General features: G+C 46.6%; 2 protein-coding genes across 2 annotated transcripts; one reads left to right on the plus strand and one right to left on the minus strand.

The window, feature by feature from the left end:
- Positions 1-202: 202 nt before the first annotated feature.
- On the plus strand, positions 203-27,590 carry LOC308470008 (lymphocyte antigen 6 complex locus protein G6f-like). The gene is made up of 7 exons (XM_080993207.1): positions 203-1,305; positions 4,855-5,115; positions 7,428-7,751; positions 12,440-12,578; positions 14,531-14,568; positions 18,977-20,222; positions 22,531-27,590. The coding sequence occupies exons 1-6, from the start codon at positions 1,197-1,199 to the stop codon at positions 19,027-19,029; spliced, it is 924 nt and encodes a 307-aa protein (XP_080849333.1). The 5' UTR covers positions 203-1,196; the 3' UTR covers positions 19,030-20,222; positions 22,531-27,590.
- LOC308470131 (sperm acrosome membrane-associated protein 4-like) lies at positions 26,142-46,554 on the minus strand. Its single transcript, XM_080993419.1, has 3 exons — positions 46,396-46,554; positions 31,699-31,812; positions 26,142-29,445 (listed from the first exon to the last, which is right to left on the minus strand). The coding sequence occupies exons 1-3, from the start codon at positions 46,448-46,450 to the stop codon at positions 29,234-29,236; spliced, it is 381 nt and encodes a 126-aa protein (XP_080849545.1). The 5' UTR covers positions 46,451-46,554; the 3' UTR covers positions 26,142-29,233.
- Between the last annotated feature and the right edge of the window lie 11,078 nt (positions 46,555-57,632).

Consider the following 57,632-nt stretch of genomic DNA (forward strand, 5'->3'; position numbering starts at 1 on the left):
TCTTAAGAACTGCTAAAACATAGGAAAAGCTATCATTTTTTTTTAATCAAACATTGGTAGAATTAAAACTATTTGTATTAAAATCACACAAATAATTACAATAGAAACAGCATAGTAGCAGCCCTCTCACGAAAAGCAGTCGGTCCCCACCCCCCAAGCCTGTTGGAACAAGAAGATAGTCACCCGCCGGTGGAAGGAGGGCAAGGAGGGAGGCAGGCTAGCTTCTCCAGGGAGGGAGTTCCAGAGTCTGGGAGCTACCACTGAGAAGACCCTGTCCTGCATCCCCACCGAGCATGTCTGTGAGGGTGGCAGGACTGAGAGAAGGGCCTCCCCCCTGAAGATCTCAAAGCCTGGGCAGATTTATATGAGGGAATGTGGTCTTTCAGATAGCTTGGGAATAAGCTCTGTGATTTTAGCAGGACTTACTTCCAAAATAAATAGTTTTTGCAGCATAAGAAGTGTTTTCCTCCTTTCCCCTCCCCAGTCAATAAATCCCACTTCTTTCTAATCACAGTCACAACAACCTTTCGAGGTAGGTTAGGCTGCCTCAAGGTCACCAGTAATCTTTATGGTGAGTGAGGAACCTTGGGCTCCCATGTCCTAAAAGGTAAAGGGACCCCTGACCATTAGGTCCAGTCATGACCGTCTCTGGGGTTGCGGCGCTCATCTCACTTTATTGGCTGAGGGAGCCAGCGTACAGCTTCTGGGTCATGTGGCCAGCATGACTAAGACGCTTCTGGCGAACCAGAGCAGCACACGGAAACGCTGTTTACCTTCCCGCCAGAGTGGTACCTATTTATCTACTTGCACTTTGATGTGCTTTCGAACTGCTAGGTTGGCAGTCCCATGTCCTAGTCGAACACTTAGCTGTAGCACCATTCTGGCTTCCAAATAAGCAGGACTCCTTGCACAGGACATTTGATGGTCTTTCTATATATATATCCTCTCCCTCCTGCTATTTCCGCCTTCCCCACAACAAACAAAATCATGCCCTTATAGATAAGCCATCCTCCCAGTGCCCTCAGGGTATGTCGGATGTAGATATGACTTGATGCCTGTATTCTATGCCTTCCTTTGATGCCTCAGCAGTTTATGTTTGAAAGAAATAAAATAAATACAGCATATGATTCAACAAAACACCACAGTAAGAACCCAGAAGGAGAGCCCTGCTAGAAGAGCTCATTCTGCTGCCGGCAATGTCCAGCCAGAAGCATCTCCCCTGCAAAATGGATGGCGGCCCTCAAAATTTCAAGGCGGCCCTTGCTGCTCTGGCTGCAATCTTCTTGCAGCTTGGCGGTGCTGAACGTAAGATTCCTCTCCCCACCCTCTTTCTGAATTGCATTTGTTTTGGTAATGGCGTTGATGAAAACCCATGAATCTAGGCTTAGAAGTGATGGGCTGGTTTGCATATGTTTGGGACTTGAGGGGGTGGAGGCGGCGCCAGGCAGCTCTGCTGGGGAGAGGTCAGAAGCAGCTTACTGGGTGTGGTGGGGGTACTGCCATAGCTTCCTGGCAGGTGGGCCGCTGTTGCTCACTGGGAGGGGAGAGGCATGGTGCAAACACGCTAGCAGGAGACCAGATTGCATACCCTCCAACATTTTTCTGATGAAAATAGAGGCGTCCTATTCCATCATCGGATGTGGGTGGCGCTGTGGGTTAAACCACAGAGCCTAGGGCTTGCTGATCAGAAGGTTGGCGGTTCGAATCCCCGTGACAGGGTGAGCTCCTGTTGCTCGGTCCATGCTCCTGCCAACCTAGCAGTTCAAAAGCACGTCAAAGTGCAAGTAGATAAATAGGTACCACTCCGGCGGGAAGGTAAACAGCGTTTCCATGCGCTGCTCTGGTTTGCCAGAAGTGGCTTAGTCATGCTGGCCACATGACCGGAAGCTGTACGCCAACTCCCTCGGCCAATAAAGCGAGATGAGCGCCGCAACCCCAGAGTTGGTCACGAATGGACCTAATGGTCAGGGGTCCCTTTACCTTTATTCCATCATCATCATGATAATAAATGTATTACAGTGGTGCCCCGCAAGACGAATGCCTCGCAAGACGGAAAACCCGCTAGACGAAAGGGTTTTCCGTGTTGGAGGTGCTTCGCAAAACGAATTTCCTATGTGCTTGCTTCGCAAGACGAAAATGTCTTGCGAGTTCCTGCGGGGGTTTTTTCCTTTCCCCCCCCCTTTTCCCCAAGCCGCTAAACCGCTTATCAGCTGATGGCTAAGCTGCTTATCAGCTGATCTTTAAGCCGCTTATCAGCTGATCTTTAAGCCGCTTAACAGCTGATGCTAAGCCGCTTATCAGCAGATCCTTAAGCCGCTTATCAGCTGATCTTTAAGCCGCTTAACAGCTGATGCTAAGCCGCTTATCAGCAGATCCTTACGCCGCTTATCAGCTGATCTTTAAGCCGGCTAAGCCGCTAATACTGTAGCGCTAAGCCGCTAAACCTCTAATGGGCTTGCTTCGCAAGACGAAAAAACCCGCAAGACGAAGAGACTTGCGGAACGGATTCTTTTCGTCTTGCGAGGCACCACTGTATTTATACCCTGCCAATCTGGCTGGGTTGTCCCAGCCACTCTGAGCAGCTTCCAACATACAGTGGTACCTTGGTACTCAAATGGCTTGGCTCCTGAACAAATTGGCCCTCGAACGCTGGAAACCTGGAAGTGAATGCTCCAGTTTGCGAATATTTTTTGGAAGACGAACGTCCGACGCAGCTTCCACGGCTTCCAATTGAGTGCAGGACGCTCTTCCAGCCAATTGGGAGCCGTGCCTTGGTTTTCAAACTGTTTCGGGAATCGAACGGACTCCCAGAACAAATTAAGTTCAAGAACCAAGGTACCACTGTATATAAAAACGCAATAAAACATTAAGCATTTAAAAACAACCCTATACAGGGCTGCCTTCAGATGTCTTCTAAAGGTTGTATAGTTACTCATCTCCTTGGCTAGGTTTGTGTGTGTATGTGTGTGTGTGCATGTGTGTTTACAACTCCATACCCTCCAACATTTCTCCGATGAAAATAGGGATGTCCTAAGGAAAAGCGGAACATTCCAGGATCAAATCAGAAACCAGGACAGCTTCTGTAAATCCTGGACAGTAGGAGCTCTTGGAAGGTCTGGGATTGGCTCTGCTGGTGTGTTGCACCATGCTGACCTTCCCACCTGCGGGAAGCTAGGACAGCAGCAATTGCCCGCCTGGCAAGAGACTTCTGGGAAAGGACTGTTAAGACTGCGGAAAAAAGGGAGGTGGACACACACACACACACACACACACACTTCCAAAACCTGAAGAGCTGCTGGGTGGAAAAGGGCAAATACCTGCTCTCTGCTGCCCTTGGAAGGCAGGACTTGACCTAAGGTTGCAGGAGAGTAGGTTTAAGCTGAGCAGTAGGAGAAACTCTTTAAGGCTAGGAAAAAATTGGCAATGGGAGCAGTTTGTTAGACGTCTTCAAGGAGAGGCTGCTGCGGATGCTCTAACTTTGAATTTGCCCATAGGAACTCTTCCAACTCAATGATACTGGTTGTATAATTTGAAGGAATTATTCGTAGGATGGCTGAGACTCACCCTGGGGACCACACTGGGCAAATGGCCTTCCATATTTCTCCACATTATTTTCAGTTGGCCGGAGGATGTGGGAGGAACATGTTGCCAAATGTTCTCAAAGTAGGCGGAATGGGAGGGAGTTTTTTTCTCCAACGGTTCTTGGGAAGGCAAGGGGGTGGGAATATTCTCTGGAAAATTCTCTCAGTTTGAATGATTTGGCTCTGTAATACTGAACAAAACACTGTTGCTAGAGCATAGTTGTGGATGTTGGAGGTGACAAGGTCAATGAGGAGGGCTGTAATGAGCGGAGGCCAAGCCCATGACAACCTTAAAATCGGGTGGGAGCCACAGTGTCGGCTGAAATTCTCCACTTGTGGAAGGACATCTCACTTAACATTGTCCAGAGAAGGGGCTGAGATTCTGTAACGGCTCAGGGGGAGCCTGACCAAAAAATAAAATTTTAAGAGAACGTCTTGTTCCGCCCTACCCAAACCCAATGGTATGACTCCAAACAATGCAATTCTGGGCTGCATCAATAGGAGTATAGCATCTAGATCAAGGGAAGTAATAGTGCCACTGTATTCTGCTCTGGTCAGACCTCACCTGGAGTACTGTGTCCAGTTCTGGGCACCACAGTTCAAGAAGGACACTGACAAACTGGAACGTGTCCAGAGGAGGGCAACCAAAATGGTCAAAGGCCTGGAAACGATGCCTTATGAGGAACGGCTAAGGGAGCTGGGCATGTTTAGCCTGGAGAAGAGGAGGTTAAGGGGTGATATGATAGCCATGTTCAAATATATAAAAGGATGTCACATAGAGGAGGGAGAAAGGTTGTTTTCTGCTGCTCCAGAGAAGCGGACACAGAGCAATGGATCCAAACTACAAGAAAGAAGATTCCACCTAAACATTAGGAAGAACTTCCTGACAGTAAGAGCTGTTCGACAGTGGAATTTGCTGCCAAGGAGTGTGGTGGAGTCTCCTTCTTTGGAGGTCTTTAAGCAGAGGCTTGACAACCATATGTCAGGAGTGCTCTGATGGTGTTTCCTGCTTGGCAGGGGGTTGGACTCGATGGCCCTTGTGGTCTCTTCCAACTCTATGATTCTATGATTCTTCTTTTCTAATGTTAGATATGGCACTGCCAGTTATGGGGTTACCAATGGCGTGTCTTCCAGATGTGTTGGACTGAAGACTCCCAAAATCTTTTGTTGTTGGCCATGTTGGGTGATGTGAGCTGTGTTCCAAAACATCTGAGGTGTCTCTCTTGTGTCTCCTAACCTTCTGGGGCCTAACAAAGCCTTCTCTCCCCACAAGTGATATATGCAGAGAAAGGCTCTTCGCCGGAGCTGCCATGCCCTGGCAAACGTGGGGAAGTATCCTGGTACCTTCAGCAAAGCGGACCCACCCTTCTCTTTTCCAAGCGGGAGAACGGCCCCGTGGCTCGTCTCCCAGAGGCCTGGGATCGCCTCAGCGTGCTTCCAAATGACTCCCTTCAGTTTAGCAATTTGACGGACAGCGATCACGGCAGATACTGGTGCAGCTCGGTCAATTATTACGACCTGGTGGTCACCACAGGTGAGTGGACCAGCGTTAAATGAGACTGAAAACACACTTAGGGTACCTGTCATACCTGTTACTGTTTTCCTAATATGTGGAGTGTTAAGTTGTGGGTGAACATATCAGACGACACAGCGATTCTTCAAACAGCTCTTGTTTATTCACAGTCCAGAACAGAACTGAACTGAAGGGTTCAGCCAGCCTGCTTATATAGAGCTCCACTAGAACGCAACAGTAACCATTTTCTGTAACTATCCAATCACTGAACGTCACTTTCAATTCCTTATTTGCATATGTGGACCTGAGTGAAAACTATCTACAGTATCCCCCTGCTGGCCCAGTCTGAGAACTTCAGTACATAAAATGGAGCACTTATGACTTTTGTTTCTCTTATGGAAAAATAATAAAATCCATTTAAACTGACGAATCCCCAGCTCCTGTCTTATTCTGAGCCCTTTCTATAGGGCCGTAAGACTGTAGTTCAGTTCAGTCTGTGGCATCTCCAGGCAGGACTGGGGAAAATCCTTGTCTGAAATCCAGGAGTGCCGCTGCCATTCAGCAAGGCCGGTCCAAGACATTTTTCTGCCTGAAGCAAATGACAAGATGGTGCCTCCCCTCCTCCTTAAATGTACAGAAGCCTACCAGGCTGGAAGTTAAATCTTACTTCGAAACTGGACACAGGGCATTGTATACAAGGACGATACAAGAATGGAGAATGAAACAGACAATGTTTCAAGAAGCACTGTAAAAGTTAAGATGTATTGTTAAAAAGAAATAGAAAGGGGAGGGAAGACAAATGGCAATACAACGAAGGGAATGCGTACTGAAGAATAACTATGGATGATTGCCAGAGAAGCTGAAGGAAGTCCAAAAAGAATTAATTTGTTAAAATTTGGATAAAATTGTATAATTTTGTTGGAAAATTAATAAAAATTTATTGGGGGGGGGAAAGAGAGAGCTGGGCCATAAAGAAGGCTGATCGCCGAAGAATTGATGCTTTTGAATTATGGTGCTGGAGGAGACTCTTGAGAGTCCCATGGACTGCAAGAAGATCAAACCTCTCCATTCTGAAGGAAATCAGCCCTGAGTGCTCACTGGAAGGACAAATCCTGAAGCTGAGACTCCAATACTTTGGCCAGCTCATGAGAAGAGAAGACTCCCTGGAAAAGACCCTGATGTTGGGAAAGATGGAGGGCACAAGGAGAAGGGGACGACAGAGGACGAGATGGTTGGATAGTGTTCTCGAAGCTACCAGCATGAGTTTGACCAAACTGCGGGAGGCAGTGGAAGACAGGAGTGCCTGGCATGCCCTGGTCCATGGGGTCACGACTAAACAACAACAACGTCAACCCACAAAAGCGCCACGTACCGTATTTTTCGCCCTATAGGATGCACTTTTCCCCCTCCAAAAATGAAGGGGAAATGTGTGTGCATCCTATGGGGAGAATGCAGGCTTTCGCTGAAGCCTGGAGAGCGAGAGGGGTCAGTGCAAAATTATACAATTTTATCCAAATTTTAACAAATTAATTCTTTTTGGACTTCCTTCAGCTTCTCTGGCAATCATCCATAGTTATTCTTCAGTACGCATTCCCTTCGTTGTATTGCCATTTGTCTTCCCTCCCCCTTCTATTTCTTTTTAACAATACATCTTAACTTTTACAGTGCTTCTTGAAACCCCACTAGCGTTGTTTGCACATCACATACATTTTTCAGATATTCTACAAACTTTCCCCAGTCTTCGATGAACTTTTGGTTTCGCACATATCTAATTTTCCCAGTTAGTTTATCCAGTTCCGCATAGTCTGTCTGTTTCATTCTCCATTCTTGTATCGTCCTTGTATATAAATATTTTATTGGGTGTGTGTGAAGAGACCTCAGCCCCTAGGAGTTGGCTCCTATGCCTCTGCCACACCTGAGGGCAGCAAGATAGCTCTGGAGGGGGGTGGGCAGAGCAGGAAAAGTGGCACAACAACGCTCTCTCCGCTCTGCACCTCTCTGCATCTGCCGCCTGAGGCGGCTGCCCCACTGTGTCTCATCATAGGGCCGGCTCTGGCAGTCAGTGTAGGTGATGCTGAACCAGATGGACTGATGGTTTGACTCGTTATAAGGCCGCTTCCTACGTTCCGTGTTCCCAATAACCGCTGCCATTGGTGGGATAATGAATTGGCTAGGCCAGCCCTACCCTGGCGGACTCTCCTGTCTCTGAATCAGCGAGTCCTGGATCCCTGGCAATGAAGAGAAAGGCACTAAGCCCATCCCACCTCCTGCCCCGGTCCCAAATGCTTCTTGAATTGAACATGGCACATCAGAGATGCTTCTTTCCCATCCAGGCACTAAGCAGATGATGGAGAGCAGACGGTCTGATCTTGTGTGCTACGTCCTGAGCTGTTCTGTCTCGAGCAAGAAATTAGACAATAATGTGGTGAGCTGGTGGGAAGGCAAGAAGGCTCTCCAGCAAGGCGAGAAGGAGAGAGACTACAGCATCTTCAAAGGTCACAGGGCATCTCAGCTCCACATTTGCTTGAGGGAAGGGAAGGAGACCAAAGAGAGAAGACTGAAGTGCAGCTTTGCTGAGAAGCAGGAGATCACCTTCCGTTTGACGGGGAGGGAACAGGATTTGTGCGGCTGCTGCGGTTGGCTGCCCTCTCCTCCAGGTAAGGGGCTTTCTAGTTATTTGGGCTACTTTGCAGGGAACCTGCTCTCTAGGGAGGGGGTAGCTAAAGTTCTGAGATATTGATGACTGTATGCATATTTTTGAAAGGGCTGTGGAATCATTAACCAAGGGGAGGGAAACACAGAGCCTCATTTCACGCTAGTTTGAAAACACACCTAAGTCTGTGTACAGACAACACAGAAAGTAGCTGCTGCTTTAGGCGATGTTATCGCACAAAGGTGCGTACAGTCGCAAACCGCTGTGTACAAAAGCGCCCTGTGAAGAAATTACTCCTGTGTGTTTCAAAGGCTACATGCCTGCACGGCTGTAGATTGCAATATGTTATTGTTGCAATAACAGCAGGTGGCGCTGTGGTCTAAACCACTGAGCCTCTTGGGCTTGCCGATCAGAAGGTCGGCGGTTTGAATCTGCGTGATGGGGTGAGCACCCGTTGCTTGGTCCTTGCTCCTGCCAACCTAGCAGTTCGAAAGCAGTGCAAGTAGATAAATAGGTACCACTGCAGCGGGAAGGTAAATGGTGTTTCTGTGTGCTCTGGCTTCCATCACGGTGTCTCGTTGCACCAGAAGTGGTTTACTCATGCTGGCCACATGACCCAGAAAGCTGTGTGTGGACAAACACCAGCTCCCTAGGGCTGAAAGCGAGATGAGCACCACAACCCCATGGTCGCCTTTGACTGGACTTAACCATCCAAACATCCTTTACCTTTACCTTTTACCTTTATTGGTGCAATAATAGGCTGCTTGCACATCTTACATTTAAAGCAGATTTCCACACACCCCAGAGAATGTTGGGAACTGTAGTTTTTTAAGGGTGCTGAGAAATACAGCTTTGTGAGGGGTAAACTACTGTTCGCAGGATTCTTGGGGTAGGAATGTGCTTTAAATATAGGTGACTCTCAACTTGGGCGGGGATTGCGTTCCGGGGTTACGATACGATATGATACGATACAATATCTTTGTTGTCGTTGTCCCATACAGAACAATGAAATTTAAAAAATCTACATAAAACGTTCAAAACCCTAAAAACTCTGAAACCCCATTTTAAAATACAATATACTATAGAGACTCCTTATGCTGCGTTTAGAACCAGAATTGCATTTGGGTAGAAACTGTTTCTCAGGCGGCTAGTCCTGGCCTTTATAACCCTGTACCTTCTTCCAGAAGGCAGAAGCTGAAAGAGATCATTTCCGGGGTGCACACTATCCTGCGCTATCTCTGCAGCTTTCTTATGGCACCTGACGGCATAGATTTGATCCAAGGTGGGAAGAGTGCACCCAATTATTCTCTCTGCAGTCTTTACAACCCTGGACAGCAGTGTTTTTTCCCTGGCCATGCAGCTCCCAAACCACACACAGAGACCATAAGTTAATACACCCTCCACAGTGCAATGGTAAAATGCCATCAACAGGTCCTTTGAGAGATTGTTTTTCCGGAGGATTCCGGAGGTTAGCATGTAAAGCAAAAATTGTTTGTATTCAGTGGTGGGTGGGATTGCAAAGGTCTTTTCCCCTGGACGCTCACTCACTTTCTGAGCCCTTTTACTTTTTATTTTTTTGCCAAGTGCATGAAGCTGCATGTGCACAAGTTAATTGTGCATAAGTTGCAAGTTACCTGCACTTGGTGTGTATGTAGCCATCTTGCATTCGGTTAGATTTATTCCAGACCATCCACACATAATTCTGCAGTGTTCTGCTAGTAGCGTTACTTATGGTGCCATTGCCATCTAGAGGTGCACTTTTGAATTACAGCACAACAAAATGGGACAAAACAAAACAAAACCTCTGGAATGTTCGTGATATGAAAAGTTAATGGGATTTTATCAGGAAAGTGCGTGGAACATGCAACCAACTGGAAACAGCCGTGCGTCTGTCCCAAAACCTTTGCAGGTGCAAGCTGTAGTGAGAGCAGGATAATATAGAACTACTTCAAAACTACCATGAGCACAAATCACCATTAATGCACAATAAAAAAGACATCTAGATGCAATGCTTGAATAGTGTCCCCCACTATTGCATCAGCTGGTCAACGCGGTATTGTTTAATAGTACCGGTATTCTGGAAAGGGTCCCCTAGTTCAGTGACAGAGCACCTGCTTTGCATGCAGAAAGTCCCAGGTTTAGTCACCAGATAGGAATAGGACTGTCCCCTGCCTGAAACCTGCTGCTGCCAGCCAGTGTAGACAGTACTAAGCTAAGTGGACCAATGATCTAACTTGGTGTAAGGTAAGGTTACCAGATTTTTTTTCAATGAATCCGGGGACACTTTAATTAATTAATTAATTAATTAATTACTACATGTTCGGGGCGTTGATGCTGCAGCGATAGCGGTGGCAGAGGGGTTGCCGCCGCCTTGACCTCAACTACCACGTTTCCCCTTCCTCCGAGGCTTCTATCTCCTTTCTCCAGGAGCCTGGGCAGCCCCAGGCTCTTTGATGGTGATGGTGGTGGTGGTGGTGGTGGGGAAGCGGTGCACGGTGGGTCAGGCATGGAAGGCGGAGGAGTGCGGTGAGACTCAAGAAGCACGACGCCTCCCTTCCCATCAAAGCAGCCCCAATCCCATTCCTGCTTGCATGCAAGCAGAAGGGGGGTGGGAATCCCTCAGTTGAGAAGGGAGGCTTTACACTGCCTTTCGGAGCAGTCCCATCCCATGCATGCAAGCAGGAGGGGGTGGGGAAGTCCCATCCCATGCATGCAAGCAGGAGGGGGTGGGGAAGGCAGTGCAATGCCTCCCTTCCCATCAGAGCAGCCCCAATCCCATTCCAACTTGTGTGCAAGCAGGAGGGGGCAGGGATCCCTCAGCTGGGAAGGGAAGCTTCCCGTTGCCTAACTGAGAGATCCCTGCCCCCTCCTGCTCGCATGGAAGCTCTGATAGGCAGCGTGAAGCCTCCCTTCACAGCTGAGAGATCCCTGCTCTGTTCCTGCTTGCACGCAAGTAGGAGTTGGGAGGCTGCTCTGATAGGCAGCATGAAGCCCCCCTTCACAGCTCAGTTGCTGGGGTCAGGGAAGGTGGAGGCAGCCCGGAAGCTGCATCTTCAAGCCCCTGCACCACCATCATATGGGGACTTCCGAGCAGCTCCTGAAGCCAGCCAGAGCCAACTGCCCCGGGCTGCTGAGACTGCCACTGCTGCGTTTCCCAGGGACATGAGATGAAATCTGGGGACATTCCGGGGATGGAATTTGTCCGCGGACTTATTTGCAAATCTGGGGACTGTCCCCGGGAAACAGGGACCTCTGGTAACCCTAGTATAAGGCAGCTTTCTACACTGTTCCCTGCTCGATGTCATATACTGGCTGGGTAAAGAGGATTGATGGGAGGCATCAGCTGGGGAACCCCCTGGGGAAGAAGGCTCAGAGCCAGAGTGTCAGGGAAAGGCCTGAAGCAGAAGATTGGGGAATGCATGCTCAGGCAGATCAGCTTCCCTCAGAAGAGGGGCTGGGGGGAGGGAGAGACTCACCCCCCTTGTTTCCAGCAATCTCAGAAGCAGAGGGAGACACAGACACAGAGCAGATTAGACAGGAGTTGCCTAGCTACGAGATAATGACAAGAGAAATAAAAGGGAGGGCACAGATAGCAGAGACCTTATTCGAGACTGTGCAGGACCCTCCCTCTCCACGAACTAGGAGATCCAAACGTATGAGAGAACAAGGGTGCAGAGAGGAGGAGGAGGAACTTCCTGTTGGTGAACAGGATGTTGCGGAAGATGGAAGGGGGAAGAATTGGAGTAGCCAACTGCTCTCCTTGTGGAGGGAAGTGGATTTTTGCTTGTGGCCTGATGCCTGAATAAAAAGGACTATAAAATATAAACTGCTCGTTAATTCTTATCTGTGAAGTTAGCAAAGGCAGGCTCTCCACGCATGACAAAGAGGCTTGGTGGTGGGACAACAGTGAGCGGTCAGAAGGGGAAGACTGGGAGGCGGAGGTGTGGGAAGCTGAAAAGGTAACAGGGTTTAGTGAGCAGGGAGAGTCTGTGGCAGAGAGCAGCCCGGAATCAGAGGCAGAAGCGGAGGCTGGTGAGGAAGGGGGCAGAGAGGCAGAGTGGTGAAGAAGCCAAGGAATCTCCCCCTCCTGCTGTGACAAGCTCGTCTTCCCCCTGGTCTCTCAGGACCAGAAGAGGCATGAAGTGGGAGGAACAACGAGAGAGAAGATGAAGGTGCCTCAGGTTGCTGGGAAAGGACCCAGGAGAGGAGCCGTAGAGAGCGGTGGGAAGGTGGGGACATTCACTCCCTATTGGGAAGAGTTGCTGTGATCCCAAGGCCTGCACTGTTCTGGTTTCTTTGAATAAAGAGTTAACTTCTCAGGCACTGGGCGTTTTATCGCTGACCTGATCCTGACACTCTAGTAGAGTTGTACCTCAGGTTAAGTACTTAATTTGTTCTGGAGGTCCGTTCTTAACCTGAAACTATTCTTAACCTGAGGTACCACTTTAGCTAATGGGGCCTCCTGCTGCCACTGTGCGATTTCTGTTCTCATCCTGAGGTAAAGTTCTTAACTCGAGGGACTATTTCTGGGTTAGCGGAGTCTGTAACCTGAAGTGTCTGTAACCTGAAGCATCTGTAACCCGAGGTATCACTGTACCAACATTTTGGGAATCAAAAGGTTGGAAACCTTCTCTGGTGCACTGTGGGGGAGAAGCTGGAGCCAGGATTTCATGGTCTTGTTCTCTCCTGTAGGAAAAGTAAAAGGTTGCTTAACGCCTCCATGTCCAGAAAGTGAAGGAAATGGGGGCACCTGGATCCCGCTGGCAGTTTGTGTCACGCTGCAGTCTGTAATCATATTCGTGCTGGGAGTGCTGCTATGGAGAAGCTGTCGGTAAGTGGAGAATTGTCCTGACCAAGCTTCTGAGCATCAAGAGGAAGGGAAGAAGGGAAGACCTTGGATCGAGGTCATAGGGAGTTGTTGTTGGTCAGAAAAGATGGTACAGAGCTAGGAAACCAAGCGGGGCTGGTTTCAAAGAGTCCTCGTTGCATTCAATACAAACAAAACTTTTCCCAAGCTGCATTAAGTCCTGTAGAAGCAGTTCTGCTCATTCCCAACACGGTCGGTTTGAGCCAGGAAGAGTCAGCTGCGGAGAGTGGCTACTGGCCAGCACCTGGGACGTCACCACCTCTGCAAAGCGTTGGTGGCATTTGTGTGTTTTGAGTGCACAGGTGAAGAGTGGGTGTGTAAACAGGTAAGTGTCCTCGTGTTGGTTTATTAATGGTAATTCCCCCCCCCCCCCAAAGGCAGATAGCTGGTCTGAAGGACCCAGCGGGGAGCAAGATTGCGAGCTGACTCAGGGAACTTGCATGAAATGTAAGAAAGAAAAGGATAAAAAAAATATGAAACTGTCACACCAAATCTCTGTGGCTACCACGTTTGGAAAAAGCATATATGGGTCTGATCACAGCATCTCAAAAAGGGAATTGCAGAGTTGGGAAAGGTGCAGAAAAAGCCGGACAGAGTGATCCAGGGGCTGGAGCAGGAAGGAGGAAAAGGCACAAATGTTGCTCCTATTCAGTGGTAGGCAGGGCTGGAGGCAAAAATGGGCATCTCAAGAAATGTACATTTTACCACAGTAGGCTAGTTGATGTCCTCACCCCTGCACCCCACGGTGGCCTCCACTGAAAGAGGGAAGAGGCCTCACCCGAGTTCAAGGGAACATCCCAGCCACCTGGGGTTCGAATCAGGACTGGTGAGGGGGTGGCAGCCTAGGGAGAGTGCTGAGGGCCACACAGAAAGGCCTGCAATTGGCTTCTGGGCCACAGCTTTCCAGTCCCTATTGGACACCAGACACAGGCCACTTCAACCCACACCCTGCATTTAACACACATTTATTTATTTTTGTTTTAAAAAAATAATTAATTTTCAGTTTCAAAAAATCCAATATGTGCCATTTTATATTAATACCAAACAGCAATACCAATTCAAATACAAATCAATCACATAGCCAAATATAAATTTTGTGTGGCTTCCAACGTGTTGTACGTCAAGGTCAGATTCCCTTTAAATCTGCCTCCAGACTATCGCTCAAACCAAATACAATCCATTATTGATAAAAACCCTTATACCACAGCTACAATAATTAACTTCAATTTGCATTAACACATATAGTAGTTTGTAAGTTCGCAAATGAAGTTCTCCTTTCTTCTTCCTGTGTGAGGTTTTAATTTCCATCGTTCCTTTAATTCTTCATCAAATATTATGTCCATATTAATTACAGTGGTACCTCAGGTTAAGTACTTAATTCGTTCCGGAGGTCCATTCTTAACCTGAAACTGTTCTTAACCTGAAGCACCACTTTAGCTAATGGGGCCTCCTGCTGTCACCGCGCCGCCGGAGCACGATTTCTGTTCTCATCCTGAAGCAAAGTTCTTAACCCAAGGTACTATTTCTGCGTTAGCGAAGTCTGTAACCTGAAGCGTCTGTAATCTGAGGTACCACTGTAAATGTGCTTTTAATGCATAGCTGTCAACTTTTCCCTTTTCTTGCGAGGAATCCTATTCGGAATAAGGGAATTTCCCTTTTTAAAAAAGAGAAATGTTGACAGCTATTTTTTAATGTATGGCGAGCATGAGACCTAGGTGACTGTTAGGATTTTTATCTATCCGAGCTGCTCCAGCTAGTGGTACTGTTGTACTATGTTTTGTGTAGATCATGTGAGTATCTGAGTGAACGTGAGACAGGAAGTCTGAGTACTGTTGGAAGTTGCCCTGCTGGCCAGTGGGTGACACCGGACGGCAACCTGCATTTCTGTTTTCAATCTTTCCCATCTCTCCTTGCAGCCAGAAGCATCCAGCCCACCTTGAGCAGCTCAGGAAAGGTACGTGATTGGAGGTTCCCTGGCTTCTGTGCCTACATTCAGGGATGTTTCAACATCTGAAGGCAGGGAAGTTTTTAACGTTTGACATTTATTGTGCTTTTGTTTTTAATTCTTTATTGAAAAGTAAAAAGTGCAAAATTACAAGTGCGCAGAGTAAGACACAAATAAGAAGCAGCAGCAAGAAATAGTACCCATTTGGAAAACAAAACAAAACAGGAAAAATATATTTTGTGGACATTACAATATGTTATTTTAGTTATAGTGTTTGTAATATTTTGTTGGGCAGCCTGGCACAGTGGCTGGGACAACCCGATCAGATGGTTGGCATATACCCTATTTTTCGCTCTATAAGACGCACCAGACCACAAGACGCACCTAGTTTTTGGAGGAGGAAAACAAGAAAAAAAATAATTCTGAATCTCAGAAGCCAGAACAGCAAGAGGGATCGCTGCGCAGTGAAAGCAGTGATCCCTCTTGCTGTTCTGGCTTCTGTGATAGCTGCGCAGCCTGCATTCGCTCCATAAGATGCACACACATTCCCCCTTACTTTTTAGGAGGGAAAAAGTGAGTCTTATAGAGCAAAAAATATGGTACCATACTTTTCCATGTACAGTGGTACCTCTGGATGCGAATGGGATCCATTCCGGAGCCCCGTTTGCATCCTGAAACGAACGCAACCCGCGTCCGTGCGTCTGCGCATACATGGGTTGCGATTCGACGCTTCCACGCATGTGCGTGATGTCATTTTGACCGTCTGCACATGCGGCGAAACCTGGAAGTAATGTGGAGCGCAACCTGAAAATATTCTTCCCAAAGCTACTTCAACCCGAGGTATGACTGTATAAGACGAGGGTTTTTTAAATTAAAAAATCATGTTAAGAATTGGGGGTCATCTTATACCCAGATAGTGTATAGGGGGGGTGTGATTTGTTGCTGCTGCAAACTGGAGATTGTCAGCGGCTACTGGGCGTGTTATTGGTGGTTGTGGCAAGGGCTGTTGTTGATTGGCTGTCACCGCGGCAATTGGGTGGGCGATTGGCGGCTTCTGCCAGCGAGGGGACAGACGATAGGTGGCTTTTGCGACATGTGCTAGTGGCAGCATATGTCAGTCAGGTGAGCGATTTTTGGCAACCCCCCCCCAAAGCTCCAGAATCTCTGGGCCACCCCCCGTAAAAAAAGCTGAACAACTCGGGGCCATCTCCCCCCATTCTCTTAATTTAAGGTAAAGGTAAAGGGACCCCTGACCATTAGGCCCAGTAGTGACCGACTCTGGGGTTGTGACGTTCATCTCGCTTTATTGGCCGAGGGAGCCGGCGTACAGCTACCGGGTCATGTGGCCAGCATGACTAAGCCGCTTCTGGCGAACCAGAGCAGCGCACAGAAACGGCATTTACCTTCCCGCCGGAGTGGTACCTATTTATCTACTTGCGCTTTGACATGCTTTCGAACTGCTAGGTTGGCAGGAGCAGGGACCGAGCAATGGGAGCTCACCCCGTCGCGGGGATTCGAACCGCCGACCTTCTGATCGGCAAATCCTAGGCTCTGTGGTTTTAACCCACAGTGCCACCTGCATCCCTTCTCTTAATTTGGAGTCCCCCAAAATAGGGGGCGTCTTATACATGGGGGTGTGTTATACATGGAAAAATACGGTAAACATTATTATTGTTGTTGTTGTTGTTGTTGTTGTTGTTGTTGTTGTTGTTATTATTATTTGGGGTGGAAAGTGCAAAGGAAAGTGTGGCTGGTAATGCAGCTGGAGCAAGGAATTCTGGGTTGGCTAGGGGAGAGTTCTAGTGAGTTGGAGCAGGGAGGGTTGTGGGTTGACCCTCAAGTACAAGGCCTGCTTATCTTTGGCCTAATTGTGACTTGGCATGGACATCAAAAACCCTCTAGCCTCGGCCAGGACGATTCACTTCACATACCTCTGTCTCTGCCGGGTTGGATTGCAGCCATGAGCAGCCTTACGCTCGTGTAAGCGCTGTGGATCTGGGCCCATAACCCTGTTGTTGGGATGCTGCCGGGAGACAGGGGCAATTGGCAGGCCCACAGCTGGCTCCAGCCACTGGCTGGCAGCTAGGCAAAACTCTGGTTCTCAGAACAGCATCAAAACTGCGACTCAAGCCTCAGAAACCTTGAGAGCCTGGGCACGCAATCCAGCAGAGATAAGAACTCTTTGCAGCGGAAGTAGTGGACAGAAACATGTGTAAGCATATTTACAGCATTTATTCAGCAGCAGGACAAAGGGAAAACATGTCTTCTTCCCTCCGTGTCCAAGCAAAACAGCAGCATTGCAAAAGCAATATACAACGGAAGTTCAGGTTACATACGCTTCAGGTTACAGACTCCGCTAACCCAGAAATAGTGCTTCAGGTTAAGAACAGAAATTGTGCTCCGGCAACGCGGCAGCAGTAGGAGGCCCCATTAGCTAAAGTGGTGCTTCAGGTTAAGAACAGTGTCAGGTTGAGTATGGACCTCCGGAACGAATTAAGTACTTAACCCGAGGTACCACTGTATCTGTTCCTCTTAAGGTGGAGCGGAACATCAATATCCTAACAGTCCAACGGTAGGATGGGAGACAGAGGAATTTTAGCCTCTGGGTTGTGTAGGGAGCTCTTTCGATGAACATGCTTATTGTTTCACTCATTTCCAAATGTGGTATGCCAGCCCTGGGGTACTGCCAAATCCCAGTGTTCGTTGAGTCGAAGATCCTGGCTTCATTCCTTTGCGTCTGCAGGTAGGACTGGCAGAGACCCCCTGCCTGAAACCCCGTAGAGGAACTGCCGGTCAGGGTAGACAGTCCTGCTCTAGATGGACCACATTGTCTGACTCGGTTTCCCATGCTCCACTGCTACATGCGGGAGTCCTCCTGCTTCTTCTGCTAAAGAGTGGGCGGGAAAGAAGTATGGGGTGCCATAATTTTGTGATCCAATAGGTGGGAGTGTTTGGCAAGTCAGACCAACTATGCACAAATAACTGATGAGGTGGTAAAATTGTCCCTGCACTGTGCTGTGTGTCAGATTGCAGATATTGCATGCATAAATAAATAAATAAATAAATAAATAAATCACAGCACATACAGAACTAAAAATAGTGAGAGGTTATCCTAGAAACAGTTTTCCTCAAGTCTGTTTATATTTTAAGTGAGAGAGCTACGCAGTCCCCCACTTCCCTCTGAATTGGCCCAGCCCTGTTCAGAAACTGTATCTGCTTTCTGTGTGAACTAGACTCAAGCACAGGTAAAGGTAAAGGGACCCCTAACCGTTAGGTCCAGTCGTGGCCAACTCTGGGGTTGCGGCGCTCATCTCGCTTTACTGGCTGAGGGAGCCGGCGTACAGCTACCGGATCATGTGGCAGCATGACTAAGCCGCTTCTGGCGAACCAGAGCAGCACACGGAAACGCTGTTTACCTTCTCGCTGGAGCGGTACTTATTTATATACTTGCACTTTGTCGTGCTTTTGAACTGCTAGGTTGGCAGGAGCTGGGACCGAACAACGGGAGCTCATCCCGTTGTGGGGATTCGAACCGTCGACCTTCTGATCAGCAAGCCCTAGGCTCTGTGGTTTAACCCACAGCACCACCCGCGTCCCTAGACTCAAGCATACTTTATACTTTTCAAGCACACGGCGTCTTCCCCCAAAGAATCCTGGGAACTGTAATTTGTCAAGGGTACTGAGATTTGTAGCTTGGAACTACAGTTCCCAGAATTCTTTGGGGGAAGTCATGTGGTTTGAATACGTGGTGTGGATCTGCATGCCTGGGGTAGGATAATAGTTTATTGTTTCTGTGTCTGCCTGTGAGCCACACTGCGTGTTTCGTTAGAGGGTTTTTGAGAGCAGAAATGTTTTAGTTTCTGTGTCTCTGTGAGTTCTACAATTCCATCGCACAGCGGATGTGAAATTTGTGATCAGTATTCAGCACTGAGAGAAACATCAGAGAAACGCTTTCTTTTTCTTTTCAAAACAGAAGCATATAATAGCTGATTATCCCTCCCCCAAATTCTGAGCAAAATACAGTGGTACCTCAGATTAAGAACTTATTTCGTTCTGGAGGTCCGTTCTTAACCTGAAACTGTTCTTAACCTGAAGCACCACTTTAGCTAATGGGGCCTCCTGCTGCTGCCGCGCGATTTCTGTTCTCATCCTGAGGTAAAGTTCTTAACCCGAGGTACTATTTCTGAGTTAGAGGAGTCTGTAACCTGAAGCATCTGTAGCCTGAAGCATCTGTAACCTGAGGTACCACTGTAATGCATTTTGCAAACTAAGCAAACACAACCAATTGTATAATTGATTCTGGCTGTGGCAAACACCCCTTGTTTTGATATAATTACCTACCGCGGGATTTTGATTGTTAAGCCCAGAGCATACACAGGTGAAAAACAGAATGACTCATCCCTCTGTCATTTTACAGATGTTTCCAAGTTGGACGGCACATCACAAGTCTATGTGAATGTCAGGACCTGATGAGAAATGCCTGCTGTGGCGAGGGAAAGCCTTTGGTTCCCAATGAGTCAGCCAACCCTGGACCACACCTAGTGGAGCTTGTATGCTGTTATGACCCTCCGGCATTAACTTTTTCCAGGCATCTGATTTTATCTGTCCTTCCCTTCCAGGGAAGACTTTACACCTTGCCAAACCTTCCCTAGATTTCTGCATAATGCTTGTAGGTGGAAGGATCAGGCACAAAAAGCAATTCTCCCTGCAAGATATCTTATTATCTGTGTCCGTTTTTCATTTGAAGCAGTTTCCTGCCTGGTCTTATGTCGAATATTTGGGGAGGCCATCCTTTCAGCATCAGGATTTCGGGAGCGGTTGTACTGTTAACAGTTGGGGCTTAGCCACACTTATCTTTTGCCTTGCTCCTTCCACACACAAGTGTGCACTTTGAAGCTCTGTGTCTGAGCTCCGCTTTTTCCTTTTTGCTCAACGAAAACCTGCTATTTACTCTTGAATCAGAGCAAACTGTAATCTGCGGAAAACCAGAAATTGCCCTTGTTGCCCTTCAGCCTTAAAAAGTGGGTTTTTGTGGGAAAAGTTCCGGGGGGTGGGGTGGAGCTCAGACACAGAGCTTTAAAAATGCCTGGGGAAAACAGGGTGGGGGGAGGAAAGTGTGGAAAGGCACCCTGCTTATGCGTGGTGTAGTGGTTAAGAGCGGTAGACTCGTAATCTGGTGAACCAGGTTCGCTTCCCTGCTCCTCCACATGCAGCTGCTGGGTGACCTTGGGCCAGTCACGCTTCTCTGAAGTCTCTCAGCCCCACTCACCTCACAGAGTGTTTGTTGTGGGGGAGGAAGGGAAAGGAGAATGTTAGCCGCTTTGAGACTCCTTAAGGGGAGTGAAAGGTGGAATATCAAGTCCAAACTCCTCCTCCTCCTCCCCCTCCTCCTCCTCTTCTTCTTCTTCTTCTTCTTCTTCTTCTTCTTCTTCTTCTTCTTCCAGCAATGTTCCACTGCCACTAAACATTTCACTAGCGGAACAGGTGCACTGCTAAGTGGCTTTAACTTACCTTGAATATAATCCTATATGTCAGCACGTGAAGTTTTTAAAAATATATATTCTTTATTGAAAAATAAAAAGTACGAAATTACAAGTGCACAGAATCACAAAAACGAAGAAGAAACAAGAAATAGTACCCATGTTGAAAACAAGCAAACAAAGGCTAAACTAATTGTAAATAATGTTGTGACGGAAGAACTTAAAATTGAAAAAGGGACACGACAAGGTTGCCCAATTTCCCCACTTCTTTTTATTTCGGTCCTGGAGGTTCTGCTGAATATGATTAGAAGGGACCAGATGGTTAAAGGTATACAGGTCGGAATTAAACACTATAAATTGAGAGCATTTGCAGATGACTTAGTATTGACGTTACAGGAGCCAGAATCTAGTACAAAAAGGGTTTTAGAACTGATTCAAGAATTTGGTCAAGTGGCAGGATTTAAATTGAACAAGTCAAAAACCAAGGTTTTAGAGAAAAATTTAACATCGTTTGAAAAAGAGAGGTTTCAGAATGAGACAGGTTTAACAGTGGTTAAGAAAGTTAAATACTTGGGGATTAACATGACAGCAAAAAATGGGAATTTATTTAAAGATAATTATGAAAAATGTTGGTCAGAAGTGAAAAAAGATTTAGAAATTTGGTCAAATTTGAAGCTTTCACTGCTAGGCCGTATTGCTGCGATAAAGATGAAGGTATTGCCCAGAATGTTGTTTTTGTTTCAAACTTTGCAGATCGTGGACAAAATGGATTGTTTCAAGAGGTGGCAGAAAGATATTTCTAAGTTTGTCTGGCAGGGCAAGAAACCCAGAATAAAATTTAAAATATTAACGGATGCAAAGGAAAGAGGTGGATTTGCCCTGCCAGACCTTAAACTGTACTATGAATCAGCAGCCTTTTGCTGGTTGAAAGAATGGCTACTTCTTGAAAACACTGACATTTTGGATCTAGAAGGTTTTAATAATGTATTTGGATGGCATGCATATTTATGGTATGATAAGGTCAACGCACATAAAGCATTTAAAAACCACATTGTCAGGAAAGCGCTGTTTAATGTTTGGATAAGATATAAGGATTTGCTAGAAAATAAAACCCCAAGGTGGCTGTCACCAATGGAAGCGAAAGCCTTGAAAAAGGTCAATATGGAGGTCAAATGGCCGAAATATTGGGAAATTTTGGAACAAGACGGAGATAGACTGAAATTGCAGAGTTTTGAAAAACTAAAAAACAAAGTGCGAGACTGGCTTCATTATTATCAAATAATGGAGGTATTTAAATTGGACAGGAAAATTGGCTTCCAGGTGGAAAGATCTAAATTAGAAACAGAATTGTTAGAACCCAATACTAAGAATTTGTCAAGAATGTATAATCTGCTGCTGAAATGGAATACTCAAAATGAAACGGTAAAATCGGCTATGATTAAATGGGCACAGGACGTTGGTCATAACATTATGTTTGCTGACTGGGAACAGTTATGGACCACAGGTATGAAATTTACGGCATGTAATGCCTTAAGAGAGAATATTATGAAAATGATATACAGGTGGTACATAACCCCAGTCAAGCTTGCGAAAATCTATCACTTGCCCGATAACAAATGTTGGAAATGTAAAGAAATTGAAGGTACATTTTTTCACCTTTGGTGGACGTGCCCAAAGATTAAGGCTTTCTGGGAAATGATATATAATGAATTTAAAAAGGTATTTAAGTATACCTTCCCCAAGAAACCAGAGGCCTTTCTCCTGGGCATAGTAGGCCAAATGGTGTTAAAAAAGGATAGAACTTTCTTTATGTATGCAACAACAGCAGCAAGAATACTCATCGCAAAGTATTGGAAGACACAAGAACTTCCCACGCTGGAGGAATGGCAGATGAAACTTATGGACTATATGGAATTGGCGGAAATGACTGGTAGAATCCGTGACCAGGGAGAAGAGTCGATGGAGGAAGACTGGAAGAAATTCAAAGACTATCTTCAGAAACACTGCAAAATTAAGGAATGTTAGAGTGATGTTGGACTGAAAACAAGTGGTTTCCATCTGTACAGGTTAAAGTTAGGATAGATTAAGATTAAAGATCAAGATTAAAGATGTTTAAAGAAATGGAAATTTGATAATAAAAGGGAAAAATTTAAAGCTATATGACATTAAGATCAAGGATTAGGTTTAAAAAAAGTTGAAGTTATATATCTTAACGTTTTATTAAATTAAAGATTGAGATTAAAAAAGTGGAAAAGAAACTGCTGGACAAATAATGTAGATTGGAATACAAAAGAGGGAGGTATGAGGAAGTCCAGAAAATAAGTAATTTAAAATTGGAAATGGAAAAGAGAGTTTGTTTTTAATTGTTATGTTTTGTGTTTTTATTGTTAAGTTAGGTATTGTTTTTTGTGTGTGTTGTTTTTCTTTTTTGTTTGTTTAAAACCTTAATAAAAAATTATTTAAAAAAAAGAAAGAAAACAAGCAAACAAAGAAATATTGTGTGCATTGCAAAAAAGGGGTGAAATTTGTTATTGTAGTTAACCAGACCTTAATCTAATACAGTATTTATAAAAATGAATTCCAAAAAATGTTAAATTTGTCCATAGCAAGTTTATGTTTCTACACAAAGTTTATACATGTCTTCAATCATGAAAGGGAGCTGCATTTTTATTTTTCCAGTTCATCAACATGTGGAGCTTTCCAGAGACCAGGCATGAGCCTTGTCGCTTGACAATAAGCACCAGCCAAGCTGCTGTTAAAGGCACAGAGGCTGGGGTCCTGGAAGAAGTTGGCAGCTTTCATGACCCCTGTGTGGAAGGGGACCCCCCCCCCCCAGGTGCTGCATATCCTGGAAAAGTGTGGCAGGGACTTGGGACCGGTAGGGCGGAACGGCAGAGAGGTCAGTCGCAGGCAAAGGCAAAGCCCAAGACAGGCAAGAGCCAATAGGTTCTCCATTGATCCCTGTCATCCCTGCTGAGTTCTGCAAAGGCAACCCTGAGACTAAGGAGGAGAAGGAGGAATCATTGTCATTGTCAGGGCCATCTTTCGTATATGCGGTGCCAGGGTGCAAAGATCCACTCAGCGCCCCCCCCCCCCAGGTCAAAGTTGCTGAGCTTTTTTTATGGGTGCGCAAGTCTAAGTTGTTGAGCTTTTGAGGGGAGAACAGCTAAAAATGGTAACATGAAAAAATAGAAAGCGGTAGTGATAATGCCCGTCTTCTGTTTTTGCGGTCATGCAAAAATGAAAGACACTACTAAGGGTCACCGCCGGATACATTGATTTTGCAGCTCTTCTGCAAAAGACACCGGAAATGATGATGATGATGATGATAATTTATTATTTATACCCCGCCCATCTGGCTGGGTTTCCCCAGCCACTCTGGGCGGCTTCCAACATAATATTAAAATACAATAACCTATTAAACATTAAAAGCTTCCCTAAACAGGGCTGTCTTCAGATGTCTTCTGAAAGTCTGGTAGTTGTTTATTTCCTTGACATCTGATGGGAGGGTGTTCCACAGGGTGGGTGCCACTACTGAGAAGGCCCTCTGCCTGCTTCCCTGTAACTTGGCTTTTCGCACCGAGGGAACTGCCAGAAGGCCCTCGGCGCTGGTCCTCAGTGTCCGGGCAGAACGATGGGGGTGGAGACGCTCCTTCAGATATACTGGACCAGTTGAACTATATATCTGTATCAGTTGAACTACAATAATGAGACAGGGGGTGGGGTGGGGGGCAGGCCAGTCGGAACGATTTCTCCACCTGCCCTCAACTCTGCAAAAAGAGATTGCTAGAGTAGGTCGGTGTGGTTGGAGGAGCTTAGCCTGGCACATTCCTTTTTTTTGCCGGGGGATTGGCACGGGTGGTCCCAAATGCCTTTGCATAAGTAAAGAAACGGACAGAGGTTCCTTGTGCAAGGTGGCCATTCTTGCTTCCCCCTCGCTTCCCCCTGCCAGGGTGGGGATGATGCCATCCAGCTGTCTCTGTGCAAACTGGATCTTCAGCTAAAGCCAGGCTGGCAGAGGCACTGGAGAAGGCGACTTGCTGTCTGCAAGAATCCTACAGCATCGGTGACCCGACACCCTCAATAGAAATCAGACAGAGGAACAGTCAATCATGAGTATGTTTAGAGCTCTGAACCATACGCTCAACTTCTGTAATGTAGTCTGTCCTGGGCTCGCCTCCCTCCTCGTTTATTCCCCTTGAAAGAGTGCAATCCAAACTCCTCAGAGCCCTTCTGCAATTTCCTAGATGTGTTTCAAATGCATGGGTCTTAGGCAAAGATCACAAGACGACCTGGCAGGTAGTCAGATTCTGCACCCAGATTTGTAGGCACGGATCATCCTCTAGAATTAAATAGCTTACTAGGGAAATGCTGAAGTCTCCCTTTGGGGCGCTTCAGGGTCAATTTTTTATGGTAGCCCAAATCTCAGTTTTACGGGTGTATGTATGTATCTATTGCTGCAATCTGCTCCGATTGTATATTTTATCTTTATGAATGCTGTTTTTATTGTGTTATGTTATGTGAGGTGGTCTTTGACTGTAATAAATTATCTGTCTATCTAATGTAGTCTGTCTGTTTGTCTGTCTGTCTGTCTCAAAACACCAGTAAACTTCAAGGCATTTTATTCAAAGGAAACAGAACCAAGCAAAAGTCTCACTGGTAAATTTCTCAGCACTTGGAGAGAGCTGGGTGTAACCGTTATCACTGCCTCCTCCAAAGTATGCTAGGAATTGTTATTACTCCTTGAAATATTCTTTTGCCCTCCTGCCCAGAACTACAATCGTCAGAGCTCCTAAGGGAGAGGACTTTTTAGGCTGCAGTTGTATACCTGCTTACTTGGGAGTAACTGAACTCAATGGGATTCCTGAGCAGACAGGTATAATATGACTGTGCTCCTAGTCTGCTAGTTTTAGATATGCTCACAGGATTACAAGAGGAAGCCCCATTAAGCTGTGATATATAAACACATCTTCTGCCATTCCTCGAAGTAGCCAAGTGTTGTCTCTTGCAGAGAGGAGGCTCATACATGAGGGCAAACAGGGGAGCGCCCAACTACAGTTCAGTTCCCACTTGCCTGCCTTCTTCCTTGCAATTCACCCAGGGCAGGACAATGACCAGGGCCATCTTTACCTGGGGGTGCAAGGGGTGTGGGGCACCTGGGCGCTGAATTCTGGGGGGGTGCCAGGCACCCGCCTAAGCTCTTAACTATCTACCTCAGGGATGTCCAACCGGTCGAGCGGGATCAACAGGTCGATCCCTAGGTGATCACGATCGCTGGATCATAAGTTTGTTCTGGGTATAAGCTTTCGTGTGCATGCACACTTCTTCAGATACTCTGCATGCACATTAAAGCTTATACCCAGAACAAACTTAGTTGTTCTCTAAGGTACTACTGGACCATTTTTTAATTTTTTAATTTCTTTCGACTGTGTCAGACCAACACGGCTACGTACCTGAACGTTTCTGAAGTGGAGGTGGGTTCCCACTAGGCAATACGTAGTGATAACAGCAAGAACCTTTATTGAGCTACATAACTGGGAAACAGGGGCAAAGCAACTGCTTATATACATTCCTGAAAGCCTGGGCCACTCCCACTCCAAATGTGATTGGCTGTCTAAGCTTCCAAGCTGCGAATCACGGCTCAGAGTTCAAGAGCCAATGGCAGAGGCCCAAATCCTGAAATGTTCTGTGATTGGACATCATGTATTGAATCAGAACACAGGGGCTCAGAATCCTTAGTCTGGACTCGAGCTCAGGCAAGCACAAACTACTGAATATATAACAGTTTCTCTGATGGAAATAGGAACATCCTAAGGAAAAGTGGGACATTCTGGATCAAATCAGAAACCAAGACGGCTTCTGTAAATCTGGGATTGTCCCTGGAAAATAGGGACACTTGGAGGGCCTGATATGCAGGTCAGCCTTGGCCCATTTGGTGGGAAATGGCTTTTTCTGTGTTTTTAAGCAGGGTGCAAAATAAGGCAATGTTGCAGCTGCTCTCCCTAAATCAATACAAATATGAGGTTCTGCACCCCTAACAAAAGCCTGCCCCCCAACAAAAACATTGGCTATGAGAAAAAGGACAAAGGAATCAAACTCAAATATGGAGGAATCATATTTATTTTGATACAATAAAAGTTGCTGTTTGGAGCCATAAGAAAGTCGAGGAAGCGAGGTGGCGAGGGGAAGGTGAACCTCCTCACATTTTTGGTTTTGCATGTGGAAACCTCCGTGTTCAAACCCCCAACTTTTAAATGAACGATTCAATACATTTGAATGTTGAAACCCGAGGGAGTGTTCAACTCCTTAGGGTGAGATCGCACCTGCTATTGGGAACGTCTCTCCTCCCCAATGCCCTCATAAACAAAATATTAAAACTCTAGTATCAAATTCCTCTCTTCTAAAAAAAGCATTTTTTCATGAATAATAGTCTGAGCTCTTCTTTGCTAGTGAGAAAACAGAAATATGTGATTTAAGGCGCTTTAATTATAATTAACACACACTTTGGAAGGGAAAAAAATCCTCTTCAAACAATCAACGTGTTTGGATCTGCACATGGAAACCAAGTTTAGATTTTTTTAAAAAACATCGCCAAAGTACATTCTTCCCCTGCTACATGAATTACGAAACCCATTTCCCTACCTAATTCAATGCCCTGCAGTGTCTGGATATTTGCGAACTCCTGTCTCCAAATCTTTGATTATGTGGCTGGCATGAAATGTATGTCTTGTGGACAAAAAAAAATGCGGTTTTTGAGAAGCTAAAAGGCAGGAGAACATTACTGGATCAACCCAAAGGGTCCATTTTAATCCAGCGTCCTGTTTCCAGACGATTTCAGAAAGTCCACATGCAAGGTGTGAAGGGAAACAGAAAAGACAGGAAAACGATTCTTGAAATGGTGAGGCTGGAGGCAAATATCAGCAATAAAAGTGTGGCATTGAACTGTCAAGAACACGACTACACACAGCTCTCCCTTCTGACACTTGTAACATAAGTAGGCAAAGGGCTTGTCCATACTTCTGCTTGTCCTGTGCGTAGAAACCACGGGGCCGAGAAGTTTTCCATTTCCCTAATCAGGCTTTCCTCAGGAAAACCCAACTGACGTTTGCACCAATTCAGCCGGAAAGACTGGGTTTCCCCGTGGGGAAGTGGTGGCACCGGCAGAAGTGTGGACAAGCTCAAAGTGTGTATTGTGGGAACTAAGCCCACTTCTGCCTCCAGATGTGTGCGCGCAGTGCAGCTGCAATTGCACAGCTGGATGTTTGCAGGTGTGCGCTAATGGACACATCAGTTCCCAGGTGCTTAACCCTGGGGCAGGCAAAATGTGGAGCTGTGAGCCCATCACTGTGGTTGCAGCTCGAATGTCAGGGTTTCTTTCTGTAGATGGGCACTTGGACACTACCCATGTTGTAAAAGCGCCTTTTTTTGTGGGGAGAGGGGAGGAGGGTTTTTTGTGGGGAGAGGGGAGGAGGGTCCTCTGGGATCTCCCTCCAACTGTCTCCCTCATTGACACGCCGTTGTCATCAGGAGAAGTCAGGGGAGAGTCAAAAAGTATGTGATGAATCCCACAGCCACATTGAGAGGGAAGGAGTGGTTATGAGTAACCATGTTATGGGTGATTCATGTGACAAAGAGACCGCAGACAGTTGTGAGGGGAGCACAACACCCCTTTTCCCGCCCTAGGCGGCTATAAAATGAAAGAGCTTATAAAGAGTCCATTAACAACAATCAAAAAAAGGAAGAACGAGAGAGAGAGAGAGAGAGAGAGAGAGAGAGAGAGAGAGCGTGGTGCGGTCAAAGCAGAATGTGGAATGGAGTGTAAATGGTTGAAAAGGCCCAAGAACAGGTAACAAAAAGAAAACCTGAGGAGAAAGTGTATCTGTAAAAAGAAAGAAAGGCACTGGACAAGGATGAGTGAAAAGGGAACAAGAGAAAGAAACAAAGAATAAGGGAAAATACAAAGAAGATGGAAAGGGAGGGTGAGGGATAAAACCAGGTCCAGTCTAGTGTTTTCATGGGCCCCAAGCAAAATATGAACATCAGGAGCACTGCCTGTGGTCTAAGTAGATCCCATGCTCAGCAATTTTGTGCAAAAAAGCACAAGGGACTCCCTGGCCCTTTCACAATCTGTGGGCTCCTAAAATGGGTACTGCCAGACCTGAAAAAAGTTCAGACAGGGAGTGGATGGAGGCAACCAGTTTACCGGCCATTGACTCTGTCACAATGCCACGTGTTATCCAATTGTCTAAAGCCACCCGGATGATCTGACAAACTACCTCAGGGTGAACGCTCTCACCCTGAGGTAGCTTCTTCATCTGTATCATCCCACCAAGGACAGGAATAATTTTTACCATGGGCCCAGGTGTGGCGAAATGTGTGGCACGTTGATAATCTCCAACCATTTTCTGTATTATTCTGTCAGGCGGTAAGCAGAATTTTACCACACACCAGGAGTTAGATGTCAGGTAAAAAGGTTGTCCGCAACCATTCTCTGTACCATCCTTAGGGGTATTTACATGCTTCGTTCAGTGAGGGTTGAGCCGTATGTGGATATATTTATTCACACGCAACGTTCGACCTGTGCACAACAGCTGAGCTGTACAAATCAACATCCATTTCCACTCTTTTATACACATGCAAGTGCAGAGACGACTTGTACTTGTGCCCAAGGTGAACAAGCAAACTGCCATGCGGTTACAAGAATTTTATTTAACCGCTTGTCAGGTTGAAATGTGTGGTTAAAAATGACCCGTAACGAGGCTTTGTGTCTTCCTGTCAAATGGTAAGGAGAATTCCGCCACGCACCTGGCGCAGATGTGCGGCAAAACATAGAATAAAATGCCGCCTCTGCATCTTCTCGCAATAAAATAACAAAGCGGATGGGTAAAGCGTTGGCAGGCAAGGCAAGGAAGTTTTCTTCTCCTAACATGGCCCTAGTCTCTCCCTTCCAGCCTCTAACCTTGCCCACTTGCACGTGGTTCTTGTTATCTGAGATAGGGAGGAGAAAAACACAGCCCACGATTCATTAACAAGTGCCTTTTTTTAAAGTATAGAGAAACAAAATGAAGGAAGAAAGGGGTAAATCTACTTGATACAGTGTTTGGTATGACTGGATGATTATTATTTGGGGGCCTTTTTTTTGCTATCCTGTAGAAATTGCTGCTGCTTCCTCCTCCTCCTTCTCAGGAGAGGGCTTACAGGAGGCGAACGAGCCAGACGCCCAGCATAGCCAGAGCCATTGGCAGGGAGAGATGGCTGGTGGGAAGGGTAGCAGCCGAGTTGCAGAAATCGCCTTCACAGCAGTAGTAAGTGGTGGTGTACTTAATGCCCACAAAACTTTCAGTTTCGTTCTTGTTGCATTTCTCGCTAGCGACGCAGTTCCTCTTCACGATAAGCCCCTGGCCAGCTGCAGCAAGGAACAACAAACAAACAAAAGGCAATGAATAAAAGGCAATGAACCTCACATGTTGGAAGCTTCTCTGCTTCCATCGCCTAAGGCCAGCATGGCTAATGGTTAGAGCATAGCTGTCAACTTTTCCCTTTTCTTGCGAGGAATCCTATTTGGAATAAGGGAATTTCCTTTAAAAAAAGGAAAACGTTGTCAGCTATGGGTTAGGGAGGATGGTGAGCTTTGGTCCAACAACATCTGGAGGGTGCCCTAGTTGAGGAACACAAACATTCTGGCATGTGGGACCCTTTGTGTCTTTAGCGAATGCATGAAAGTAAGGTTGCCATATTCCCAAAAGTGAAAATCTGGACAAAGCTCTTTTTTTGTCGAGGTTGTTGAGATTGCGGGGGGGGGGGCAGTGAAGTTGTTGAGCTTTGTTTTGGAGAGCATTTCAACTCAACGAAAATGTGCCTGGATGCAGTTTGGGCAGCCCAATTACCAGACGCGTCCGGGAAAACCTGGACATATGGCAGCCCTAGAAAGGTTTTGCCTGAGAAAGACCAGATCCTAATATTTAAGGGAGCTGAATGTGGTTTGTTGAGGCATTGCTTCCCAGGTAAGGCTCGTCTGCACCTCACTTGTCCCGTGCAGGGCCGGCTCACACATGAGGCTGTTAAGATATTCCGTTCCACCTTAAGAGGAACAGGCTGTTGTGTGTCACATGCCTGTTTACTTTCCAGCACAGCTTGCTGGAAACTTCCGCTTGTGTATAGCTTTTGCTTATGCTGCTTGCTTGGACGTGAAAGGGAGAAGTCATGTTTTTCCTTTGTCCTGAATAAACTGCTTGTAAATATGCTTCACATATGCCTCTTTCTGCCCTTGTGAATATAATAATAATAACAATAACAATAACAATAACAATAACAATAATAATAATAATAATAATTATTATTATTTATTTGTACCCCGCCCATCTGGCTGGGTTTCCCCAGTCGCTGTTTTATGCTGTGCCAAGGACCGGAGATCGCCCGGCTGCCGACTGGTGGGCTGGAGCCAGCTGGGGGCTTGTGAATTGCCCCCATTTCCTTGGACGCATCCAACAGAGCCAAGGTGAAGCGGCCGCCTCAGATGGCAGAATCCATAAGGGGGCAGCAGATCCAGTTTCCTAGGAATGCATCTGCCGCTGCACGGGCATGCGAGTTGGAGGCCAGATCTGCCACCTCCTCAGCAACCCCCGCTATGCCACCTCTACAGCAGCTTCTTGGTTTATAGGGGAGTCTACTGGTCTCCTCCCAGGTAGGAAATGGCAGAAGCTGCCCTCTGGGGCTTCTTGGGCTTTGCACCCGGCCAGCCTGATTCAGAGAGGGCCTCTTTCCGCCGCAACAGCCTTTGATTCCCAATTCAACCAACAGGTAAGGTTGATTCGATTCCTTCCTTGTTCCTGATGTACATCTTCACTCACACCTTCCTTCCTGGCTGTGTGTGTGTGTGTGTGTGTGTGTGTGCACGCACGCGCGCGCACACACACACACCATTTTCTGGTCCACCTCAGGCACCAAAATGTCTTGGGCAAGCCTTGGTCCTGTGCCTACAAAGCATGGATTCAAGCGGTTTTCCACTTAGAATCATAGAATTGTAGAGTTGGAAGGGACCCCTGGAGTCATCTACTCCAACTCCCCTGCAATGCAGGAATTGTCCTTTGCTTTCTGGGCAGGGGGTCCTAGTGCTTTTCTGTTTGCCTCGCTGCTTCCCCCCAGGAAACCCCTCTTTACTGCAGAATCAGAGCAAATGTCTATCCGCAGAAAACTCGATTGATGTTTGCTCCGATTCCATTGTAAAGAGCAGGTTTCCTGGGGGGGGGGGAGCAGGGGGCAAGCTTTGTCTTGCGTTCCAGAGAAATCTTATGAACCACATCCCCTCCTCATGCCACTAGGATCTATCTGGCTTCAGCGGGTGGATCTTCCTTACATAAACAGTGTTTTGTAATGAATCTGAGTCAGTCAGATTTAAGATGGCCGAGCAGCTTTAAGAAAATGGGAGAGTTTTTTTGCCAGGCTTATGCATGTGGACTCTAAATAGCACTGTAATTTATTCCACATGCGTGTCTCTTTCATGGGACCGGCCCAAACGCTCTCTCAGGGAGGGGGGAAAAATTATGCCAGGAACGGCTCATCGGGGGACGGGGGACGGCAGGGCAGAGAACAGAAGTAGGAAAAGGGTGGGGTTTGAGGGGGGAGAGAATAATCTGAGAAATGAAAGAAGTATCTTTACCTGCTGCTCCCCGGATGGTAGCACAGACCTCTCCTGCTTGGCAGGTGGTGGTGGATGTATGGCAGGGCATTCCGTGAAACGTGAATGAACATTTCAAGCACTGCAGAGCAGATCCTGAAGCACAGAGAAATATATATTTTTAAAAGGTGAGAGATATAACTGAGAATTCTACTGATCAGACATTAGGGCCCAAGTCTTAGGACTCTGGTCAGGGCTAGCGGGGGGCAGGGGGCGCCCTTCGCTGAAAGCCTCTAGCTGAAAGCTGGACCTCAGATTTGGTTTTCTGTCATTCAAGAAGGTCTCCAATTTCTTTTTTTAGGTGCACCAGACCAAAATGTGGCATACTCTCCCAGCCAGCTGGAAAAGCATTTCTTTCTTAAGAAATATCTGTATTCTAGTGCTTTATTTTGGTTTCATGTGCTGTCACTTTTTTCATATTTATTATGCTTAGGGGCATAGCTGTCAACGTTTCCCTTTTTTTAAAGGAAATTCCCTTATTCCGAATAGGATTCCTCGCAAGAAAGGGGGAAAGTTGACAGCTATGCTTAGGGGCCTCAAAAGCTGGGAGTAACCTGGGCCTCTCTGGTAGAGAATGGGGGCCGCATCCGACTTTTGTGACAATATAATAACATATACAAAACAGTTATAACAATAATAATGATTTATTGTTTGTACCCTGCCCATCTGACTGGGTTGCCCCAGCTACTCTGGGCGGCTTCTAGCATATATAAAATCATAGTGAAACATTTAACCTTAAAGAGATTCCCTATACAGTGGTACCTCGGGTTAAGTACTTAATTCGTTCCAGAGGTCTGTTCTTAACCTGAAACTGTTCTTAACCTGAAGCACCACTTTAGCTAATGGGGCCTCCCGCTGCTGCCACGCCGCCAGAGCACGATTTCTGTTCTCATCCTGAAGCAAAGTTCTTAACCCAAAGTACTATTTCTGGGTTAGCGGAGTCTGTAACCTGAAGCGTATGTAACCTGAAGCGTATGTAACCTGAAGCGTATGTAACCTGAGGTACCACTGTGCAGTGGTATCTCGGGTTAAGTACTTAATTCGTTCCGGAGGTCCATTCTTAACCTGAAACTGTTCTTAACCTGAGGTACCGCTTTAGCTAATGGGGCCTCTTACTGCCGCCGTGCGATTTCTGTTCTCATCCTGAAGCAAAGTTCTTAACCCAAGGTACTATTTCTGGGTTAGCAGAGTCTGTAACCTGAAGCGTATGTAACCTGAAGCGTCTGTAACCCAAGGTACCACGGTACACGGCTGCCTTCAGATGTTTCCAAAATGTTGTAAAAACAGTTAAAACCATGATATATAAAATGAGTGCGAAAGCACTCTCCCTATATGCGATCGAAGCGCCTGACTGTCTCTACCAACCTGGTGCCCTCAAGATATTTTGAACCACAGTCTTTATCAGCCTACGCCAGACAACAGATAGGGCTGTCTTTAGAGAGGGTGCCTAATCTTGCCCAGGTCCTTTTTGCTCCGCTTGAAATTCCTTTGGACGCTTTTCCTGAGAAGGGCTCAGATCTGCCTCAGATTTCGTTTGAAGTGAAATTTTGGGGCGCTCTTCTTAAGATACAGAGAAAGACATCTCTGCTAGAGATTCATAGCCCCCCTCTCCCTTTAAAAGAACAACAGATCTCTGTGGCGAACACAGCCTTTGAATGCTGTCACTGTGGCGGCATTTGACAATTTAGCAAGCTACGAAAAAGTCTATCTTTTAATTCCATCATCGCTGCCAATGGGATTAGAAAATGACGCACTAAGAGGCGGGCTAATGCAAGACCTTTAAAAGCAATTGTTCCAGCTGTACGGGCTTGTCTGCCTTTAGAGCTGTGGCTTAATTACAAGTTGCGAAAAGTGTTGCTTTGGGACAAATGGTTAACTTTAGAGGCAAACTGGACGAGATTGGCTACAGGCATGATCCAATAGAGTCTTCTTACGTTTTGGGTTGTGGGACTGAAATGAGGGCGAGAACCATGCATGCCACCTTGAGTGACTTGGAGTAAAGAATATAAACGCTATAATAATAATAATAATAATAATAATAATAATAATAATAAATAGCATAGAAATGTACTTGCACAGTCTTGCCTAGTTCTCTAATCTTTACATTGAAGAACTGAAGGACCCAGCCCTTCCTAAATATTATCATTTTTCAGGAAATACAGGGAAGACCTCCCAGGGTGAGAGACTGGGAGGAGGAAGGAAAGTTCCCAGGTTTAGAGTCGGGAGGGTCCACAACTTTCTGTGTGAATAAAGGGTTAAGACTGCAGGCATAGGCAAACTTGTCCATCCAGATGTTTTGGGACTACACCTCCCATCATCCCTAGCTAGCAGGACCAGTGGTCAGGGATGATGGGAATTGTAGCATCTGGAGGGCAGAGTTTGCCTATGCCTGGTTAAGAGCTACCCTTGAGAGAGTACAGTGGTACTTCGGGTTAAGTACTTAATTCGTTCCGGAGGTCCATACTTAACCTGAAACTGTTCTTAACCTGAAGCACCACTTTAGCTAATGGGGCCTCCTGCTGCCGCCGCGCCGCCGGAGCACGATTTCTGTTCTCATCCTGAAGCAAAGTTCTTAACCTGAAGCACTATTTCTGGGTTAGCGGAGTCTGTAACCTGAAGCGTATGTAACCTGAAGCGTATGTAACCTGAGGTACCACTGTACTCTGTGTTTTCTTTTCTCTCTCTCTCTGCTTTTTGTTTATACTTGGATTAGTTTCTTTTTCCATATTGCACTAGGAAAAAAGCTTTAATAAAACCTTTTTAAATAAGGAAAAAAAGAGGAAATCAAGGTGCACGCACCACCAAATGTAGGCATTTTAGAAAGGCACACCCACCCGTCACAAAAGATTCACAGATAATCCCACAAGTAGGATTTGGTCCCCAGAGATACAGGGACATGGGTCAAAATTGCCTGTGATTTTTGCACCCTTTAACTCTCTATTCCCTCATGCCTTAGGTGTTTTGCAGAGCGGGATTATGTGCATTCACAGCTCTTTTAAATAAGCAAGCGATGCCCCGCCAAAGGCTCGCACAAATAAGACACTATAATCTCAAGCACACACACAAACAGGACCAGCAAGCAGCCTGCGGTGAGCTTTGCTGCAAGAAGCAAACATTGCAGACAGGAACCAAGCGGATGCCCAGTCTGGAAAAAACAGCTCCGCTCCAAACCACAGCCCTTCGTGGAAAACAAGACCTTTCCCAGGGCCTCTAAAATGTGTGTTTTCTGCAAACTGGAACAGTATGCCCTGTTTGCCCGCATCCTTGAAAGGGGAGGCGATGGCAACGTTTGTGGGGAAAGAAGGGATTCCTGCACGAAGGTAACCCTTTTCTGAGTCAGACCGGAGGGGAAGTATAACATTTGCTTGCCTGCTGTCCCTTTCCCCACACTGCAGATCAGAATCCTTTTGCATACCAGATAAACCCTGCTGACAAGACACTACAGTGGTACTTCAGGTTAAGTACTTAATTCGTTCCGGAGGTCCGTACTTAACTGGAAACTGTTCTTAACCTGAAGCACCACTTTAGCTAATGGGACCTCCTGCTGCCGCGCCGCCGGAGCACGATTTCTGTTCTCATCCTGAAGCAAAGTTCTTAACCTGAGGTATTAGCGGAGTCTGTAACCTGAAGCGTATGTAACCTGAAGCATATGTAACCTGAGGTACCACTATATTTGGTTAGAGGACAGAATGACCACTCCCCACATTAAATGGGGGTCGCCCTTTGCGTGGATGCACGCAGCCCCTGGACCCTGTGTGGCTCCATTAGCACAGGCTTGGCTTCGCCTTCCCCCAGGTGGGATACCTGGAGGTCTCCGCCTACCTCAGCCAGTTGTCCAATTCCACCTGGGGAAGCGTTGCCAAGGAGACCAGGCCAGGTAGGGGAGGGACTACCTGCCACACAATAGAGGGAGGATCTTACCTGGGAATCTTCAGTTGGCTTCAGAGCTTCTCCCACCCTACCCACCCTCTGTTAAGACTTATTTTGCAGGTTAACCTTTTCTTCACAGGTATGCGGGCGCTGCTACGTCAAGGTCGCTGTTGAAGGGCCGGAAAGGAATTCCCCTGCATTGGCAGGTTTTGCCTTTCCCGTAGCAAAATTTCACAACTTTGGCGGTATCAGGCCTTGGGCGGAATCCTTTAGTCTATCTTCCTGAATGGGGGGAGGGGCGTGCAGCGGTGACCCACACCCCCTTCCTCTTTGCGGAGGCGATACCCAGGTTCCCCCTTAAAGGGGTTTTTGAGGGGAGGCTTTGACTGTACACCGAGAGGTCGTCATTGCTCTCCCCTGCGACGGCGGCATAACGGGGGCGGCTATCTCTGCTTGAACATATGTTCTCCAGAGCCGGCCCATCCCCCCCACACACACTGGATAACCCCGATGTTCCCCAGATCCCCAGCTGGGGACTGGGAGGGATAAACGCCCAATGCCTGAGCCAAGGTCTAACCACATATGAAATATAATAAAGTTGTGGCCAATTTAATCCCATAGCACATTGTCTTGAGTCGTTATTCCACATGACCAGGGTTTGGGGGACTCCGCCTGTCCACGCAAAGCACTGCCTTTGAAACGAGAGAGCAGTAAAGCGCCTGAAATCTACCTGGAAGCATCCACCTGCCTGGTCCCCGGTTCCCACAGACTGAGAAGCCACACTGTGGTTTGGGAAACTCCCTGTCCTTCCCCACTGTTTTTCCTCACGACTGAGCCTGGCACAGACATCAGATTTGGAGGCCGTGTTCACAGGGTGTAGTTCTGGGGCCAATCCCAAACGACACATTATTTGCTAACAGATGCATCCGCTACCAGTTCCTGGGTTTGTTTTTAAATAGCAAGAGGGCAATTTGTGAAGGCAAGCAAGCGTTTGCAAGCTCACAGAGAGGCTCAGGCAGGAAAATAACAATTACGGTATCTACATATCCTGCCCCAAAGGGCGGAAGGAGGAAAAAATAACGGTTTGGGGAAGTGCTGCTGTCACTTAAAAGATTTGGCTAGAGCCATTAATGCAACAAAGCGAACTCTGGTACCAAAGCTTAGGGGACAGCTAGACTGACGGGGTCACCAGAGGACATCCAAAAGACCCCCCCCCCAAAACCTCAATCTTATAACAACTATCTTTATTTAAAGACAGCCTTCATGTTATGGTGTTACTGCATAGAAGCCAGTCACACAAACAGATAAAAATTAAGTTTTTCATGTGCTACTTTCATTTTTCCCATTGGCATCAGGTTGCGCACACATTAGATGCCCCGTCTTAGGCCAAATCTTACATTTTTAATGAAATCTGGACATACGTTAGCACCTCCACCTCCCTGATAACCAGTTTAAGTCTTGCACTTTTCTCTTTTTGTAGAGACCCAGTTGTACTTGTGATTTATGAAAACGGCTTTCCAGCTTTTTTTATTTCCATTCTCCGCAAGGCAGAGGAAAACGGCCAAAAGGGTTTGCAAAACAGGCAGCGTGCTTCGGGGTGTGGCAAATGAGTAACGGGGGAAGATTTTAGCAACGGCTTTCTCCGATAAATGCGAGCGAGCTGAAAGAATTCCACTCAGGAGGGATGCTGGCGAAGAAGGGCTGGGAGGGTGCCGTGTGTTTCTGAGTCATCGGGAAAATAACCGCAACACTCCAGCTTAGCTCGAGGCGGAAATTTCCAGATTTCTCTGTAAGGGCGGCAGCCTTTGATCAACAACCAGTTCCTGGCTGGACAATACTGGGACCCATGGAAGTCAGGCAGGAAACTGGTTGAGACATGTTTGGGTTGCAAAGCGAAGGAGGGTTGCAATTTATTGTGAGGGTGGGGGGAACCCCCACAAGTTGTGAAACCATTCTTGAAGGTGCTCGACTCTCTCTGTGTGAGAGCAGTTTTGGAATTCCTGCCCTAAAAGGCGGGGACAGATCGTGTTGACTCAAGTGGACCATGTGAAGAAGACATTTTGGAGCAGGGGCCTGGCTGAGGAAAACGGGTTATTGTTGTTATTATTGTTATTATTATTATTATTATTATTATTATTATTATTATTATTCAGCCTCTCGAGACCAGTGGGCTTCCAATGTTCCATCCTTAAGGAATCTTTTCAGCCTCGATTACATTCTTTGCCAAGGAAATCGCTGAGCGATTGAATGAGACCCTGGGGTGTATTTTAAGGTGCGGCAACAGTTTGGCCAGGCTGTGGGGTTACGCCTTGTTCCCACCCCTCAATAACATTCCTCTGTAGCAGCCACACACGCAAGGGAGTTTCAGTCACGTTGTGCAAGCTTTCCGCAACGATCTTCTCATGGAGGGTAAACTTCCAAGGTACACCGTTGGTCCAGGGCCACATCTCCACCATATGTTGAAACCACACGGCTTCCCCCAAATAATCTTAGGAACTGGGGCTTGTCAAGGGTGCAGGGAATAATAATAATAATAATAATAATAATAATAATAATAATAATAATAATTTATTTGTACCCCGCCCATCTGGTTGTGTCTCCCCAGCCACTCTGGGTGGCTTCCAGCAAAGATGAAAAATACATTAAAATGTCACACGTTAAAAACTTCCCTGGACTTCTGAATGTCCGGTAGTTGTTTATCACTTTGACATCTGAAGGGAGGGTGTTCCACAGGGTGGGCGCCACTACCGAGAAGGCCCTCTGCCTGGTTCCCTGTAGCTTTGCTTCTCGCAATGAGGGAACCGCCAGAAGGGAACAGTAGCTTTGTGAGGGGGCAAACTACAGTTCCCAATATTGTTTGGAGGAAAACCTAGATCGAATGAACACTACATTTCATCCCTAACGTAAGCCAGTAGGGCTACATATTTATTTTATTTATTATATTTCTGGCTAACAAGTTAAAAGTCTTGACAAGGGGATTAGACAAGTTCGTGGGTCAGGGTGGCTGTATGCTGCCTCTGAATACCCCTCTGAATACCAGTTGCCTGGGAATTCAAGAGGTTAGAGCATGGTGCTGGTAACACCAAGGTTGCAGGTTCGATCCCTGTATGGGACAGTGGCATATTCCTGCATTGCAGGGGGATTGGACTTGATCCTCAGGGTCCCTTCCAATCCTACGATTCTATGATTCCTGCGCTCCTATGTGGCCTGTGGGTTTTCCCTAGACAACTGGTTGGCCACTGTGGAAATGGGATTTTGGACTAGATCATAGCTGTCAAAGTTTCCCTTTTTTAAAGGGAAATTCCCTTATTCCGAATAGGATTCCTCGCAAGAAAAGTTGACAGCTATGGACTAGATGGGTCACTGGCCCGATTGGGTTCTTCTTGTGTTCTGTCCTGATCCTGGGCCTCAAAACAGCTGGTTTAAGGAAATGGCAGGGGAAACAGCAAGAGAGCAACACAAAACGAAGCAACGTGCACTAGGTTAAATGTATAAATCTGAAAGCAGGAGATTTGAAAGGCCATGGCAAAAAGAGAAAAAGGGGGAAGGGAAGTATTCATCTGGTAGTTAAAATGCCAGGAGGCTGAGGAACCGGGCCAAGCAAGCCAACGTAAGATAACTGTTCCAAAAATAGGGTGTCATGAGTGAAAAGGCTCTTTCTCTCATCACCCTCGCCCTCAGCTCCACAGGTGAAGCGGACCAGAAGAGGGGCCTCAGAGGAAACCAATAATATCCACGCAGATACACGGAGGGCTGCAATCTCACATATTCCTATCCGGCAATAAGTCCCATTGAGCTCTTGTCAAACACAGTGATGACTTCGGTCGAAAAGCACAACCTCAGTCTCTACATTAATAAATTCCAAAACGGTGTTTTTCTTCTCTTGGTTGAAACCTACTGGAAACATCTATTCCCATTTTGGTACTTAGGGCGTGCCCACCTGTGGTTTCTCCCAAGGGCAGGGCACACGTATAAATTTTCTTTTTATTGACTTGTTCCATTTATATCCTGCTCTTCCTCCAGGAAGAGCCGGGGGGGGGGGGGGAGAGGGGTCAAAACGCTTCAATAATAAAAAGGAGAAAAACATTCCGAAAACAGTTAAAAACATTCTAAGAACAATTTCCTCAGGGTTGCCAGGATTGGTATCTTTTGGGGTAAAGAGGAACGTTTTTTGAATCTCTCTGAAAGTCAACAATGACGCAGACTCTCAGCTTATCTCTAAGCCACAGGTGTGCTGAGTTGATCCCATGATCACCCTTCTGTGTGGCAGACAGAGATAACTGTGAAGTCAACAGCAACCAGCCCAAGACGCGACAGCAGATTCCAGTACACTCAAGGGCCGGGCCAGCTGTTAGGTAGGTGAGGCAACCATCCCAGCAGCCTCCTCTACCACCAGCAGAGAAGTGGCGCTGGCACCGATCTGAGGTGAGATCTCGTGCGCTCCACAATATCTCTTGAGATTTTGATGAGATCTTGCCTGAAACTGGCACTGATACCAGCGCCACTTCTCTGCCACCTGTGGAGGGCAGGTGGTGCAGGCAGTGGTGGCAGGGCCAGGCGACACTTCCTGTTTTGCCTCAGGTGGCGGAACAGGATGGACCACCACCAGTAGACACACAGATGAGACTGTGAATAGATGAGGTTGTTTGCTCACATTTTTACCTGCAAGGAAAGCAGAGTAAGGAGAAGAACCCTGTTGGATCAAACCAAAGGGAGCCCGTCTGATCCAACATCTTGTTCTCAACCAGAATAACAATGTGAATTATAAAACCAGACGCCCCTATGGGAAGCCTGAAAGCAACAGCACTTTCCTAATCATTTCCCAATTTCCCAGATATGGAGGCATTTCTGCCTGTGTTTTGAGGCTTCTGAGAACCATGGAACCCCCTGTTGTTGGGGTTTCTGGGCCACTGTTTCTGCTTAAATGTGACCTCAGCTACCTCTCCTTCCTTTCCCTTCTTAATTGCTGATCCTGCTAGCTATTCCATAAGCAACCGATCCGTCTCAACAAGATGGACAAGCTGTCAGTGGTGGGTGGAGGTCTGCCCAGTGATGGCGATGTGATAGAAGCCCCACTCCCCTTTTCCCTGAAAACATACTTAAAGAAGAAGAAGAAGAAGAAGAAGAAGAAGAAGAAGAAGAAGAGGAGTTTGGATTTGATATCCCGCTTTATCACTACCTGAAGGAGTCTCAAAGCGGCTAACATTCTCCTTTCCCTTCCTCCCCCACAACAAACACTCTGTGAGGTGAGTGGGGCTGAGAGACTTCAGAGAAGTGTGACTGGCCCAAGGTCGCCCAGCAGCTGCATGTGGAGGAGCGGAGACGCAAACCCGGTTCCCCAGATTATGAGACTACCGCTCTTAACCACTACACCACACTGGCTCTCTTAAGACAGTAACACAATAAGTCATGAACTTATTGAAACCAATGGGCGTCAGCTGGTGACTAACAAAAATCTACTGATTTCAATGCCTTGGGACCCTAGGGACTAAGTGACTCACCAACCCAAGACAATGGGCGGTGAACTCAAGTTGGTCTGCAAAAGAAATCAGTTCATTGTGATATTGGGCAATTGACAGGAAAGCAGCCCTGCCTCGCAAATATAGGTATTAGGGGACGTCAGGTTCTGGCTTGCTGTCTGGATCCAGTTCCGCACCCTTGACTTAGCTGGTTATACAACCCATCGCTTCTTTCCCGCATTCGCAATTGCGAAATTTGCATCTTGTTCTTTTGCTTCCTGACACGAACCACTTTGCGTGGCGTAAGAACGGAAGAGAAGCCCAACGAGATTAGGCCAAAGTCCCATTTAGTCCTGTAGCCTGACCTTACAGTGGTCAACCGAAGAGAAATGAGGCTCTTCCCATTTGTAATTCTGAGCAACTAATGTTGGGAGATGTTGGAGGAGACTCTTGAGAGTCCCATGGACTGCAAGAAGATCAAACCTATCCATTCCGAAGGAAATCAGCCCTGAGTGCTCACTGGAAGGACAGATCGTGAAGCTGAGGCTCCAATACTTTGGCCACCTCATGAGAAGAGAAGACTCCCTGGAAAAGACCCTGATGTTGGGAAAGATGGAGGGCACAAGGAGAAGGGGACGACAGAGGATGAGATGGTTGGACAGTGTTCTTGAAGCTATCAGCATGAGAGAGTCGGAAATGACTAAACGACTAAACAACAACAACAATGTTGGGAGGCATGCAGACAGTGTAGGAAGAACATAGGTATTGGGTCTAGGAGGCACTAATAGCTGTATCTTCCAGGAATCTGCCTAATCCTGTCTATGGCCATCACCATGTCTCGTGGGAGCAAAACCCAAAGTTCAACTGTGTGAAGAAGTGCCAACCTTAATCTTCATTAAATGAGTTCATTGTCAATGAGTTCTAGTGTTATGAGAAGGGAGATAAGCAAGATATACAACATCTGTTCTTTTGTTGTTTAGTCATTTAGTTGTGTCCAACTCTTTGTGACCCCATGGGCCAGAGCAAACCAGGCACTCCTGTCTTCCACTGCCTCCCACAGTTTGGTCAAACTCATGTTAGTATACAACATACAAACATCTAAATAACAGCCTTTGCTACACCTTGATTATAAGGTTTGTTAGGCCTTCCTGCGTTCTCAGAGTCAACTGTCAAGGCACCCACACTGACAATGCTCTCACCCACCCACCCGTCTACCAAATTTCCCTTATCCGTGCCCTCCACCGTAGGGCAGAGAGCTATCATGGAATGAGACTACCTGAAGGAGCGTCTCCACCCCCATCGTTCAGCCCAGACACTGAGGTCCAGCTCTGAGGGCCTTCTGGCGGTTCCCTCCCTGTGAGAAGTGATGTTACACGGAACCAGGCAGAGGGCCTTCTTGGCAGTGGCACCCGCCCTGTGGAATGCCCTCCCACAAGATGTGAAAGAAATAAACAACTATCTGACTTTTAGAAGACATCTGAAGGCAGCCCTGCTTAGGGACGTTTTTAATGACTGATGTTTTATTGTGTTTTTAATATTCTGTTGGGAGCTGCCCAGAGTGGCTGGGGAAACCCAGCCAGATGGGCGGGGTATAAATAATACATCATTATTATTATTATTATTATTATTATTATTATTATTATTTTCCCTCACAAAGAATTTTGAATTCACATCTGCCAATAGAAAAAAACGAGGCCAACTTCTGAATTTCAGCAGAAATGTGAATGCTGAGGGCGAGTTTAAAAAAACCAAAAAACTATCCTGTTTTTACTGAAGTGCTAAGAAAACAATTGTCAAAGGTCTGCATTCTCAGCCCTGTATTTCAAAACACCTATAAAAACTCAAGAGCATAATCTGGAATGGTGCGGGCTGAAACCGTGAATAAACGTTTATCCCACTGCTTTCCCCTGAGGGGGAAACGGCTATTTAGTGCTCAGATCGGAGCAAGTAACAATCGAGTTGTCCCTCGGAAAGGAATGGTTCAAGTGGGAAACCGCTCAGACCTGCGTTGTCTAGAATCGGGGCAAGCCGAAGCATGGAATAACCCTCAGTTCCAAAAGTTTTGTGTGGCACCCTAAGGGCTAGTCCTTTTTACTGGAACGTCAACTTTCCTGCGTGAACACCCACTTACGATTACTTCCAGGGAGGAAGCCTTGCCTACACAACGCTGCAATATGTTTGGTAATCTTAAGGTTGGCTCAAGACTTTTAGACACCCTCGCCCATCGTTAAAGGAAGAAGTGCTTGGGGAAGAAGAAAAATCCCCTGGTTTTTTCCGACTCTTCTTCGTCTTCTTTTTTCTCAAGTTGGCTGACCATGGTGTGAGTAATGGTGTTGGGGAAGGAAAAATAGATGTCTGAAGAGGAACCAGAACGCTACATGTTTGGATATGCATTTTGTTAACTAGTCTTTAAACATGGGAGCTATTCCTGGCCCATCCCTGATGTGATGGGTGTTTTGCCTGTTTCTAAAGATCCCCACCCTCTCTAGAGACTCCACAATATATCCTTTGTCTTGTCTGTGGCATTCCTCTTTTCTCTTTTTTAAAAAAGAAACTTGTTACCTGATTATGACTCCCCCCCCCCCCGTTCCGTCTTAAGTCCAATGCTTTCAAGCTCTCCACCTGCCCACTTTTTCCTTAAGCTCCTTAACTTATTTCCCCGTGCTTTCTCAACGGTTTCAAAGAGAGTTTCAAAGCCGCGACTCTTAAAAAGCAGGGTGTGGCAAGGCAGCATCAGGGAGGCAAATGACCTGTAGTTTTCCATGTAAAAGACGAGGTTTTAGTACGTTAGAATAATGTTTAAAAATTGGGGTCTTCTTATACATGGATATATGAGTGGGGACCTGGGATTGGTTGCTTCCGCGAGCAGGAGATTGCCAGCGACGGTAGTGCGAGTGATTCAACAACTCTGGGCAATCCCCCCCCCCATTTTCTTAATTTTGAGTCCCCCCAAATAGGGGGCATCTTATACACAGGGGCGTGTTATGCACGGAAAAATAAGGGTATTTGGCACAGTAGAAATATGGAGGTTTGGGGGTGATCCCAATAGGGAGGTGACCAGTTGGTGGTGCCATTACGAAAACAAAACACACACACAGGACTTGCAAAAATGAATGACGTAGGGAACATTGGGATGCCTTGGTTTTTTCTGAATTGCAATAGGGACACATTGCCGTAAGGTCATCGGTTGCCTGTGCAAGTGGTCTTTGGAGACCACCCCCAAATGGCCAGAGGGGCATAAGAACACAAGAAGAGCTCTGCTGGATCACAGGTCAAAGGGGGCTCATGTCTTTTCAGACATCCTCCCAGATGTCTATGGGAAGCCCGCTTGCAAGAGCTGGGTGCAACAGTGCTCAGTCCACACCAGTGATTCCCAAGCAGCTGTGCATTCCAGCTCTGACAATGGAGGTAGAACACAGCCATCATGATTAGTAGGTAGCGACTGCCATGAGTTTGTCTGGTCCTCTTTTACAGCCACCCAAGTTAGGGGCCACCACTACCTATTACAGGAGCAAATCCCACAACTTAACTACCGTATTGGCTTGAATGCAAGCCTCACTTTCCCCCCAAATTCTGACTATGAAAAGCTAAGGTGCGGCTTATATTCACGACTTTACGGCGCGGGGCAAACAGTGCCAGGAGCATGGCAAAATGGCGCCCACCCCATGCGTCTCTCCCCCAAAAGCCAGGAAGGGAGAGAGCGAGGAAGGGAAAGGCTGTCGGCAAAGCAGCCCGGCTCCCTCCCCCCCCAGTATGCAGCCAGGAGCAGCAAGGAATGAAGTGGCTTATATTCAGGTATTTTTTCTTTCTTTGCTCCCCCCCTCCCCAATTTCAAAGGTGTGGCTTATATTTGGGTGTGGCTTATATTCGGGCCAATATCCTGTGCAAAAAAAGCGAATCAAATCACCTCTTCAAATGGCCACTGGGATATATTTTGGGGGGGAATGGGTGGTAGTCAAGTAAGTTTTACTCAGAGTAGACCCACCCCATCCAATGGAGAAAACTGAGTCATGTGCATTAATATCAATAGGGTTTACTCTGAGCAAGGCTTACTTGGATACCACCCAAAGATCTGTATGCGCGTATCTCCATCTTAATCCACCTTGGGTGACTTTCAGATTGATCAGTCTTGACAAGTGAGAAAGTTTTGCCCTGAGAGAGTCTTGTGGCAACTTTAAGGATAACAGATTTCTTTGTTTTTTTGTTTATGGTCAAAATATAGCTCTCCCACTCTTCTGTCACCAGTGTGACCCCAGGGGCAGCAGCTGACAACATCACAACATTGGCTTATACTGTGGCTTAAGCTTTTGTAGATTAGACCCCAGTTCAAGAGATGCACAACAGTTAGAGCCACAAATCTTTTTGTGTCTTTAAGATGCCACAAGAAGACACTTTTTTCCTGCCAAAAACTAACAGAGGTAAACCCTCTGAGCTGGTAGGAGTTGTAGTTCAAAACATCTGCAGGGCACAACTCTGGTAACTCAAAGATAAGGAGGAGGCAGACCTTCCTGACAACTCAAAGATAAGATTCGGGGAAAGAGGTGCTAGAATCAAGGTTTGCTGTTTAGTAGCCAAAACCCAGGAGACTGGGACTCCTTGTTTTCTAAGGGATGGCACTGAGCCCATTTCCCCCCCTTTTAGTTTGCAATGTAGAGCTATTTTAATGTATTTATTGAGAATACTTCCACCCCAGTTTATAGCCTCAAGGGGATCGCAAAGCGACTTACAAAATATTTGCACAACATCGCATTCAAAAATATTGTACATATGCTCACAAATAATCCGGTGTGAAGTTTATTTAGGTAGCGGGGTTTTTTTGCCCTTGTTTCCTGTCTTCCTTCGAGCTGTCCAGTTTGGAGGGTTTGTTGTTGTTGTTTTTTAAAAAAGGTCAAGCCTTTATTTGGCACAGCAAAAACAACCTTTTCCCTTCCTTCCCATTTTGTTGCAATCCATCCATTTTTTTTAAAAAAACAACAACTTATTTCTTTATCCAGGTCAGATATAGTGGGAAACACATAGTTTGCCACAAAAGCAGAAGTTTTCTACTTCTCTTATCCAGCAGCTAAGGGAATGACAGCTTTGGTGACAGTTACCCCTTGTCCCAATATATAAAGGGCAATACCTTTGAACCCCCCCTTATGAGACTATTTCTACCAAGAATAAAGAGTTTGCTCTCCCTGCTGGTACATTTCCTAGTTTGGTCAGTCGAATGAGGAATCGTTCCTAGTTAAAAAGATTCTGGCAAGCCACAAAGTAAAGGAATTTGGGGGTGGCAGCGAGGTAAAGAGATGAGAAACAAATCCATTAGGAAATATACAAGAACAGGGATAAAGCTGGATGTTTGCCTTACCAATACTGATGCAGGCAAGAACTGCAACACACAGGACAAGGAGTCTGGCCATCATGTAGCTGCTGAGCTGAGAAGAGTTGGGAATGGCAGATTTTCCAAGAGGAGCAATCCCAGTGGCTATGAGTCAGTGAAGGGGTTCATTTCATCTGTGCTATATATATGCATGCCCCACCCACCTGAGGCTAGGGTGGGTCTCCCAGCAGTAAACAGCCTGCCTCTGAGTGGCATATGATCCTCTGAGGCAGAGAATAACCACAAGGGCAAAGTGAGTCAGAGAGCAAGGCATTTGGAGCAAGCGGGAGAGGGATCCACTCGCGGCGGTGGGTGGGTGCATGTAAACACACACACACACACAGAGTCCTGGTGGTACTACTATTTGTGACGAAGATGCCGGCACAACAGCTAGGCTCTCCAAACCACTTCAAACAGAGGGCTGCCGGATTTTGCCGGACGTTAGGCAAGCCATTCGAAAAGCGGCTCAGCAATTCTGGTGGTTTTCTTTTTATAAAAGGCTCAACAATTTGGGGGTCTTCCTAATAGAGCTTTTTGAAAGATGGCAACCCTAGACTAGATGATCCTCAGGGCCTCTGAGCTGGACTCCTTGGCAGTTTTTGAATAAACATACACAAATTTATTACTGGTAACATAAAAGCTAAAGGTAAAGGGACCCCTGACCATTAGGTCCAGTCGTGACCGACTCTGGGGTTGCGGTGCTCATCTCGCTTTATTGGCCGAGGGAGCCGGCGTACAGCTTCCGGGTCATGTGGCCAGCATGACTAAGCTGCTTCTGGCAAACCAGAGCAGCGCATGGAAACGCCGTTTACCTTCCCGCCGGAGCGGTGCCTATTTATCTACTTGCACTTTGACGTGCTTTTGAACTGCTAGGTTGGCAGGAGCAGGGACCGAGCAACGGGAGCTCACCCCGTCGCAGGGATTTGAACCGCCGACCTTTTGATCAGCAAGTCCTAGGCTCTGTGGTTTAACCCACAGCGCCACCCGCGTCCCACTGTCCCTATTGGTAACATATAGATAGATAAATTAAGGATCTTTACAATTCTATAATATGCAGAGATTAACATGTGCTGAAAAACCAGAGAGAGGAGCTGAGGGAAGTCTGGGGGTGTGTGGGAAAGGGGGTTCTGGTTTGGGGAGGGGGGGAAATGGGGGGGAATGAGGATGATATGTTTTTGATAAATTGTTACTGTTAAAATTCTTAATAAAATAAATAAATTAAAAAAGATGATCCTCAGGGCCTCTTCCAGCTGTATGATTCTATGATTCCTCTGTAAAGTAAGGCACGTGTTGACAGGGCTGTCTTAAGCATATGCGGCACTGGGGTGCAAAGATCTGCCCAGTGCCCCCGCCCCCCACGTTGCCCAGTCCCAGGCACACAGGAGGGCAGAACTGGTTGGCTGCCTCAGCGTCTTGCTGGCTCGGTCGGCCCCAAACTCGTGCCACAGAGCCGCCCGCAGCAGAAGAGCCTGCCACGGCGCTCTGGCCAACGGGCGGGCTCTTCCCCGGACTCAACTCTTGGGCCCCGGACTCTTGGCCTGGCGCCCCTGAGAGCCCCGCGCCTGGGTGCCCCGCTTAGGGATGGCTGTCATAATTGGCCTGTCCACACGCAGAAGGACTGTAGATGCAATGATGCCCGTGCTGCTTTGTAAAGCCCCACAGGGCTGGGGAGGTTGGGGGAGGGAGTTTGGCTTGTTCTCTAGGGTTAATAATGGGTTGGGTTCCACTGCCTCTTTGCTAAACAGAAACTACATAATAGAAACCATATCCCTCCCTTTATGTATCAGACAGGTGCTTTCTAAACGGATAGTTTTTATTCACAGTTGGTGCCTGTGTTAGATCTGAATTTATTTTACATATGTGCTGTTTCAAACTGATAGCTCATTCAATAGAGCATGAGACTCTGAATCTCACACTTTAATCATATTTATCGGAGAAGAAAAAATAAAACTATTAATAAATCAAGCCAAGGGAATGTGGTATTCTGCTGCTGGAAATTCCCCAAAAAGAGAGGAGTCAGTATTTGGATTTTCCATATTTCATTTTTAAAAGACGGGATTTTAAAAGACCCAAGAGGATGTTTTATTTTCCTGAAAGGCACATTAAATAATTCCGAAGGAGAGAAGTAACAGGAGTACACTAATTTGAAGAATTCCAAAGTTAAGTGCCACAATCTCTTGTTGATGATTCTGTGGGCTTCAACATGTTTTTTTAACTCTTAGCTCAATTCAAGGCAAAGATGATGTAAAGCATGAATTTAAAGCTGGACTAAAGCATCACTGGAAAACACAGCCAGACGAAGTTGCAAACAGAACTTTGGCTGCTCAGTTTTTCCACACATGGTTACATTCAAGGCAGAAAAGGAAAACAAAAGCCCTGCCCCTGGAATCAAACTCGTGATTATAAAGCTCTTCCACCGGGACGCATTTAGTCTCTTGCAAAAGAAAACGTTTTCGTCCTTGGTTGGAAACTGTCATAAAACACAGAAGTTAGTACCGACTGCATTAAGAGTCCACATGTAAAAATGATCCCTTGGCATATTGCAAGAACTCAGGGTGCAAAAGAGGCAGTCAAGTTTTCTTCCAGCTGAGAAACATGGCAGCGTCAACAGTAAGTCCAGCAACCATCTGGGAGGGTCACAGACCTAAGCAAAATAAAAAGGCCACAGCAGAAGAATTGACAGGATGGAAAAGTTTGAACAGAAAAGTTTGGTAAGAGAGCCAACATGTCATTCCACTCAGTAGTCCTAAATGAAATGGGACATCACAAGATTCACAGAAGCCATGGCAACTTTTGTTTGAATTCTGGGATGTCCTGCTTCCACTTCCTCGCTTCTACTGCCTCCTCTGGGGTGGCTGTGGCTGTCATGGCCTCTGCCACCACACATCCAGAATTGGGCACAGCATATCCAGAAACACACTTCTGGAAGCAGGAATGCTGCTTCTTCCAGCTGCAGTGAGGCAGAAGAGGCCAGGAGAAGCCCTATGGCCGAGGTCTAGCTGCCGTGGCGACGGTGGCTTAGAGACAGCTAGTAAGGGCCTTTTCAGGGCCAGGGCCTTTTTAGTGATGGCTCCGACCTGGTGGAATGCTCTGTCCCATGAAACCAGGGCCCTTCAGGATTTAACCTCCTTCTGCCGGGTCTGTAAGACAGAGCTATTCCGCCTGGCCTTTAATCTGAATTCAGCTTGATCTTTTATTTCCCTTCTCTTCCCTCCCCCTCCCCTTTTATGAAGATCACCCGCTCTGAGACCCTACAGCTAATTCTCCCCTGGCCTCCTCGCTGGCCCAAGTAGGACCAATTCAGCCAGCTAGCCCTGGGGATTATCTAGTTGATTTTTGAATTTTATTGTTATTCATGTTTTTATACTGTATTTTACGCTGCTTTTATAATTGTTTTAAATTTGTTGTTAGCCACCCTGAGCCCGGTTTTTGAACCGGGAAGGGCTGGGTAAAAATAAAAATTTATTATTATTATTTATTATTAAGGTGGCGGGTGGGGGTGCTTGCAGCAAGAAGATCGGGTGGGTGGAGGTGAGAAAGAACATGGCTTCCATTGGGATGGGTGAGAGAAGGAATGAGGAATTGGGGTGGAGTGGGGCAGAGCTGTAGCTAGGTGAACTTGCGCCCCTGGCAGAAGCATCCAGATCAGGGGTCAGCAACCTTTTTCAGCCGTGGGCCAGTCCACCGTCCTTCAGACCATGTGGTGGGCCAGATTATATTTTGAAGAAAAAAAATGAACGAATTCCTATGCCCCACAAATAACCCAGAGATGCATTTTAAATAAAAGGACACATTCTGCTCATGTAAAAACATGCAGATTCCCAGGACTGTCTGTGGGCCGGATTTAGAAGGCAATTGGGCCAGATCCAGCCCACAGGCCTTAGGTTGCCTCCCCCTGATCCAGATTGTACCCCCTAGGAATGTGGCACGGGAAAAAAATAGGGAAAAACAGGGCCCTCACATATCACAAAGACCCACTATTTAAAACCTTTTATTATGAGGCTCCTGCTTCTTGGGAGAAAAGCAATGACAAACCTAGACAGCATCTTAAAAAGCAGAGACATCACCCTGCCAACAAAGGTCTGTATAGTTAAAGCTATGGTTTTCGCAGTAGTGATGTGTGGAAGTGAGAGCTGGACCATAAAGAAGGCTGATTGGCGAAGAATGGATGCTTTTGAATTCTGGTGCTGGAGGAGACTTGAGAGTCCCATGGACTGCAAGAAGATCAAACCTCTCCATTCTGAAGGAAATCAGCCCTGAGTGCTCACTGGAAGGACAGATCGTGAAGCTGAGGCTCCAATACTTTGGCCACCTCATGAGAAGAGAAGACTCCCTGGAAAAGACCCTGATGTTGGGAAAGATGGAGGGCACAAGGAGAAGGGGACGACAGAGGACGAGATGGTTGGACAGTGTTCTCGAAGCTACCAGCATGAGTTTGACCAAACTGCGGGAGGAAGTGGAAGACAGGAGTGCCTGGCGTGCTCTGGTCCATGGTATCATGAAGGGACGGACACGACTAAGCGACTAAACAACAAAAACAACAATTATGAGGCAATAATCAATATTTTTATTTATAGACATATTTATGGACATATTTTTAAGCTGATTTTGTGTCCCCCCTCGCCTGCGCCCCTAGTGGGGGCCTTCTTGTGGGCCTTCCTCCCCACCCCTAGCTGCGGCCCTGGGGTGGGGACGAGAAAGAGCGTAACTTCGGGTGGGCTGGGTGGGAGAAAGAGCAAGGGATTTGGCTGTGTGTGTTTGTTTGTTTGTCCCACTTTCTCATCCATGGCCTGCTAGACTGAAGGCAAGGCATGGGAGCAGCAACAGATTCGCTAATTGGTGATTCAAACTGGCCTGTTGTCTCGGAGCCCCTCTGAATGAAACTGCTTGGGGAATAGGGAACGATGCACAACTTGGAAGAGACGCTTAGTGCCTAGAAACAGCAGCTGCGCTTGATGCAACAGTGCAATCGTTTCTGAAGCAATCTGGACGGCCAGGCCTGTCCAGACACCTTGCTAAAGCCGCTTGCGAAAGCTGCCGCAAGAGGAAGCCGTGGCTGGACTTTTGGCATGCTTACGTGGAAATGTATGGGTTTTTAGGGGAAGGGCGATGGCTGAGCAGTAGAGCGTTTGCTCCACATGCAGATGATCCGAGGTTTGATCCCCGGCATCTCCAGATAGGGCCTGGAGTGGCCCCTGCCTGAAACCCCTAAAAAGCTGCTGTTAGGCATAGAATCATAGAACTGTGGAGTTGGAAAGGATCCTAAGGGTCATCTAGTCCAACCCCCTGCAATGCAGGAATCTCAACTCAAGCATCCATGACAGAGAGCTAAAATCTACGGTTGTTCCTCCCGAAGCAGGGTGTGCCATACTATTCTCAGCTATCTTATTCAATGGCAGTAACTTGCCTGTCCTCACCAGCAAGATCGATACACACCCCTTGGAAGTGCTTTGAGCTGTTAGCAAGGCTGTTTCGCACTCAGTTCTTACTTACCATCCCATCTTCTGTCTAGGGCCCCATCTACACTGTTCGTCTACACCAGGGGTCAGCAAACTTTTTCCGCAGGGGGCCGGTCCACTGTCCCTCAGACCTTGTGGTGGACCGGACTATATTTTGAAGAAAAAAATAATGAACAAATTCCTATGCCCCACAAGTAACCCAGAGATGCATTTTAAATAAAAGGACACATTCTACTCATGTAAAAACACACTGATTCCTGGACCATCCGCGGGCCAGATTGAGAAGGTGATTGGGCCGGATCCAGCCCCCGGGCCTTAGTTTGCCTACCTATGGTCTAAAGTCATACTGTGGGAAGCCAGCACACATGACCTGAGCACCTGAGCCAGTCTTACTGCAAAATGCATTGTGCTTAAATAAATAAATAAACTAATGAATTCTTGACCATTTATTTTTTAAAAAGTTTTTCATTACTGGATTAAAATGGCATGTTTCCTGAGCGGCTTACAGGGCAAAGACTAATATGCCGTGTTAAAAAGCAAGTGAATATTGAAACCAGAACAACAACAAGCAAAGTAACACTTTTGATTTTTCAATACTTTTAATTGAACATGTGGGAAATAATTGTGTACAGCTGAAAACGCTCGGCAGCATTAAGATAAATTCAACAGTTTAAACAAGTTTTGATGGATGTAACAATGGAATATTGAGTGGTTTGGTTTATGTAAAATACGCAGGGGTTTATGTTATGCAAAATGAACCATGTAAAGAGAAGAAGGGAAGTCACTGACATTTTAAGATTGTTTAAATGAATATTCTAAATTGTAAAACAGAAATATATATATATATATATATATATATATGTGTGTGCAATGTTAAAATGCAAGTGAATATTTAAAAGGGTAAACAAAAGCAACAACAAGCAAGATAATACTTTTGATTTTTAAAAAATACTTTTTTGGGGGGCAGAGGCATTACTATCCGTTAGCAGAACTGTAAAACAAAACACAGCTTTCCCGAGATTATTTGGTTTGTTTAAATGTACCAGTTGCTTGAAAGGGTTGGGTGAATGAAAAGATCTTCACCTCGCACCAAAGAGGCTGTGCAGAAGGCCTCCGGTGAGCCTCAGCCAGGGTGCCATTGCCAAGAAGGCTCTGCCTACCAGCCTTTGCTCACTTGACAGTGACACCCCCCCACCTTCATTAACCTGGCACCCTCCAGCTGTTTTGGACTACAACCCCCATGAGCCCTAACCCATGCAGCACGTGACATTCCCCTTGCAGATGGGGAAGTGGACAGCAGGCTGAGGAGGACCGTGTAGGTGTCTGTGGCGTTTGTCCTCCTAGGTGTGTGACATCATACTGGGTTCATAAGGAAAGGGTTAACTAAGTGTAAAATGACTAACCAATAGGAACCCAAGGGGAGGAGTTAGAGTTAGAGTTGTTAAGAAGTCAGTCTGGAGTTAGAGAAGAGAGAGGGAGGATAAGTCTGTGGGTTGGGCTAGTCTGATGTGAGAGAGTGAGTGAAACTGTTAAGTTGAGATAATCAGTCAGAAGGTATTAGGAAGGCATAGGCCGGTAAAGAAACTAAGGATAAGAAACTGACAAGAAAAATTATCTGAAACCATAAACTTGTTAATGCTTATAAAATAAACTTGTTTATTTGGTTTAATGTTAACAACTGTCTGGACTCAGTGTGTACCCAAGAGAAATGGGTTGGTGGCAGCGGGGAAGCAAGTACAGGGGTGGCACAGGGATCAATAGACTGTCAAACGTCCGGGGACCCTGTGTGATTGCCACAGTGTCACTCACCCATTATTTTGTCCATGCAGCTGCATCTACAGCCCTGCTTCTAGAGATGGCCCTTATGCCATTATGAATAGGTGCTCTCCCTGCTCTGTCAGAGCAGATAGCAGGACTCCTGTACAGGCCTGAATCTTGGGGTGCCTGCTTTCAGACCCTCCAAGTGTCCCTATTTTCCAAGGACGTCCCTGATTTAGAGAAGCCATCCTGATTCTGATTCAGAATGTTCCCGTTTTTCTTAAGATGTCCCTATTATCACTGGAGAAATGTTGGAGGGTATGGAGTTATCCGACCCCTGAGCCGTCTGAAGGCAATCCTGTATAGGGGAGGTTTTTAAAAAAATGTTTAATGTTTTATTATGTTTTTATATACCCTGCTCATCTGGCCGGGCCTCCCCAGCCACTCTGGGCAGCTCCCAACAGAATATTAAAAACACAATGAAACATCAAACATTAAAAACTTCCCGAAACAGGGCTGCCTTCAGATATCTTCTAGAAGTCAGATAGTTGTCTATTTCCTTGACATCTGACAAGAGGGCGTTCCACAGGGTGGGCGCCACCACCGAGAAGGCCCTCTGCCTGGTTCCCTGTAACCTCACTTCTCACAGGGAGGGAACCGCCAGAAGGCCCTCAGAGATGGACCTCAGTGTCTGGGCTGGATGATGGGGGTGGAGACCCTCCTTCAGGTATACTTCAGTTATAGCTTGGTATACCTGTCAGAATCAGATAAGACCTGGGTGGAGGACCTATTCAGCCCAAGAGTTGCATTCCCTTCTAGTCAGCCACCTAAGAGCCACCAATGTCTTTCCACTCTTGTATGGACAGCTCCCTTTCCATTGCTGGACAGCTCCCCTCTCTCCCCTTAGGACAGGGGTCAGCAACCCTTTTCAGCTGTGGGCCGGTCCACCGTCCCTCAGACCATGTGGTGGGCCAGACTATATTTTGAAAAATATATATGAACAAATTCCTATGTCCCACAAATAACCCAGAGTTGCATTCTAAATAAAAGCACACATTCTACTCATGTAAAAACATGCTGATTCTCAGACCGTCTGTGGGCTGGATTAATAATAATAATAATAATAATAATAATAATTTTATTATTTATACCCCGCACATCTGGCTGGGTTTCCCCAGCCACTCTGGGTGGCTTCCAACAGAATATTAAAATACAATAGTCTATTGAACATTGAAAGCTTCCCTAAACAGGGCTGCCTTCAGATGTCTTCTAAAAGTCTGGTAGTTGTTTTTCTCTTTGACATCTGGTGGGAGGGCGTTCCACAGGGTGGGTGCCACTACCGAGAAGACCCTCTGCCTGGTTCCCCGTAACCTCACTTCTTGCAGGGAGGGAACCGCCAGAAGGCCCTCGGTGCTGGATCTCAGTGTCCGGGCAGAATGATGGGGGTGGAGACGCTCCTTCAGGTATACTGGACCGAGGCCGTTCAGGGCTTTAAAGGTCAGCACCAACACTTTGAATTGTGCTCGGAAACGTACTGGGATTGAGAAGGCGATTGGGTTGCATCCGGCCCCTGGCCTTAGGTTGCCTACCCCTGCCCTAGGACATGGAAATTAGCCCAGCCTCAGAGTTGGTGGGAATGGGGTGCTGCAGATTCCATCATCCCTGTCCTAAAATACTTCGGTCAGGGCACAGGACTCCAAACCCCCCAAGGGGAAAGGCATGCTGCCATCAAAGGGGACAGTTTGAGTCCTGAAGCCTCCAGTTGCCTGTACCTTCCTCTAAATTCATAAGATTGCTGAAGGCTGGGATAGGACGGTCGCCAGCTGTTTTTCTCACAAGTTGTGAGAAAAGTTCATATGCAAGAGGGCGATGAGAGACATCTGGCATGGACATCCAAAATGCAGCTGTGCATGTGACTACAAGAAGAAGGGTGTTTAAAAACTCACCTGGGAATGATTATAAGCAAAATAATCCTAAGGAAACAGGTAATGTGCTCAGAGCGTGGCGGCAGAAACATGTTCTGCTAGTAATACGAGGGATGAAGGGCGCTTTTCAGCTCAGAAAAGGAGGGAGTAAATGCTTAAATCCACGGTAGCAAAAACATTTAGACACCCAAAGGAAAATAGAAACTACATCAGCAGTGTTATCTTAATGGCAGGGAGTATAATGCACAGCACCGGAAGAAACGTGAAGCTTCAGGTCCCTTTTGCAAAGAGATAGTCGAAAGAACAACAACGTCCCAGCATGCACTTCACCTTCCTTTGACTCATCTCTGAAAAGACCCTTTTGACTGACAGTCCAGAACTTGAGATACACTGCTGGGACAACCCTGACCTCTCTCTCTCCGCAGTTGTTGAGATATTTGTTGTTTCTTTGTGAAATGAGGATTGATTAAAAGTTATTTAAAACGACAACAGCAACAGTGTCCCTGCACCTTGTTCTGGAATCTCGCAGAGAAGTAGAATGATGCCACGGAAAAGCACTGCCTTCTACTCCCAACCCCAGAAGTGAACCATCACTTCGACAGAATCAAAAGTGTACAGAGATCTAGGACAGGCATAGGCAAACTCAGCCCTCCAGATGTTTTTGGGACTACAATTCCCATCATCCCTGACCACTGTTCCTGTTAGCTAGGGATGATGGTAGTTGTAGTCCCAAAACATCTGGAGGGCCGAGTTTGCCTATGCCTGATCTAGGAGAACGAACAGGGTCACACTCCTCTGTCTCTCTTTCTCAGGGTAGGTTTGAGGTCCCCAACGTGGTGCCCTCAGAAATCCTCCATGCTCGCCAAAGCCATCTGTCCTCCCCCACTTTTTTTTTTTTAAAAAAAGAGGAACTTTTTTGGTTGGAAGGGATCTCTGTTTTTTTATGGGATGTCACCTGCTTTTTTTGTCTTTTTTTTTGAGGGGCGGCAGGTTCTTTTGTTTCCGAACATCGCTCGCTTTTCTTCTGTGAAATGGGTATTTTTGTAGTGGCCACAGCCGTTTATTGATTTTTCAGATGTGCTACCAGGCACAAAAAGGTTGGGTATACCTGTTGGAGGAAACCAGCCAATCCGGCCTGAAGCTGGATTAAAACTGGTTGTGCATTCTGTATCATCCCTCAAGCTGCCTTGAGCGTTTTGCCAAAGATTGTTCCACCATTGAGTAAAACAATGAGAGATAAGGAACTGGCCTGCAGTTCTTTTCAGTTTAAGGGGATCAATGAATCCCAAAGGGTGTCCAGAGACCACTAGCCTAGTCTTGTTGTCTTGTTGCGTTGGATGGGTTTCAGTTAGTAAGGCTCGAGGAGCTGGACAAAGTGCTTGGATATTTATTTATTTTTTACATGACACCCTAAAGTCACTCCTTGACATGGGAAATCAGCCTTGTGATTAGGGCGCATCCCTCCCCACCGACACCTTTTGAATAGCTTTGCCACTGTTTCTAACTTTATTCTCTTCTCTCGTACATCTTCCCAGCATTTGCGTATTTCAGTACCACCTCAGCCCTGACCACTATGTCCCGGTGAATCAGGAATAGGGAACCTTCGCCTTGGAAATGCTGTTGGAAGCTGATGTTCCCTCATTCCTGGCGAGACTTTTCCCTCAGCCTATCTGTTGTGCTGTTGCTGGATGGGAAAACCTGTCACATCCCCTCAGGTGGCTTACCCATTTGAACGCCCATTAGCCCCAGCCAGCAGGGCCTACAGACAGTGACAGTGGGAGTTGTACTTCAGCAACATTTGTGGTGCCTGGGTGAGCAGCAAACATATGTGTGGTATTTCATCAAGTACAGCCTGCAGGATGGCTTCTGCAGACAATACCTCTGGTGCAAGGCCAGGACTCCAGGGCCCCTGTTCACATTCAGAGCAGCAACGTGGGGAAGGGGAAGTTGGAGGCGTTTATTTTGCTTCCACAATGGTCCACAGCAACACCATGCCTTTCCCCTCAGAGAATCCTAGGAACTGCAGTTCCTCACACAGCCACAACGCCCAGCACGCTTCAGAAATGACAGCTCCCCGGTGGGG

The sequence above is a fragment of the Podarcis pityusensis genome (assembly GCF_964106645.2).
Source record: "Podarcis pityusensis genome assembly, chromosome: 2".
NCBI lineage: Eukaryota > Metazoa > Chordata > Lepidosauria > Squamata > Lacertidae > Podarcis > Podarcis pityusensis.

Bases quoted from the DNA above. Each gene is read 5' to 3' on its own strand.
- LOC308470008 (XM_080993207.1), top strand. From the start codon at position 1,197: ATGTCCAGCCAGAAGCATCTCCCCTGCAAAATGGATGGCGGCCCTCAA. The intron at 5,116-7,427 runs GTGAGTGGACCA...TTTCCCATCCAG, and splicing joins CGACCTGGTGGTCACCACAG to GCACTAAGCAGATGATGGAG. The intron at 12,579-14,530 runs GTAAGTGGAGAA...CTCTCCTTGCAG, and splicing joins CTGCTATGGAGAAGCTGTCG to CCAGAAGCATCCAGCCCACC.
- LOC308470131 (XM_080993419.1), bottom strand. From the start codon at position 46,450: ATGATGGCCAGACTCCTTGTCCTGTGTGTTGCAGTTCTTGCCTGCATC. The intron at 31,813-46,395 runs GTAAGGCAAACA...TCTGTGCTTCAG, and splicing joins TCTTGCCTGCATCAGTATTG to GATCTGCTCTGCAGTGCTTG. The intron at 29,446-31,698 runs GTAAAGATACTT...TCCTTGCTGCAG, and splicing joins TACCATCCGGGGAGCAGCAG to CTGGCCAGGGGCTTATCGTG.